The sequence below is a fragment of the Filicampus tigris genome, chromosome 22 (assembly GCF_054856515.1).
Source record: "Filicampus tigris isolate MCC_2025a chromosome 22, RoL_Ftig_1.0, whole genome shotgun sequence".
Classification (NCBI taxonomy): Eukaryota; Metazoa; Chordata; class Actinopteri; order Syngnathiformes; family Syngnathidae; genus Filicampus; species Filicampus tigris.
In genome coordinates, this window is record NC_141238.1 from 10,441,091 (window position 1) to 10,513,179 (window position 72,089).

At 44.0% G+C, this 72,089-nt stretch overlaps 1 protein-coding gene and 4 long non-coding RNA genes across 12 annotated transcripts in view; 2 read left to right on the forward strand and 3 right to left on the reverse strand.

Annotated features, from left to right (window-relative positions):
* Nucleotides 1-4,068: 4,068 nt before the first annotated feature.
* LOC147126982 (uncharacterized) lies at nucleotides 4,069-24,743 on the reverse strand. Of its 2 annotated transcripts, XR_015084701.1 has the most exons (4): nucleotides 24,651-24,743; nucleotides 9,103-14,499; nucleotides 8,908-8,953; nucleotides 4,069-6,719 (listed from the first exon to the last, which is right to left on the reverse strand). It is a non-coding gene; the product is annotated as an uncharacterized LOC147126982 (long non-coding RNA). The 2 variants fall into 2 exon arrangements; XR_015084700.1 differs by having other exon boundaries at nucleotides 8,908-14,499.
* Nucleotides 24,744-33,479: 8,736 nt separating this feature from the next.
* On the forward strand, nucleotides 33,480-36,391 carry LOC147126983 (uncharacterized). Its single transcript, XR_015084708.1, has 3 exons — nucleotides 33,480-33,972; nucleotides 34,130-34,897; nucleotides 35,051-36,391. It is a non-coding gene; the product is annotated as an uncharacterized LOC147126983 (long non-coding RNA).
* Nucleotides 36,392-42,974: 6,583 nt separating this feature from the next.
* LOC147126984 (uncharacterized) lies at nucleotides 42,975-56,362 on the forward strand. 7 transcript variants are annotated; one of them, XR_015084684.1, is made up of 10 exons: nucleotides 42,975-43,477; nucleotides 48,506-48,557; nucleotides 48,655-48,705; nucleotides 48,796-48,840; nucleotides 48,933-48,989; nucleotides 49,103-49,213; nucleotides 49,392-49,457; nucleotides 49,552-49,656; nucleotides 50,259-50,404; nucleotides 55,313-55,457. XR_015084684.1 is itself a non-coding variant. In XM_086022167.1 (9 exons), exons 8-9 carry the CDS (start codon nucleotides 49,650-49,652, stop codon nucleotides 56,278-56,280), a joined length of 975 nt encoding a protein of 324 aa, XP_085878293.1. In that variant the 5' UTR covers nucleotides 42,975-43,477; nucleotides 48,506-48,557; nucleotides 48,655-48,705; nucleotides 48,796-48,840; nucleotides 48,933-48,989; nucleotides 49,103-49,213; nucleotides 49,392-49,457; nucleotides 49,552-49,649; the 3' UTR covers nucleotides 56,281-56,362. The 7 variants fall into 7 exon arrangements, 6 of the variants coding, with proteins under 6 accessions (XP_085878293.1, XP_085878292.1, XP_085878290.1 ...); XM_086022167.1 differs by lacking the exon at nucleotides 50,259-50,404 and having other exon boundaries at nucleotides 55,313-56,362; XM_086022166.1 differs by lacking the exon at nucleotides 50,259-50,404 and having other exon boundaries at nucleotides 49,571-49,656; nucleotides 55,313-56,362.
* A 2,273-nt stretch (nucleotides 56,363-58,635) lies between these two features.
* LOC147126985 (uncharacterized) lies at nucleotides 58,636-70,269 on the reverse strand. Its single transcript, XR_015084699.1, has 6 exons — nucleotides 69,072-70,269; nucleotides 68,480-68,573; nucleotides 64,258-64,372; nucleotides 62,398-63,907; nucleotides 59,564-59,649; nucleotides 58,636-58,981 (listed from the first exon to the last, which is right to left on the reverse strand). It is a non-coding gene; the product is annotated as an uncharacterized LOC147126985 (long non-coding RNA).
* A 1,040-nt stretch (nucleotides 70,270-71,309) lies between these two features.
* LOC147126986 (uncharacterized) overlaps nucleotides 71,310-72,089 on the reverse strand; it is a 62,348-nt gene continuing 61,568 nt past the window's right edge. Inside the window, exon 3 of the long non-coding RNA XR_015084702.1 lies at nucleotides 71,310-71,719. This is a non-coding gene — a long non-coding RNA (uncharacterized LOC147126986). The remainder of the gene's footprint in view (nucleotides 71,720-72,089) is intronic.

The following is a 72,089-nucleotide window of genomic DNA, read 5'->3' on the forward strand; positions in this document are numbered from 1 at the left end:
GCGGCCAAAAATCATCTCAGCCTACTCGGTGAAAGGCTTCTTTTTAGGCCTCTTTCTACTCCCGCGTCTGCACGAGCGACAACTGCTGTTATAGGGATTGTGGTATTGCTCCCTGGCCCCCTCTTGTAATGGTATGGTGGGAGGCGCGGGTTACGTGATGTGACGATAAGGAAATACAAACACGCTTGAGCGCATGTTGCTGTCTTACATGTTACGATGACTTGCAGTTTCCCACACGGAGACGGATGCACCATGCAGCTCGTTGCTGCTGCTGCAAAGTAAACATTAGTAAACAAGCTACTCATCCACGTTCCCCCTTAGCCGCCACCTTCAAAATTGTTTTCGCAATAAAATTAAATGCATCGTCTAGTCATCTCGGTCCCTTTATGGTTGTAGCAGGCACGATATGCATTGTTGTCATTGTCTTTTTGAAGCGACGCCCCCCGACTTGTTTCAAAACAATTTGTGTCCGCGAGTGTATACAGATGCTAGCACATCAAGGTGGAGTTCATGCACTTTTTTTGGCGTTCCCTACTTCCGGAAATACGCCATAGCAAACCTGCATTGTATAGTGGTTTGCTGGAACGCTTTTCTTTTGAAGGCCGGGAAGGAGGGGAAGTGTGAAAAATAAATAAGTAACTTGACTGTGACTTCTGGCCGTCTGTTGAACCCAAATAATTATACAATACGACAAATCCAACCCCGGGGCTGCAATGCAAGTAAGCACGCAGTTGGGTAAGTACTACTGGCACATTTGAACCGTGTCCACAGCGGGTTTGAGTAGTAAATTAGCCAGCTAATGATTTTCAAAAAGCCTCTGCCGTTAGCGTCTCTCTCGCAGCGATCACGGACGCTTTTTTTTTTTTTTTTTTTTTGGGGGTCGGGGGGTGGAATGGGATGAGGGCCGACAATGTTTATGAATATGGCCGGAGGGTCGCGTCTGGTAGGGTACCCCGGTTAAGGGTGGAGGATCACGGCCGGACCGGCAAAAAATGGTCAAGTGCCCAGCTCTGGATAATAGTGATATGATGATAAGTATTGATAGTAATTGTAGTTAGAAACTGATCATTCTAAATGCAAACATGTGCTGCTGCGGCGAGCAAAGCGGCATTGCGGTCCTAGGAGGCCGAGCACTATATAGTCTCGTTAGGATATTAAAATTAATTTTCATTTAGAAGACGAAGATAAACAATGATTCTAGCTCAGTAATGTGTTAATATATGTATCGTTCAATGTGTGTGCGCGTGTGCGTATGGCGGAACCCGCTCACGTGTGTGTGTGCACGCATGTTTGTCTGTGCGTAAGGAGTGAATGGCCGTTTGAGTGAAATTTGCATTAACTAGCGTGTTAATTAGCATGTTGTGGTGGAAGAAAACCTGATGAGCTGAAAATTTGTGAGAGAATGTTCGTAGACGTTGATTAAATGTTGTGTGTGTGTGGAACTGAGGTGTGCGAGACAGTGCTGAATTTAAGGAAATGGAACTAAATTGTGATTAGAGCTGGCGAGAGGCTTTGTGTCATTCTTGTGTGTGGCGCTTGGAACAATACTAAGTTTTAAAGTTTTACTAACTGAGATAAGAGTTGTGAGTGCTTATTATTAGAAGGTTGTGGGTTGCGAGCTGAAGAAACGTTTGTCCTGCTTGCTGCGTCCCGCGACCCATGCGGGGGGCGAGTGCGCTTATGCCCGTCTCCGGGTGCACGCTGGCGGCCGAGCGGTGACTTACTTCCTTGCGCGACCTTGCGTCGTGCCCAGAGGGGGATACAATCGGCTGACTATGCTTGTTGTAAGGGTGGCCAAATTGCAACGAATCCATGTCGGCCGAGCCCTTTTTTGGGAGGACGCAGTGGCTGTGCGAGGGGGGTATAAGCTACGGTGGCAGGGGCGGTGCTATGGTGGTGTTGCGCGGGGCAAGCTTGCGTCTTCCTGTGGGAAGGGGGGAGCAGTCATGCTGTTGTTGGAGCAATGTGTGAGCGAATAAATGTGATTTTATAATCTGTAGTTATGTGAAGATACTGCAAGTCAGTATTGACAAGTATGGAGTAAATAAGTTAAGTAAAACCATGTGGGTAAGGAATTTAGGAGTGCTAGGATTCTAATGCTCTAATGTGCCACAGTAAATCTGTCAGAGAAGTGACAGATACAGAGACTGTTTCACAGACACAATATTTCCTTGGGGCTGTCACAGACACGAGCAGAGAGAGTGATCAATGGACTGTAGAAATTGTCATCGGCACAGTTAAATTTAAAATTGATACCGTGGCAGATTTAAACATCATGGAGGAAGAGACATTCAGCAGGTTAGTCCCTGAGCAGAAACTTGTGCAGTCCAATATTCCGCCCATGAACAGCCCTGGAGGTCAGTAAAACTGTGTTGGAAAATTCCAAGCAAATGCAAAGTACAAGAACAAGTACTATTCATTTCCAGTGTATGTGATCCACAGCCAGATATCTAACAACTTGCTAGGCAAAGAGACAGCATGTGCAATGGGACTAGTGAAACACATTGAGGAAGTGCACAATGCATTTGCCGAGCATGGAACTCTCAAGACAGAGCCAGTCAAAATAAAACTTAAAGATAACGCAGAACCATATGCAGTCCATACGGCTCGACGAATTCCCCTGCCTCTTTTGGAGAAAGTAAAAGAGGAATTGCAGCAAATGGAGAACAATGGGGTGATTGAAAAAGTAACCGAACCAACAGACTGGTGTGCACCTATGGTGCCTGTCCCGAGACAAACTGGCCAAGTGCGCATCTGTGTGGATTTGAGAAAGTTAAATGAGGCTGTGAAGAGAGAGAGGTATGTCCTCCCAACTGCTGAAGAAATCACTGCAAAACTGTGTGGCGCCACCATGTTTACGTCATTGGATGCGGCCTCAGGTTTTTGGCAGATACCTCTCCATCCACAAAGCAGCAAGTTAACCACATTCATTACACCTTTCGCTGAGATACGCATTCAAGCGTCTGCCTTTTGGCATCCCCAGCGCTCCGGAAATCTTCCAGAGGAAAATGACAGAGTGATCTCGACGGAGTGGCCATCTACATGGATGACATACTTGTGTATGGCGACACACCAGAACATCATGATGAGCGCCTAAGCAAAGTAATGGAGAGAATGAAGTCGACAGGTTTGAAGTTGAACAGAGACAAGTGCGTGTTCAGGTCAAAACAACTCCACTTCCTGGGTCAGATTGACAGATCAGGAGTAAAACCTGATCCTGCCAAAGTGAAAGCCAACAAAGAGCTGCCAGAGCCGCAGAACGTCCAGGATCTGAAACGTGTCCTAAGCATGTTCACATACTTGGGGAAGTATATCCCTCATTTGTCAACAGTGGGCCAGCCCTTATACGAATTGTTGAGATCCAAGACCACATGGACGTGGGACCACCCGGAGAAGGAGGCATTCGAGCGTATCAAAGACATTCTGTCTACATCTCCTGTACTCAAGTTCTACGATGTGAACCGACCTACTGCTGTATCAGCGGATGCAAGCAGCTATGGCATAGGAGGCGTGCTGCTACAACAACATGACGGGGAATGGAAACCGTTCGCTTACTGCTCTCGCCGATTGTCAGACGCCGAAACCAGATATGCCCAAATAGAAAAAGAATGTCTGGCAAGTGTTTGGGCGTGCGAGAGGTTTGAGAAGTACCTGGTCGGGCTGGAGAACTTCAAGTTGGTCACCGACCATAAACCCCTGGTTCCGCTGATGAACAAAAAGGATCTAGACAATGTTCCTTTTCGTTGCCAAAGACTCTTGATGAGACTTATGAGGTTTAAGCCTACAGCTGAATATGCACCAGGCAAGACTCTTACTGTAGCTGATGCACCATCCCGTAGCCCATTACAGTGCTCAACAGAGATAAGTGACACTCATTCAGAGGTAGAGTGTTACATTGCAGCCGTCATCACCAGCATGCCAGCCACACCACAAAAGCTTGAGGCTATAAAGCTAGCCACTGAAGCTGACAGTAACTTGAAGATGCTACTGCAATATATCAAGTCAGGTTGGCCAGATTATGGGGGAAATGTCCCTATTGCCATCAGAGACTACTATCAAGTTAAAAGTGAACTGTCAGAATACAAAGGGATTGTCACAAGAGGATGTCGCATACAAATTCCAGCGCCATTGAGAGGCGACATCCTGGATCGGATCCATGATGGGCATCAGGGCCTTACTAAATGCAGAGAGCGGGCCAATGCATCCGGGTGGTGGCCCAGAATCTCCACTGACATCAAACTGAAAGTGGAGTCCTGTCAAACCTGCCGTGAGATGATGCATACACAGCGTAAGGAGCCCCTCATCTCAACTCCTCTGCCTGACAGACCTTGGCAAAGACTTGCAATCGACCTTTGCGATTATTTCATTGAGATACTCCACATGCCAACAACTACTGCCTCACAGGTGGTGCTGAAGCTAAAATCACTTTTTGCTTGCTATGGCTGCCCGGACCAGGTTGTTTCGGACAACGAACCCCAATTCGCATGTGAGGAGTTCCAGGAGTTTTCTCGGGAATTTGACTTCCAACACATTACTTCGAGCCCGCATTGTCCACAAGCCTACGGGCTTGCTGAAAGGGGTTTACAAATTGCAAAGTGGTAAAAATTGGATAGTACAGTAGAACAGCTGTGTTTATAATTCGTGAGCGCAGCGCAGCACGCTCCGGCCGGCCAGTGGCACGGACGACTTAAGACATCGCCAAATAAAGTGTGAAAGTGTTTACTTTTGTCTTAGTTTCTATCAAAACAGCTTACCTTAACTACAATCCCGCGTTGCATTTTAGCCAAAGTACTTTATTGATGTTGTTGTGCAAAGTTAATGCATGATCCCCCGCCCCCCCCGGCGGCCATGCTTCTTCTTTGTTTTTTAAATGAAGTAGGAGGAGGAGAAGAAGAAAAAGCAGGCGAAGAAGAATGAGGGAAGAAGAAGAAGTGGCCGCTTTTACTTTCACTTTTCACGATGGCAACAAGCGTTTTAAAGTGCAGGATTGGATAAATTACACTATGGCATTCTGGTTAAGGTAAGTCAGTTTTATGATAAAAATTAAAACTTTAACGTAGTCTTTAGCGAGCGTTCCGTCGTGCTCGTCAGCTGCCGTGGTCGGTCGAAGCTAAATTCTGATCACAGCCTGCAAGCTTGGTATTTATATTCTTCATTTTACATTTTTACAGTTAAATTGATTGTTTAACAAGTATTTAGAAGTGTGGGAACCATGTTGGGGTTCGCAACAGCGTAACAGAGGTGCAAATCCCCCAAAATAAAACTGTACAATAAATATCATATAAAATAATAATCATAATCATAAGTCCGACTCTACTTTGCGGGTTTCACTTATCGCGGCGGGTTCTGTCCCCCCATTAACTGCGATGAATGAGGGATCACTGTACTTTACAAGCTCTAGGCTGGCTATGTGGAAATGCCTTGTGAGAATAGACACAGACAAATAGTAACAATTTGAATTTAGATGGTGAGGCAATAGAGACAATGGATAGATTTTTGAAATACAAGCATATGCCTTTGATGAGGAAGTGATTGAATATGCTGGATTTGTTGGATTTTTTTCAATTAAACCTTTTCTCTTTGCATGAGAAACAGAATTGTGGACAACATTTCCAACATGACAAAGCACGCATCGGGTCTACAACCAACTGGGAGAAAGTGTCGCAAAACAGGGCGCCCCCATAATAAGGCCAGCGTGGGTTTCTTCGACAGACTCTTTGAATAAAATAAGCCCACACCAGTTTACAGAACTGTGACATGCGATTAGCATTAATGATCAGACTGATTGAGATAAACTTATCAATTGTTTTTAGACGGCCCTATTTTAACCAAATATTATTCCAAGTATTCAAAGAAATTATTTAAAGCTACATTGTGATCAAGGGAACTGTTTTGTACTGAAACCAAACAAAGAATCAAACAGAAGTAACAGAAATAATAATGCTAATAACAGTAACTGATTTACACATTTACACCATTCCAATTTCCACAAATTCAAGTCATTCAACTCATTCTGCTCACATTCAGCTTTTCAACACCCCCAAAATTCTTATTTCCCACACATTCAACTCATTCACCGTTAAAAACACCCACAAAAAATAAACTATTCACCATTCCTTTCCATTAGCAGATTTAACTTTTAGCATTTACACCATTCCAATTTCCACAAATTCAAGTCATTCAACTAATTCAGTTCACATTCAGCTTTTCAACACACCCAAAATTCCTACTTCCCACAAATTCAAGTCATTCAACTAATTCAGCTCACATTCAGCTTTTCAACACACCCACAATTCCTACTTTTCACACATTCAACTCATTCACACTTAAAAAAAACACAAAAATTCACTGAGTCACCATTCATTTCCATTGGCAGATTTAACTTTTAGCATTTACACCATTCCAATATCCCCAAATTCAAGTCATTCAACTCATTCAGCTCACATTCAGCTTTTCAACACCACTAAAGTTCCTACTTTTCACACATTCAACTCATTCACACTTAAAAAACCCACAAAAATTCAACTATTCACTCTTCATTTCCGTCCGCTGATAGTGTAGTGGTACACACGCCTGAGTTGTGTGCGGGCAGCGTGGGATCGATTCCCGCTCAGTGACAGTGTCTATGTGTGCCCTGCGATTGGCTGGCGACCAGTTCGGGGTGTAGTCTGCCTTCGCCCATTGACGGCTGGGATAGGCTCCAGCAACTCCTCGCGACCCTGTATAGGATAAGCGGTTTGGAAGATGACATGACATGACTATTCATTTCCATTTGCACATTAAACTTTTCACATTTACACCTTCCCAATTTCCACAAATTCAAGTCATTAAACTCATTCAACTTACATTCAACTTTTCAACACCCCCAAAATTCCTACTTCCCACACATTCAACTCATTCACACTTTAAAAAGCCACACAATTTCACCATTCATTTCCAGTGGACCAGTATTATTGCCCGTTGGTCTCCCCAGTACGGCGGCCATCTTGGGCAGGGACATTAGCTAGACTGGGGATACACACCCAGATATCTCCCCAGTGCGGTAGGCATCTTCGACAGGACCATTAGCTAGACTGGGGATACTCGCCCAGAGGTCTCCCTGGTGCGGCAGCCATCTTGGGCAGGGACATTAGCTAGACTGGGGATAATCACCCCGAGGTCTCCCCGGTGCGGTGGCCATCTTGGTCACCAACATTAGGTACACTGGGGATAATCACCCCGAGGCCTCCCCGGTGCTGCAGCCATCTTGGACAGGGACATTTGCAAGACTGGGGATAATCAACCCGAGGTCTCCCCGATGCGGCCGCCATCTCGGTCAGGGACATTAGCTAGACTGGGGATACTTACCCTGAGGTCTCTCATGTGCGGCGACCAACTTGGTCAGGGACATTAGCTAGACTGGGGACACTCACCCCGAGGTTTCCCAAGTGCGGCGGCCATCTTGGTCAGGGACATTAGCTAGACAGGGGGTACTCAACCCGAGGTCTCCCCGGTGCGGCGGCCATCTTGGACAGGGACATTAGATAGACTGGAGATACTCACCCCGAGGTCTCCCCAGTGTGGTTTCCATCTTGCGAAGGGACATTAGCTAAACTGGGCATACTCGACCCGAGGTCTCCCCGGTGCGGCGGCAATTTTGCGATAAGACATTAGCTAGACTAGGGATAATCACCCCGAGGTCTCCCCGGTGCGGCGGCCAACTTGGACAGGGATAATAGCGAGAATGGGGATACACACCCAGAGATCTCCCCAGTGCGGCGGCCATCTTGGGGAGGGACAATAGCTAGACTGGGGAAACACACCCCGAGGTCCCACCAGTGCGGCGGGCATCTTGGGCAGGGACATTAGCTAGACTGGGGATTATTACTATCAGGTCTCCCCAGTGCGGCGGCTATCTTGGCCAGGGACATTAGCTAGACTGCGAATACTCACCCCGAGGTCTCCTAAGTGCGGTGGCCGTATTGGTCAGGGACATTAGCTATACTGGGGATAATCACCCCGAGGTCTCCCCGGTGCGGCGGCCATCTTGGTCAGGGACATTAGCTAGACTGGGGATACCCACCCGAAGCTCTCCCCGGTGCGGCGGCCATCTTGGGCAGGGACATGAGCTAGACTGGGGATATCAACCCCGAGGTCTCCCCAATGCAGCGGCCATCTTGGACAGGAGCATTAGCTAGACAAGGAATAGTAACCCAGAAGTCTCCCGAGTGTGGCGGCCATCTTGGTCAGGGACATTAGCTAGACTGGGGATACTCACCCCGAGGTCTCCCCAGTGCAGTGGCAATCTTTGACAGGAAAAATAGCAAGACTGGGGATAATCACCCCGATGTCTCCCCGGTGCGGCAGCCATCTTGGTCAGGGACATTAACGAGACTAGGGATAATCACTCCGAGGTCTCCCCGGTGCGGCGGTTATCTTGGTCAGGGACATTAGCTTGTCAGGGGATACTCACCCCGAGGTCTCCCCGGTGCGGCTGCCATCTTGGACAGGGACATTAGATAGACTGGAGATACTCACCCTGAGGTCTCCCTGGTGCGGAGGCAATCTTGGACAGGGACATTGGATAGACTGGGGATACTCACCCCGAGGTCTCCCCGGTGCGGGGGCCATCTTGGTCAGGGACATTAGCTATACTGGGGACACGCTCCTCGTGGTCTCCCCAGTGCGGCGGCCATCTTGGTCTGGGACATTAGCGAGACTAGGGATAATCACCCCGAGGTCTCCCGGGTGCGGCGATTATCTTGGTCAGGGACATTAGCTAGCCAGGGGATACTCACCCCGAGGTCTCCCAAGTGCGGCGACCATCTTGGTCAGGGACATTAGCTAGACTGGGGATGCTTACCCCGAGGTCTCCCAAGTGCGGAGACCATCTTGGTCAGGGACATTAGTTAGATAGGGGGTACTCACCCCGAGGTCTCCCCGGTGCGGCGGCCATCTTGGACAGCGACATTAGCTACAATGGGGATACACAAACAGAGATCTCCCCAGTGTGCCGGCCATCTTGGGGAGGGATTTTAGCTAGACAGGGGATAATCAGCCCGAATTGTCCCCGGTGCGGCGGCCATCTTGCGAAGGGACATTAGCTAAACGAAGGATACTCACCCCGGGGTCTCCTCGGTGCGGCGGCAATCTTGATCAGGGACATTAGCTAGACTGGGGATAATAACCCTGAGGTCTCCCCTGTGCGGCGGCCAACTTGGACAGCGACATTAGCTACAATGGGGATACACAAACAGAGATCTCCCCAGTGCGCCGGCCATCTTGGGGAGGGACATTAGCTAGACAGGGGATAATCAGCCCGAATTGTTCCCGGTGCGGTGGTTATCTTGGTCAGGGACATTAGCTAGACAGGGGATACTCACCCTGAGGTCTCCCCGATGCGGCGGCAATCTTGGACAGGGACATTGGATAGACTGGGGATACTCACCCCGAGGTCTCCCCGGTGCGGGGGCCACCTTGGACAGGGACATTAGCTAGACTGGGAATACTTACCCCGAGGTCTCCCCGGTGCGGCGGCCATCTTGGTAAGGGACATAAGCTAGACTGGGGATACTCACCCCGATGTGACCCCAGTGGGGCGGCCATCTTGGCAAGGGCCATTAGCTATCTCCCCGGAGCGGCAGCAATATTGGACAGGGACATTGGCTAGACTGGGGATAATCGCCCCGAGGTCTCCCCGGTGCGGCAGCCATCTTGGTCAGGGAAATTAACAAGACTGGGGATACTCACCCCGAGGTCTCGCCGGTGCGGCGGCCATCTTGGACAGGGACATTAGATAAACTGGGGATACTCACCACGAGGTCTCCCAAGTGTGGCGGCCATCTCGGGTAGGGACATTAGCTAGACTCGGGTTAATCACCCCGAGGTCTCCCAGTGGTGGCCGCTATCTTTATCAGGGACATGAGCTAGACTGGGGATACTCACCTTGAGGTCTCCCAAGTGCGGCGGCCATCTTGGTCAGCGACATTAACTAGGGATAATAACCCTGAGGTATCCCCAGTGCGGCAGTTATCTTGGTAAGGGCCATTAGCTAGACAGGGGATACTTACCCTGAGGTCTCCCCGGTGCGGCGTCCATCTTGGACAGGGACATTAGATAGACTAGGGATACACACCCCGAGGTCTCCCCGGTGCGGGGGCCATCTTGGACAGGGACATTAGCTAGACTGGGGATACTCACCCCGAGGTCTCCCAGTTGCGGGGGCCATTTTGGACAGGGACATTAGCTAGACTGGGAATACTTACCCCGAGGTCTCCCCGGTGCGGTGAACACCATCTTGGTCAGGAACATTAGCAAGACTGAGGATACTTACCCCGAGGTCTCCCTGGTGCGGCGGCCATCTTGGTCACAGACATTAGCTAGACTGGGGATAATCACCCTGAGGTCTCCCCGGTGCGGCAGCCATTTTGGACAGGGACATTAACTAGACAGGGGATACTCACCCCGAAGGTCTCCCGAGAGAGGCGGCCATATTGGTCAGGGACATTAGCTAGACTGGGGACAGTCACCTCAAGGTCTCCCCGGTGCCGTGGCCATCGTGGTCAGGGACATTAGCTAGACTGGGTATACTTGCCCCGAGGTCTATCTTGTACGGCGGCCATCTTGGTCAGGGACATTAGCTAGACAGTGGATACTCGCCCAGAGGTCTCCCTGGTGCGGCAGCCATCTTGGACAGGGACATTAGCTAGAATGGGGATACTCACACCGAGGTCTCTACGGTGCGGTGGCCATCTTGGTCAGGGACATTGAATAGACTGGGGATAATCACCCCGAGGTCTCCCCGGTGCGGCAGCCATCTTGGACAGGGACAGTAGCTAGACTAGGGATAAGCACCCCGAGGTCTCCCGGTGGCGGCCGCCATCTTGGTAAGGGACATTAGCTAGACTGGGGACACTCACCCCGAGGTCTCTCAAGTGCGGCGACAATCTTGGTCAGGGACATTAACAAGAATTGGTACACTCACCCCGAGGTCTCGCCGGTGCGGCGGCCATCTTTGTCAGGGACAATAACTAAACTAGGGATAATCACCCCGTGGTCTCCCGGTGGCGGCCGCCATCTTGGTCAGGGACATTAGCTAGACATGGGGTACTCAACCCGAGGTCTCCCCGGTGTGGCGGCAATCTTGGACAGGGAAATTAGATAGACCGGGGAGACTTACCCGGAGGTCTCCTGAGTGCAGAGGCCATCTTGGGAAGGGATTAGCTAAACTTGGGATAATCACCCCGAGGTCTCCCAGTGTTGGCCGCCATCTTTATCAGGGACATGAGCTAGACTGGGGATAATCACCCCGAGGTGTCCCCGGTGCGGCAGTTATCTTGGTAAGGGACATTAACTAGACAGGGGATACTTACCCTGAGGTGTCCCCGGTGCAACGTCCATCTTGGACAGGGACATTAGATACACTAGGGATACACACCCCGAGGTCTTCCCGGTGCGGGGGCCATCTTGGACAGGGACATTAGGTAGACTGGGGATATTCACCTCGAGGTCTCCCCGGTGCGGGGGCCATCTTGGACAGGGACATTAGCTAGACTGGGAATACTTACCCCGAGGTCTCCCTGGTGCGGTGGCCATCTTGGTCAGGGACATTAGCTAGACTGGGGGTAATCACCCCAAGGTCTCCCAGTGGTGGCCACCATCTTGGTCAGGGACATTAGCAAGACTGAAGATACTCACCCTGAGGTCTCCCCAGTTTGGCAGCAATTTCGGACAGGGAAATTAACTAGACAAGGGATATTCACCCCGAAGGTCTCCCGAGAGCGGCAGCCATATTGGTCAGGGACATAATCTAGACTGGGGATACTCACCCCGAGGTCTCCCCAGTGTGGTGGACATCTTGGACAGGGCCATTAGCTAGAATGGGGATACTTACCCTGAGGCCTCCCCAGTACGGCAGCCATCTTGGGCAGGGACATTGGCTGCGACTGGGGATAATCACCCCGAGGTCTCCCCAGTGCGGCAGCAATATTGGACAGGGACATTAGCAAGACTGGGGATAATCACCTCAAGGTCTCCCCAGTGCGGCAGCCATCTTGGACAGGGACATGAGCTAGACTGGGGATAATCAACCCGAAGATTCCCCGGTGCAGCAGCCATCTTGGTGAGGAACATGAGCTTGACTGGGGATAATCAACCTGAGGTCTCACCGGTGCAGCAGCCATCTTGGACAGGGACATTAGCTAGACTGGGGATAATCACCCTGAGGTCTCCCCGGTGCAGCAGCCATCTATGACAGGGACGTTAGCTAGACTTGGGATAATCACCCCGAGGTCTCCCCGGTGCGGCGGCCATCTTGGTCAGGGACATTAGCTAGACCGGGGATAATCACCCCGAGGTATTACCAGTGCGGCAGCCATCTTGGACAGGGACATTAGCTAGACTGTGGATACTCGCCCCAAAGTCTCCCCGTTGCGGCAGCCATCTTGGACAGGGACATTAGCTAGAATGGGGATACTCACCCCGAGGTCTCCACGGTGCGGCGGCCATCTTGGTCAGAGACATTGGCTAGACTGGGGATAATCACCCTGAGGTCTCCCGGTGGCGGCTGCCATCTTGGTCAGGGACATTAGCTAGACTGGGGACACTCACCCCGAGGTCTCACAAGCGCGGAGGCAATCTTGGTCAGGGACATTAACAAGAATGGGTATACTCACCCCGAGGTCTCGCCGGTGCGGCGGTCTTCTTTGTCAGGGACAATAGCTAGACGAGGGATAATCACCCCGAGGTCTCCCGGTGGCGGCCGCCATCTTGGTCAGGGATATTAGCTAGACTGGGGACACTCACCCCGAGGTTTCCCAAGTGCGGCGGCCATCTTGGTCAGGGACATTAGCTAGACAGGGGGTACTCAACCCGAGGTCTGCCCGATGCGGCGGCCATCTTGGACAGGGACATTAGATAGACTGGGGATACTTACCCGGAGGTCTCCTGAGTGCAGAGGCCATCTTGGGAAGGGACATTAGCTAAACTGGGGATACTCACCACGAGGTCTCCCAAGTTTGGCGGCCATCTCCGGGAGGGACATTACCTAGACTAGGGATAATCACCCCGAGGTCTCCCAGTGGTGGCCGCCATCTTTATCAGGGACATGAGCTAGACTGGGGATACTCACCCCGAGGTCTCCCAAGTGCGGCGGCCATCTTGGTCAGGGACATTAGCTAGGGATAATCACCCCGAGGTCTCCCCGGTGCAGCAGCCATCTATGACAGGGACGTTAGCTAGACTGGGGATAATCACCCCGAGGTCTCCCCGGTGCGGCGGCCATCTTGTTCAGGGACATTAGCTAGACTGGGGATAATCAACCCGAGGTCTCCTCAGTGCAGCAGCCATCTTGGACAGGGACATTAGCTAGACTTGGGATAATCACCCCGAGGTCTCCCCGGTGCAGCAGGCATCTATGACATGGACGTTAGCTAGACTGGGGATAATCACCCCGAGGTATTACCGGTGCGGCAGCCATCTTGGACAGGGACATTAGCTAGACAGGTGATACTCATCCCATGGTCTCCAGTATGCGGCGGCCACCTTGGTCAGAGACATTAGCTAGACTGGGGATACTCACCCCGAGGTCTCCCCGGTGCGGCGGCCATCTTGGACAGGAACATTAGCTAGACTGAGGATACCCACCCCGAGGTCTCCCTGGTGCGGCGGCCATCTTGGACAGGAACATTAGCTAGACTGAGGATACACACCCCGAGGTCTCCCCGGTACGGCGGTGATCTTGGTCAGGGACATTAGCTAGAGGGTATACTCACCCCAAGGTCTCCCCAGTAAGGCGGCCATCTTGGTTAGGGCCATTTGCTAGACAGGGGATAATCACCCTGAGGTCTCCCATATGCGGCGGCCATCTTGGTCAGGGACATTAGCTAGACAGGGTATATTTGCCCCGAGGTCTCCCCGGTGCAGCAGCCATATTGGACAGGAACATTAGCAAGACTGAGGATACCCACCCCGAGGTCTCCCCGGTGCGTCGGCCATCTTGGTCAGGGACATTAGCTAGACTGGGAGTACCCACCCAAAGGTTTCCTTGGTGCGGCAAACATCTTGGTCAGGGACATTAGCTAGACAGGGGATACTCGCCCCGAGGTCTCCCGGGTACGGCGGCCATCTTGGTCAGGGACATCAGCTAAACTGGGGATACTCGCCCCGAGATCTTCCCGGTGCGGCGGCCATCTTGGTCAGGGACATTAGCTTGACTGGGGATACTCACCCCGAGGTCCCCCCAGTGCGGCGGCCATCTTGGTCAGGCACATTAGCTAGACTGAGCATACTCACAAAGCGGTCTCTCCAGTGCGGTGGCCATCTTGGAGAGGGACGTAAGGTAAACTGGGGATAGTCACCCGGGGTCTCTCCAATGCGGCGGCCATCTTGGAGGAGGACCCAAAATCCACAGGAAGTGACCCAAATGACCCAGAAACGGAGCGGAAATGACCCAAATGAGCTGGACATGGACCGGAAGGGACCCAAATGACCCGGAAATGGATCGGAAGTGCCCCAAATGACCTGAAAATGGAACAGAAGTGGTCTAAATGACCCGGAAATGAACCGGAAATGACCCGGAAATTAACCGGAAGTGACCCAAATGACCAGGAAATGGACCGAAAGTGACCCAAATGACACGGAAATGGACCGGAAGTGACCCAAATGACCCGGAAATGGAAAGGAAGTTACCCGAATGACCCGGAAATTAACCAGAAGCCTTTTTTTTCCCTTCTTTTTTTTTTTATATCTTCCTCATTCAAGGCTATCCTCTATAATTTGAGGGTTTTCAACTTCATTCAGTTTCATTTCAAAGAATTCCACAGTTTTTCATAGTGGTCGTTCAACTTCATTCAACTTCATTCAGTATCATTCAACTTTATTCAGTATCATTCCTTTTTCAACTTCATTTCAACGCATTCCGCAGTTGCTTTTCAGCTTCCTTCACCTTCACACGCAATTTCTCCAGAAATTGCATTCTCTAGTGTTACTACGCTATTGCTTCTTTTTTGCCAATCCAAAACTTTGGCACGCCGCTACTTCCACATTCAAACCATTCCAATTTTAAATTCACAACATTCAGATCATTCAACTCACATTCCACATGACCCACAATTCCTACTTCCAAAAAAATTCTAATTACTCAATCTTTAAACAATTCCCAATGGCTCATTCACATCCTTCAGTTCATTTAACTCACATTCCAATATCATAGGCTGCATGGCTCAGTGGTAGAGTGGTGTTTTCCCTACCAGGAGGTGGTGGGTTCAATCCCCATTCCCTTCTTGTTTCAATCTTTTTTCATTCCACTTTATTCAGCATCGATCGATTTTATTCCACTTTTTTCAACTTCATTCAGTGTCATTCAACTTTATTTAACTTAATTAAATAACAACTCACCACAACTGAATACTCATCCCCAGGTGACCCTAATTAAGCATCATTCCCAAAGACACGTTCACACCCTTCAGCTCATTAAACTTACATTCCAACATTGGCGGCGTCATGGATCAGTGATCGAGTGGTCGTTTCCCAACCAGGATTGTTGGTTCAATCCCAGCCATTCAATCCTTGTTTAATTTTTTTTTCCTTCTTCCCAAAAATCCGAATTATTCAACCTTCAAAAAACCATTAAAAAATTTACCACTCGTTCCGAATGGCACATTTAACACTTCATGTTTAAATCATTCAGATTTCAAATTCTCAACATTCAGCTCATTCAACTCACATTGGTTAAGCTGCAATTCCTACTTCCCAAAAATAGATATTATTCAACCTTAAAAACACCATTAAATTCACCACCTGCAATTCCTACTTCATTCCACTTTATTCAGTGTCATTCAACTTTATTCCAATGGATTCCACAGTTTCTTTTCAGCTTCCTTCGCCTTTACACGCAATTTCTCCAGGAATTGCATTCTCTAGTATTATGATATTACTTATTTTTTGGAACTCCAAAACTTTGGCGTGCCGCAACTTCCACAGACTTCATCCGATTCACCCCGTTCAAACTTAAATCCACAGGAAGTGACCCATATTCAACAGGAAGTGACCCCAAATGACCGGGAAATGAACAGGAAGTGACCCAAATGACCCAGAAATGGACCCAAAACTTGCATTTTTTTTGCCCCTAACATTTTTGGTTCCCCCAAAATTCAGCCCGAAAAGGCAACGTGGGTCCCCCTTCCCATGGGCTCACCACCAGTGGGAGGGGCCAAAGGGGTCGGGTGCTGTGCGAGCTGGGCGGCGGTTATAGGCAGGCACCTTGGTCCGATCCCCAGCAGCAGAAATCAGCTCTTGGGACATGGAATGTCACCTCTCTGGCAGGGAAGGAGCCCGAGCTGGTGTGTGAGGCTGAGAAGTTCCGACTAGATATAGTCGGGCTCACCTCCACACATAGCTTGGGCTCTGGTACCAGTCCTCTCGAGAGGGGTTGGACACTCTTCCACTCTGGAGTTGCCCAAGGTGAGAGGCGCCGCGCAGGTGTGGGCATACCTATTGCCAACGACTCCATTGTTCTGCTGGGGGACTTCAATGCTCACGTGGGCAATGACAGTGAGACCTGGAAGGGCGTGATTGGGAGGAACGGCCCACCCGATCTGAACCCGAGCGGTGTTCGGGTTACTGGACTTCTGTGCTCGTCACGGATTATAACGATCACGGTCCATAACGAACACCATGTTCAAACATAAGGGTGTGGCACTTGGCACCAGGATACCCTAGGCCGCAGTTCGATGATCGACTTTGTAGTTGTATCATCGGATTTGCGGCCGCATGTTTTGGACACTCGGGTGAAGAGAGGGGCAGAGCTGTCAACTGATCACCATCTGGTGGTGAGTTGGCTCCGATGGTGGGGGAAGATGCCGGTCGGACCTGGCAGACCTAAACGTATTGTGAGGGTTTGCTGGGAAGGTCTGGCAGAATCCCCTATCAGAAGGAGTTTCAACTCCCACCTCCGGCAGAACTTTGCCCACGTCCCGGAGGGAGGCGGGAGACATCGAGTCCGAGTGGACCATGTTTCGTGCCTCCCTTGTTGAGGCGGCCGATCGGCGCTGTGGCCTGTCGTGGCGGCAATCCCCGGACCCGCTGGTGGACACCAGCGGTAAGGGATGCTGTCCAGCTGAAGAAGGAGTCCTATCAGGCCTTTTTGGCCTGCGGGACTCCGGAGGCAGCTGACAGGTACCGGCTGGCCAAGCGTAGTGCAGCTCTGACTGAGGCAAAAACTCGGGTGTGGGAGGAGTTCGGGGAGGCCATGGAAAATTACTTCCGGACAGCTTCGAGGAAATTCTGGTCCACCATCCGGCGTCTCAGGAGGGGAAAGCAGTGCACCATTAACACTGTTTATAGTGGAGACGGGGTGCTGCTGACCTCAACTCGGGACGTTGTGGGTCGGTGGAGAGAATACTTCGAAGAACTCCTCAATTCCACCGACACGCCTTCCACTGAGGAAGCAGAGCCTGGAGACTCTGAGGTGGGCTCTCCCATCTCTGGGGTTGAAGTAACCGAGGTAGTCAAAAAGCTCCTTGGTGGCAAAGCCCCGGGGGGTGGCTGAAATCCGCCCGGAGTTCATAAAGGCTCTTGATGTTGAGGGGCTGTCATGGCTGACACGCCTCTACAACATTGCGTGGACATCGGGGACAGTGCCTCTGGATTGGCAGACCGGGGTGGTGGTCCACCTTTCTAAGAAGGGGGACCGGAGGGTGTGCTCCAACTACAGAGGGATCATACTCCTCAGCCTCCCCGGTAAGGTCTATTCAGGGGTGCTGGAGAGGAGGGTCCGTCGGAAGGTCGAATCTCGGATTCAGGAGGAGCAATGTGGTTTTCGTCCCGGATGTGGAACAATGGACAAGCAGGGTCCTCGAGGGTGCATGGGAGTTCGCCCAACCAGTCTACATGTGTTTTGTGGACTTGGAGAAGGCGTTCGATCGTGTCGCTCGGGGAGTTCTGTGTGGGGTGCTTCGGGAGTACGGGGGTACCGAGCCCCCTGATAAGGGCTGTTCGGTCCCTGTACCACTGATGTCAGAGTTTGGTCTGCATTGCTGGCAGTAAGTCGGATTTGTTTCCGGTGAGGGTTGGAGTCCGCCAAGGTTGCCCTTTGTCACCGATTCTGTTCATAACTTTTATAGACAGAATTTCTAGGCATGGCCGAAGTGTCGAGGGGGTTCAGTTTGCGGGCCAGTATTGCATCTCTGCTTTTTGCAGATGATGTGGTGTTGTTGGCTTCAAGCCGCGATCTCCAACTCTCGCTGGAGCGGTTCGCAGTCGAGTGTGAAGCGGTCGGAGTGAAAATCAGCACCTCCAAATCTGAGACCATGGTCCTCAGTCAGAAAAGGGTGGTGTGCCCTCTCAAGGTCGGGGATGGGATTCTGCCCCAAGTGGATGAGTTTGGGGTCTTGGGGTCTTGTTCGCGAGTGAGGGTAGGATGAAACAGGAGATCGACAGGCGGATCGGTGCAGCGTATGCTGTGATGCGGACCCTGTATAGGTATGTCGTGGTGAGCCAGTTGAGGTCGCTCGGGCACCTGATAAGGATGCCTCCTGGACGCCTCCCTGGTGAGGTGGTCCGGGCATGTCCCACCGGCAGGAGACCCCGAGGATGACCCAGAACACGCTGGAGAGACTATGTCTCCCGGCTTGCCTGGGAACGCCTTGGGATCCCTCCGGAAGAGCTGGAAGTTGCTGCTGGGGAGAGGGAAGTCTAGGCTTCCCTGCTGAAGCTGCTGCCTCCGCGACCCGACCTCGGATAAGCGGAAGATAATGGATGGATGGATGGATGGATAGTTAAATTTTGTAATTGATCGCGTCAAAATAATTGACGCATTTAACACAGGAGTAGAATGAACGCCGATGCATGATCCCACTCAGAGTGCACAGTGAGCAGTAGAGCGGACGTGTGTCACCTTGTGGGAGTAGAGAGAAGCATTTGGAAAGAGGATGGCAGTTTTAAATCTCAGAACGGTGAATAAATTGGTTTGCCTCAGCGACTGAGGACGAGTAAACAAGAGGGCGGTCTTGTTTTGTGTTCATAAAGTCAGTTTAATGGAAGAACACACGGAGTGCTGATAGCACCTCCAGCATAGCACAGTATAACATCAGACAATCACATTCTTGTGCACTTCAGGGACCACTCGGAAAACATAAACTCTGAGAATATTACAAATATGGACATTAGACACATACTTTATTTGCTTATATGGTTGCAAATTTTTCTGTCACTGTTCTGAGGCCCTTTTGGGTTTTTGTTTTTGTGGTGAATAATAGGTGCTGTCGATGATGTGATGACGTGTGTTCGCGATCAGCTGTGATAGCTTTACTGCCTACTTGCTGATGGTGCTGAAGATCCCGGACTGCGACCCTCCCATGGATCCCGGTCGACATCTCTAAAATTGCATAAGTATTTGGACAGATATGATGGGGTCACACCCCCATGGTTATTTATAGAACTGCTTTGTTTGACACACTGTAAGATGAAGTTAAAACTGAACTTATGAAAGACCCTGCACTCATGGCAGGGGGCGAGAGTTACATTAATTGTCAGGCGTCTCATGATATGCAGTTTATTTTCCATTGCTAAGACATCTCTTGAAAAGCTACTTTTCTCTAAACCCCATTTTCAAGCTGCATTCACAAAACCCCAGACTCTTCTTACAAAGCTAATTTTTTACCCCAAAACTGTTCAATCTGTGCCCAAAACAAAGTTAATCAAAATGTAAAGCACCAGTGCTCTCTGAACTGGCTTTCCTATGTGCCTTCACATCGTTAGCTACAAGTAGTGTTAGGTAATATTGAAAAAAATCCATCACGATATTGGCCATTTATTGAGATATCGAGATAATGAGATGACAGACAATCCGTGCCTTTTGATTTTTAACTGTACTTTTACCTTCGCTGCTGTATACTATAATCATGTGGATATTGGATGACAGTACAAACTCAGACACCATAGATGGCGGAGGCAACGTAAAGAGGCTGCCGAGATGGGCTATGGCTAGGTGACGTTAAACGCTAACCACTCAAACTCTGCTGCCAAGCCTCTCTACCTTCGATGCCAGACCCATAACACAGTTAATCTTCATCACAACAACCTGGCTAAACGCTCAGATTCTCCACGCTTCAGTGCAACGCTACATGAGGCAAATTTCACTGTCAGATTATAATGTCCAAAGATGCGCAGAGTAAGGAACAAGAACTGCTGATAACGCTGTTCTGAGGGTTATGGTTAGAGTGGGGCTGGTAATGCCGATAGCCTACTTTCAGCGACAAAAAAATGTAAAACTTTGTGAAAAGGGGCTGATGAGTAAGACCAAGCGCAATTTGCGGCAGTGGCAGCTGTCGAGGCAGCCTTTACGTCACTTCCGCTAATACCACGACCGCTGCCTCAATCGAGGCGAGAGGCCAAGATGGCGGCGAAGGGAGCAGACGTGTTGTGAGCACCTCTGAGCAGTGTTCCCTAAAAGATGGTATAAAGGGAAAATAATCATCCCTAAAACTCATGGTAATTTGTATCGAATACTACTTTTGTGATTCTGAACCTTCTGGAATAAGAAGATGTAACCCGTTTTTGTTGAAAACTAACGAACACCGTCACAACAATGAACAAAGACAGTCGAAGAGTGCTTTCAATGCATGATTACTGCGGCACAGAAAACATGGAAACAAATGCCAAAGGGATTATTACTATAACAGTAATTATTGATCATTTAAAGTTCATCCTAGTTAATGTATATGGCTATAACAATACAAGGGACACCAGTTCATTGTTGGAGGGGATTTCTTCGCACTTAGAAGATATTCGTTTTTCACATCCAACAGATAACATTATAATTGGGGATGATCTGAATTTGACACTTGATGATTTTTTGGATAGGTTTCCAAATACATTGCCTACCAATCATCCCAATACAATTTTCACAAATTTCTGTAAGGAACTAGGTCTAATTGATATTTAGCGACACACGCATCCCGGAATACTTCAATACTCATGGTTCATCCCCAATTATAACCTCAAATCAAGGATTGACCACTGTCTTGTTGCCAATCAGTTATTATGCTATGATATCAGTTCTGATATTTCTGCTGCACCACTATCTGATCATTGAGTTATTCACCTTTGCATTAAACCCAAAATGCAAAGTATGCATACAAATAAGTACTGGAAATTTAACTCTAATCTTTTAAAAAATGAGACCTATTGTGAACATATTATATCGATAATATCAGAGATTGTTAATCGAGAGGACATTCCAACACCAGTTAAAAAGTGGGAGTTTCTTAAGTATAAAATTCGTCGGTTCAGTATATCATTTAGCAAAAAAATTAAAAAGGCTTTGGATGAGAAAGAACTTACCATAATTAAACAGCTGAACATGTATTGCAATAAACCGGACCCAACAGAAGAGGACAGGAAAAAGATACTTGAACTGCAACCCGAACTTGATGAAATTTTTCCACAAAGAGCACAGGGAGCATTCATTAGATCAAGAGCTAAATGGATTGAGGTAGGCAAAAAAAATTCATCTTATTTTTGTGGCCTCGAAAGAAAAAGACAGGAAAGGAATAATGTCAAATCCCTCTTTATTGATAATGTTGAAGTCACAGACGAAAAGCAAATTTCCTCAGAATTTTACAAATTTTATAACAAACTATACACTTCCAAATTTTCAAAGGAATATCGTGACATATTTCTCAACAAGATAGCCGCACACGTTCCCACTATAAATCCTGATTATAAAAAAACTTGTGACGAACAAATCACAATGGCAGAGCTCGATACAGTGGCTGGTCGCCTGTCAGTCAACCGCGCTCCAGGCTCGGATGGGCTGACAGGGGCCTTTTATAAACACTTTTGGCAGGAAATACGAATACTTTTGCATCAAGTTTTTTCTGACTTATTTACTACTTGCGTTCTTCCTCCCACAATGGCACATGGGGTCATTATCTTAATTCCAAAGCCTGGTAAAGATCCAAGATACATTGAAAACAGAAGACGTATTACCTTAAGAAACTCAGACCATAAACTACTATTATGCTTTCACCACTCGTCTCTGTTCCGGAATATCTAATATAGTGGACCAAACTCAGTCTGGATTCTTAAAAGGCAGATCAATTCATAATAATATACGGCTGCTAATGGATATTATTGAATACAATAATCTTATTGAGGATGAGGGACTCCTTCTATTTTTGGACTTTTACAAAGCCTTTGTTTCGGTGGAGCATTCATTCATTCTAGCTGTGCTTGAATTATTCGGTTTTGGCATTTAGTTTAGAAGAATGCTTGCAAGTCTTTATCAGAATATAAACAGTTGTGTCTCTTTACGTCAAGGTACAGCTCCTAGTTTCAAAATAAATGTAGGAATCCCGCAGGGCTGTCCAATATCACCATATTTGTTTATTCTAGTCACACAGATGCTAGCCGTATACAAAAAAACGTGTGTTGACATTAAGAAACTAAATATATTAGGAACTGAAGTAGGGATCAGCCAACTGGCTGATGACACAACTCTTTTTCTTAAAGATCGTTATCAGGTATCCATAATTATAGAAAATTAAAAAATTCTCTTTAGCGTCAGGGCTAACTCTAAATCTTCAGAAATGTGAACTTTTAGCTATACATGATACAGAATTAGAAAATATTCATAACATTCCAGTAAAATCTGTAATATAATACCCAGGTGTTTATCTAACAAAGAAGCAGAGTCAGACTCAGAATATTGAACATAAAATTAAACAATGTAAGTCCCAATTTGATTTATGGCTGCAGTGAGATTTATCGATCATATGCCGAATCTATTTAACCAAAGTAGAAAGTTTGTCAAGATGCATTTACCCGGCCTACTCCCAAGCAATTCCAAATAAACTGATCCAATCTATCAACCAAATTAATTTCAACTTTATTTGGCGAAATAAACCACATTACACGAAAAAAAGTCACCTGGTTAAAGAAATAGGTGAAGGGGGCCTAAAGGCAATAGATTTTGATTGCCTCAATGGGACCTTGAAAATAAATTGGCTTAAATCATGGACTATTAATAGAGACTCATTCTGGTATTGCATCCCCAACTATATATTTAAAAAACTAGGAGGCTTACAGTTTCTTCTTGTTTGTGATTTTGTGATAGAAAAATTACCAATTCAATTGTCTGCGTTCCACAAACAAATCCTTTTGTATTGGAAAATGTTGTACATCCACAACTATTCACATGTGACTGCTCTTTGGAATAATGCTACATATTACACAGGAACAAATCTTTTTTTTTTCGGATTGGTTTGAGAGGAACATATATGAACGTATAGATGTAACTTTCACAAATTGATAAATGCACTTCCACAACAATTTGTCTCTATGACTAGAGAAATAATGAAATATCAACAAATAAACCCCCAGCTGCCCCCAGCCCTATTGCAAGGGCTCTCGATCAGGAATAGAAAATGTAATAATAATTTCATAAGACAGTGTCTTACAAAAATTATATTTCCTGAAAAACAAAACAAAAACGGTATTCATAGGGAATTTGATGAGGCTACATAAACAAGTTAAGAACTATATATTTGAATCTTCCAATACCCCCCAAAATTAAGGAAATACATTTTAAATTATGAATAATATTTACCCATCGAAAGAATTACTAACATCACGTTTTAATATTGAAAACAATATGTGCTCTTTCCGTAACAATGACATTGAAACCACTGACCATATGTTTTTCGCTTGTCCAAAAACACAAGAATTCTGGAAGGATGTACACCTTTGGATCACTCCTATCGTTCCCAACGTCATTATCAAGAAATCATATTACATTTGGTCTTACTCTTCCAAACAAGAATGAGGAAATCTCTACAGATAGAATTTTATGTATAGCAAAGTTCTATATCCACAAGAAAAAATATCAAAAATCAAACCGTTTTTCAAAATTTTATTAACGAATTTGATATTTATATTAAGTCATTAAAGTTAATTAAAAGACCAAAGATACAAATAATACATCAAAAATTGAAGGAATTTCCCCTTGTGTATGAGTTGAATGTTTTTATTACTTTATACCCTTTTTATTTTTGGTTTATTTAAGACTTACGTACATATATACTTATATACATATACACATACTTATACATATGCACTTGTATTTTTTATTTTATATTTTTTATTTCTTCTGTCTTTTGTATTGTTTTGTTTATATATGTTTATATATATGTATATATACACATATGTACATATATGTATGTATATATATGAGTGTATATATGTACATATGTGTATATATATATATATATATATATATATATATATATATATATATATATATATATATATATATATATATATATATATATAAAATTCATCGCAGTTAATGGGGGACAGAACCCGCCACGATAAGTGAAACCTGCAAAGTAGAGTCGGATTTATGATTATGATTATTTTGGGGGATTACGTTTTATTTTGGGGGATTTGCGCCTCTGTTACGCTGTTGCGAACCCCAACATGGTTCCCACACTTCTAAATACTAGTTAAACAATCAATTTAACTATAAAAATGCTAAACGAAGAATATAAATATCAAGCTTGCAGGCTGTGATCAGAATTTAGCTTCGACCGACCGCGGCAGCTGACGAGCACAACGGAACGTTCGCTAAAAACTATAATAAAGTTTTAATTTTTATCATAAAATTGACTTACCTTAACTAGAGTGCCATAGTGTAATTTATCCAATCCTGCACTACAACGCGTGTCGCCGTCGTGAAAAGTGAAAGTAAGAGCGTCCGCTTCTTCTTCGCCTGCTTTTTCTTCTTCTCCTCCTACTTCATTTCAAAAACGAAGAAGAAGCATGGCCGCCGGGGATCATGCATTAACTTTATCTTTGCACAACAACATTAATAAAGTCCTTTGGATAAAATGCAACGCGAGATTGTAGTTAAGTTAAGCTGTTTTAAGACAACCTAAAACAAAAATAACAAACACTTTCACACTTTATTTGGCGATGTCTTAAGTCGTCGGTGCCACTGGTCGGCCGGGAGCACGCTGCGCTGCGCTCACGAATTATAAACACAGCAGTTGTATTGTACTATCTGATTTTTACAAAATTTTATTAGCGCAAACACGTCATTACAAATATTGAGGAGAAAGTATCTGGCTTGAATCTGACTAAATCAACGGCACATTTGAATAGTGGACGAGACTAAGCGAGTCAGCTCTCATACAGTACAGTGTGTGGAAAAATTAAATCCACTTGTGCTTTCGTTGGTCGATCTCGCGCTGGGAACCAGTCACCGCCTTTTATGAGTGCCTGCGGATATGTACAAAGTCTCCGAGTCAACTCATATCTTTGAAACAATGCGTCTTTCTGCAATATAGCTCCCGATATGGCTGTGTTGTTTCATTTTTAATTTATGAATGCTTCTGAAAAATCCGCAATGCACTAAGGGCGCAAAAGTTGAAGCGCGAAGTAGCAAGGGATCACTGTATATGGGCCATTCTATTGAATTGGTTCGAATTCAGAATTGAAAAATATGTGAAATTTGTATTTTATTTCAGAAAAACTTTTATTGTATTCATGTTGCACCATATCTAAGGGGCACAAATATAGTAAAAGTACACACTTTCAAATATTATTTTCTAGCTTTACCCTAATATCTTGCCTGTCCCTAAAATGTGTCACAACCAAAACACACAATTGCAGAAGAATAAAAATGATTCTACTAGCCGATTCATATTTTTTTCAATTCCCCCCTCTACAGAGTATTTTTAATGAATTAATATATATGGTTTTGACATCAAAACCGATCAAAATGATTTTTTTAACAGAATTTAATCTGACTTTTTCTGAAATAAATCAAAATTTATATGCTATTTTTCATTGTAAAATGTAGAAAGTTGATCAAATTGACTTTAAAAGTCATCATTTATTAAAACAAACATACCCTTAAACAATCATTATCAAAAATTGTTGGTTGATAATTCAATACTTTTTCTTTTTGTTAAAACATCATTTTTTTCCGGTAATTTCAGTAGTGACCATATTGTTGCTGCTGTTGCAGTAATACCTTGTGTGAGGGTAACATTGTAATCACTTAACTAGTTTTGCTATATTTTAACTTTTAACATTTATTATAACTAATGAAACATATTTTTTTCCATTTTCTACTGCTTTGTGCTGTCCTCAGGGTCGGGTGGAGTTGATCGCACCTGACTTGCTGGACCGGTCACCTGTCCATCACAGGGCTCTTCATCATTGAAAAACTGTGGTTTCACCTTCCAGATGAAAATTTAATTGGAATCACAAACATTTTTGTAACATACATTTCCCTGTATGTATGTTCCCTCTCTCTCTGTTTTTTGAGAGACATCCGGTGGTCTTGTCTTTTCCTCCATGCTCTTCTGACTCGGTCATTGTAACCCTTCGCCTGTACTCTGTCTCTGCTAGGCTTTTTGGCGTTTTGGTGTTTTTCCCTTCAAATTAAGATAAAATATGAAATAGAATATTGTTAAAATTAGAAAGATATATGCATGACATATATATCTATGTATTATATTATGTAAAACTTACTTTATTCAAAAATAAACATCATAATGTCACTACCGAAACCATTATGTCACTACCGAAACGTTTTGGTAGTGACCGTTTCGGTAGTGACGTTTTATGATAGTTGTTGACAATACTCAACAATTCTTGGCACAACGTGGCTACCACAGACATTTTTGAGTATGTGTACAGAGATAGAAAACAGTACATTTAGCATTAAAATCAAAAGTGCTCATTTTATTGCCGAAATGAGGTGTTCGGTAGTGACGGTCCTTAAAACCACATGCTGATTTTCAGACTTTGGAGGGCACATAACTAGTATTAGTGCTGCCAACTAATTATTTGCCATGTGCCAAGTAATGAACATGAAGCTAATGTCTCCTCCTGGTGAAATGTCTGGGGTTGTGGCTAAAACCAACCATCTATTTGCCTACAGACAAATACTCTTTGCGTTTCGGTAGTGACATGAAAAGTTGGGACAGGTTTTTTTTTTTACATGAAAACTTCTAATTTGAAAAAAATCTACAAAATCAATGTAATTCTTTCACCATACATTTAAAAGCAATCAAAATGTTCTATTAAAGTAAAGTATTTTTTAAATTGGCAAAAATCTTCTCTATTTAAAAAAAAAAAAATTTATGAATTGAAATTTAGGAGTTAGAGATTGGGACAGCCACCTCCCAATAGGAAGTGACATATCGTCGCTGTCCTGTGGAAAAAATGTATGTCCATTTTTGTCATTTTTTTAAATTTTACATTTATGCGATGTCTGCATTCAGCTTCAACGTCTGACGATGTATGAACCTACATGACCAATGAAAACGTTTTTTATGATGTCATGTATTTAAAATGTATCTCAATTGGATGTCAGACTTGTCAGTCAAAATTCACGTATGTCCATTGGACGTCCCTCTCAACGGTGGAACGAAGCCGACATCTATCGATGCAAAGGTAAAGTTTGTCGATACACTAACTGTTTGTAAAGTGTCATATATATAATTTGTTGCTGTCCACCTCTAGTAATGTTACCTTTGTGTCAAACAACATGCCATGTCCGCAACGTAAACACAGCAGGCATTTACCGCGCAGGTCAGACATTAGTGCAGTCAATACCCACGACTGTGGTGTTTACGTGTTCATTCGTTTTCTGACTAAGATAAAACTTAATTCATTCACGTCGTTTGTGCAATATAAGCCTCTCTCTTATCGTTTTCCGGATAGACATGTCTCTCTCCCTTTCACGGTTGAGGCAGGGAAGAAAGAAAGTGGCAATACAAGTGACAAAGGTTTTTCGACGAGCTAGAGCAGGGGTGTCAAAGTCAAATGGACGGAGGGCCAAATACAAAATTTTGCGACAAGCCGAGGGCCGGACTGATAAAATGGTCATTGAAATGTTTTAAAATGTCCAGATTGGATCGGGTCCTTCACGCCTGCTGATGATGTCACGCTTTATATATCTGTAATATATTTCTTTGCGTCTATGTTTGTCACCCCCCTGGCTGTTGTGTTTATATCTTTGGAGTTACTAAATAAAAAATAAAGTATATTTTTGCTACTTTTGCGAGGCAGCTCGTACGTCACTTCCATTAACGTTTCTCCTGCCAAACTGGAAACAATTTTCTGGTTGACTCGGCCTTCAAGATTATATGAACTGTACATAATTTAAAGTAAAACGGAGAGGATCATATGATTGGTATGATGTCTCCATCTGACTATTTTAGAGTGGCAAGGTATGAATTTGGGTGCTCCTGTCAGAAAACACAGGCCCATATTCCACTTGACACATCTATTTATTGTGGTCTACAACAACACAAAGAATAACCTAGCAACATCATCCAATGCATAGCCATTTGTTAACAATATGCCTAAACATTACAATTCACTGTATTAAGAAATTAATCAGCCAAACAATACATACAATACACATTCACACGTTCCATCACTAGAATAGTTAGCATATGAGCCAAAATACTCACTCACAAGAACATATCTAGGCTATTATGTACAGCAGTTACCTGACACGAACTTAAATGATCAAACTCACCTTTTAACATTTACACACAACAACACACGTGGTGAAACACGGGCAATCTGCAACTACTGAGTTTGCTGGCATGAACAAACTACGAGCTGTGTCGAAGGAGGAAAGAGAAAAAAAAAGTCACTCACTATCAACACTTAGCGCTCGAATATCGTTCAATGCCTGCTCACAGTGTGGGACATCTCCAGCACTATGTCGAAACTCAATGAATTGATCAAATGCCAACAAATACTAATAATAAAACAACGTGAGGTTTCTAATATGTAGTATTTCTAATAAAGTGTGTTACTCCAATTAACTTTTCACCACAATCCGATTCTGAAAGCCACAAAGAGTGACGTGAAATCTTCAGTCAGCATGTAGAACAGCCATGGGGCGGCAAACATTGATGCAAAGAAAAATATTACAGAAATGGTGTAACGAATTGGGTTATCTGTGTTGTAGTTGAATTTGTGTCTTGCAAGTTGTTTTGTTTCCGAGGTTAATGAATGCACCGTGGGCATGCGAGCGAGAGTAGTGGGGGACGAACAGGAGAGCCGTTGCTCTTTTTTGACTGAACGGTTGTCGTACTGTATTGGTGTCGGCTGCGGCCCTTACCCTTTGGACTAATAAAAACATGATAGTTAAACTACGTCTGACAGCGTGTTCTTTGAAGTCGCTACAATATATTTTAAAGCGTGACGTCTTCGGCAGGCGTGAATGACCCGATCAGATCTGCTACCCACACCGGCTTGCTGCGGGCCAGATCTAATAATAAAGCAATATCCTCCCAGGGGTCGTAGAAAACCTTTTCGCGGGCCTGATGTGGCCCGCGGGCCTTGACTTTCACATCTGTGAACTAGAGGAATATGGTTCTCAGACACTGCAGAGGATACAACTTTTTTGCAACACATTTATGTCAATATTGGATTCAGTGCAGTAAAACTGTTCTCTTTACTTTAGAATCGATCAATAACGACAAAGATGACTCTCCTGACTATGTACCTATGGAATCGGAAAATTAAGGTATGTTTTATGCAGAAATTTGCTCGGATAAAAATGTATTTTGAAGGGGTTTACTAATCTAGATGAAGTATTTGTGAAAGGGATTTTTACACCCTTATGCTATGTTGTGCAAGACATTTTAAAAATAACTAGTAGTTTCATTGCATTATGAACATTTTTAAATCGGTACCCTAACTACATTCCTCTTAATATTTTCAAGAATCACTTGGAAGTCAAGCTGGTGGCACACACCACTCTGAAAGTGATGGTTGGTAGTGTAATTAATATTAACTTAAACTTAATTTTTGTTATACAAAATCACAATCCAATAGGACTTCGCAACATGAATTTAGCAAATAGGAGCAGAAGGGTCCTGGATCTTAATTAGCTTATTTTGTGTATGTTGGGTGGGGAGGTATTCACATACAATTTGTTTTATGTACTTAACATGTGCTCAGGTCAAGGAAGGGAGGTGGGAAGGAAAGATGAAAATGGTAGAACAGTGAGGAGAAAGGGAAAGTACAGTACAGTACAAGTGAAAGAGGGAGGAAGGAGCCCCTTCAGCTTATATGTAGAATAAGGCATGATGTTAAAGTGGTAATGAATAGCAAAGACACACTCTGGACACATGAAAGTGTGTAATGTCTCACATGTGCACAAATACTCACAACTTATACGTATTTTATTTGTTTTTCTTTTAATTAGAAAGAGAAGCAGTTTCGGTGGACTCCTAAGCTGGTGAGGCTCATCTGGGAAGAAAGAGGAGGGCAAACCCAGAGACCTGGAATGTAACCATCTAGAAAAGGAGGCGAATGAGGGGCCTTTCCTGGGTTGGGAAAAAAATAGAGAGACTGTGTGGAAGGAGGCAAGACAAATGGGGATGCCATGTCAGTCTACGGCCTGCAAAAAATCCTCCGAACTCAAGTGTAGTCAACTAGGTGAATCAAAGAGAGAGGAGATTTTCAAATATTTCTGGGAGAAAATTGGTCATTAGTAGAATTGAGGACTCTGAACAGACGGCGGTCAGGTGCAGCTGAGTCCAGGAGGGCAGTTTCCATATTTCCTCATCTTGTTGTTGATGGAAGTAGGATTCGAGTATGCCAGCGCATGTTCCTGTCCACATTGGGAATAAAACAGTGGATGTAAGATAAGATAAGATAAGAATGCCTTTATTGATCCCACAGTGGGGAAATTTTCATTGTTACAGTAGCAAAGATATAGGTCACACAGGGGCGGCGGCATAATGTGGCCATTAATGTATAACATTGACGGCAAACATTTAGGATCAAACCTATGTAGATATACGCAGTAACATGTGTATATACACATGTGTATACACACCAACCTACATCTACATAAAAAATATGAGGAACACTCATTTCGGCCTGTACATAGTACAGAGGAAAAAATACTCTAAGTGACAGTGCTGCAGTGCTGTAGTGAAATGTAAGGAACAGCATTGGATAAAAATAAAACTAGACTAACAGTAGTGGGGAATGTTGATTATTGCACGGTATTACAGTAGTGGGGAATATTGGGTATTGCACGATATGAGCTCAGGTGCAGGACTGCACAATTGCACTAATGTCCGCCAGTTTGTAGAGACTACACAATGTTCTTGTTAAAGAGTCTGACAGCAGCAGGCAAGAAGGAACGGCGGAATCTCTCCTTTGCACAGCGAGGGTGTAACAGTCTGTCACTGAAGGTGCTGTGGAGTGCTGTTAGGGTGCCCTGGAGGGGGTGGTCCGGGTTGCCCAGCATTGATGACAGCTTGGCCAACATCCTCCTGTTCCCCACCGAGTCCACAGAGTCCAGGGAGCAGCCCAGGACAGAGCCGGCCCTCTTGACCAGTTTGTCCAGCCGCTTCTTGTCCCGGGCCGAGACGCCGCCTGCCCAGGTGACCACTCCCTGGAAGATGACCGATGCAACCACCGAGTCATAAAAGTTCCTGAGGAGTGTCCCCTGAACCCCAAAAGACCTCAGTCTCCTGAGTAGGAAGAGTCTGCTCTGACTCTTCCTATGGAGGGCGTCTGTGTTGTCGCACCAGTCCAGTTTATTGTTCAGATGAACACCCAGGTACTTGTAAGTTGAGACTCTCTCAACATCTGTTCCCCGGATATTCACTGGTGCAGGTGAAGAGTGCTGGCGCCTACCGAAATCCACCACCATTTCTTTGGATTTCCCCGCAGTGATCAGGAGGCGGTTCTGCTGGCACCAGTCCACGAAACCCTGAGTAAGTTCTCTGTACTCCCGATCATCTCCGCCTGTGATGAGGCTGACAATCGCAGAGTCGTCAGAGAACTTCTGCAGGTGACAGGTAGGGGTGTTGTAGTTGAAGTCCGAGGTGTAGAGGGTGAACAGGAAGGGAGCCAAGACAGTTCCCTGTGGGGCCCCCGTGCTGCAGAGGAGCACGTCAGACACACAGTCCTGTGTCCTCACATACTGTGGCCGGTTTGTGAGGTAGTCCTGGATCCATGTGGTGAGGTGGTGCGCCACCCCCGCCCGCTCCAGCTTGTCTCCCAGTAGAGTGGGCTGGATGGTGTTGAAAGCACTGGAGAAATCAAAGAACATGATCCTCACAGTGCTCCCCGCCTTCTCCAGGTGGGAGAGTGAAGTGTGGAGGAGGTAGATGATGGCATCATCCACACTGATGCCAGGCTGATATGCGAACTGGAGTGGGTCCATTGAGGAGCTCACCAGGGGGCGCAGGTGGACAAGGACCAGTCTCTCCAGGGTCTTCATCAGGTGAGACGTCAGCGCCACTTGTCTGAAGCTGTTGAGCTCCTTCAGGTGGGGGGTCTTTGGCACCGGGACCAGGCAGGATGTTTTCCATAGCTGGGGGACCCTGCCCAGCTTCAGGCTCAGGTTGAACATGTGCTGGACAATTCCACACAGCTGGTCTGCGCAGGATTTGAGGAGCTGGGGGCTGATGCCATCTGGACCCGCTGCCTTCCTCGCCTTCATCTTCTTCAGCTATTTGAGGTGGGTGGGGAGAAGAGGGAAAATACCTAAGCAGACTGCGAGAGTGACAGTGACATCCAAAGGGCAGGACTTTCTGAAGGCCTTCCTCCAGGATCTACCTAAAGTTCCTCACACAATTGCAGGTCTTCAAAGCTATATCTGGAGCCTGTGTTTAAGTCCATCAGTCACCTCCATGCACAGTATAAGCAGTCTTGTGCAGACAGTGATCTCCAGCCTCTGTCAGGGCAAGACTTTTCCTCAGTTTTTCAGCAACCGAATCTTTCTCTTTTTCACCCCAAAAAAGACCAGTGTGATACCTGTTGTGCATTCAAGGCTGGAACATTGATGCTGCCACATGGGAGGAGCATTGCCTTAAAAAAGATATATGTTCTGTTCTCAAAGACAGGTATATGGTTCCCAGTCACCTGAGTGGCACAGTTTGTAATCCATTGTTCCATCCATATTGTACCGTACAGAAAGAAGAAAAAATAGGTAGGTCCATTAGACCAGGAAAAAGCACTGGTGATCCTACAGTGCATGACCTCCGAGCAATCAGGTATTTTATTTAATTCATTAATTCTTAGATGATTGCCTTCATGCCATGTATTTTGAGCTATTACATACAAACTAATAACTATGTAATTTCTTTCTTGAAATACACATCACATAACTGTCCATTGACCTTTTCTTCTCTTTTTTCTTCTTTCTGTAAGGTACAATATGGATGGAACAATGGATTACAAACTGTGCCACTCAGGTGACTGTGAACCATATACCTGTCTTTGAGAACGAAGGGGAATAACACGCATGTGACCAGACTGCACACATTCAAGAAACAAATTACACTGCTCAAATTCAACCATCTTCAAGAACTGAAGAAAGTTGAGGCAGGTGAAAAGACTTTGTTGTTGTGCATGGATCTGCAGGGGCTCCTGCTGTGTCCCAAGCTGCAAGGCTCTGCTCTGTATTACAAAACTAAGCTCAGTGTGCACAACTTTACCATCTATGACTTGATATCACATGATGCAACAAATTACCTGTGGCATGAGGGCGAAGCTGGTCTTTCGGCCAATGAGTTTGCAACATGCATTCTTAATTATCTTGAAACTACACCTATCATACGATGAATACATCATCTGCAGTGATGGATGTGGCTATCAGAACCGAAACCTCATCTTGAGCAACGTGCTCCTCAAGTTTGTGACTGAAAAGCAGAAGACAGTGACACAGAAGTATCTTGAAAGAGACCACACACAAATGGAGTGTGATTCAGTGCATAGTGTGATAGAGAGGAAACTGAGACACAGAAACATACATGTTCCATCTGATTACGCTGAAGTTATCAGAGGTGCTCGCTCTAATCCAAAACCTTACCAGGTGAAGTACTTGGACAACACTTTTTTCATGGACTTCAGCCAAGTAAAACTCTGTAGGTCCATTAGACCAGGAAAAAGCACTGGTGATCCTACAGTGCATGACCTCCGAGCAATCAGGTATTTTATTTAATTCATTAATTCTTAGATGATTGCCTTCATGCCATGTATTTTGAGCTATTACATACAAACTAATAACTATGTAATTTCTTTCTTGAAATACACATCACATAACTGTCCATTGACCTTTTCTTCTCTTTTTTCTTCTTTCTGTAAGGTACAATATGGATGGAACAATGGATTACAAACTGTGCCACTCAGGTGACTGTGAACCATATGCCTGTCTTTGAGAACGAAGGGGAATAACACGCATGTGACCAGACTGCACACATTCAAGAAACAAATTACACTGCTCAAATTCAACCATCTTCAAGAACTGAAGAAAGTTGAGGCAGGTGAAAAGACTTTGTTGTTGTGCATGGATCTGCAGGGGCTCCTGCTGTGTCCCAAGCTGCAAGCCTCTGCTCTGTATTACAAAACTAAGCTCAGTGTGCACAACTTTACCATCTATGACTTGATATCACATGATGCAACAAATTACCTGTGGCATGAGGGCGAAGCTGGTCTTTCGGCCAATGAGTTTGCAACATGCATTCTTAATTATCTTGAAACTACACCTATCATACGATGAATACATCATCTGCAGTGATGGATGTGGCTATCAGAACCGAAACCTCATCTTGAGCAATGTGCTCCTCAAGTTTGTGACTGAAAAGCAGAAGACAGTGACACAGAAGTATCTTGAAAGAGACCACACACAAATGGAGTGTGATTCAGTGCATAGTGTGATAGAGAGGAAACTGAGACACAGAAACATACATGTTCCATCTGATTACGCTGAAGTTATCAGAGGTGCTCGCTCGAATCCAAAACCTTACCAGGTGAAGTACTTGGACAACACTTTTTTCATGGACTTCAGCCAAGTAAAACTCTGTAGGTCCATTAGACCAGGAAAAAGCACTGGTGATCCTACAGTGCAGTTCAGGTATTTTATTTAATTAATTCTTAGATGATTGCCTTCATGCCATGTATTTTGAGCTATTACATACAAACTAATAACTATGTAATTTCTTTCTTGAAATACACATCACACAACTGTCCATTGACCTTTTCTTCTCTTTTTTCTTCTTTCTGTAAGGTACAATATGGATGGAACAATGGATTACAAACTGTGCCACTCAGGTGACTGTGAACCATATACCTGTCTTTGAGAACGAAGGGGAATAACACGCATGTGACCAGACTGCACACATTCAAGAAACAAATTACACAGCTCAAATTCAACCATTTTCAAGAACTGAAGAAAGTTGTTCCCCCAGATTACCACTCCTTCTATGATGGTCTTCATTATGTGTATTAAATACTTACCTGTTCTAATGGTACTTATCTTTTGTTTTAAATTTTACCTGTTGTAACAATGAGGGACAAAGAAGGAAGGAGCGACAGTCGTGATGTCCTAATGTGTGTATCAATTATTATTTATTGAAAGAAAAAAGTAATCATTACTTTGCTCCTTAATTTAACAAGGTATTCATTATTGAATGTATTCCCAATTGATGTCAGTAATGTCAATATATTAGTGTTTAGTATTTATTTTTTGATTAAATTAATAGTATTTGTGTTAATTAAATCAATTTGACTCAGTTTTGCCATGACCATCTACTGATGTAAATCTGATTAAGAGTTGGTAATTGTGAAATGTTTGCCTTATTAAATTTAGATATCAGAGGTCTTGCTCTTGAATAGAGTCAACACATATATTGATTAAAAAAAAAAAAGCCCACTTCCTGTGAACCTCGGTTGTGGGCACAAAGCGTTTCATTATTTTTTTTCCCCGGTGTCCTGTAGCAGCTAGTTTTAAGTGCCATTTAGGGCCGTGGGACTTAATACCTCACAGATGCACGCAAGACGAGCCGAGAAACACTGCTGAACATCAGGAAGCATGAACTCATCGTAGGTCCTGTCCGCAACAACCGTGCAGAATCACGACCCTAACCCTTAGTTCTGTGCATTGATTAAAAGAAGCGTTTCATAACAAGCAATAATATTTGGATAGTCCAACATTATAGTAGATTGATTTCCCTTGACAAAGCTTTGGTGAATATAATGTGCTAAAATGGGATTTAAAACCGCCTGCTATTAAAAGTCTGCCTGGACATAAATGAAACCCAAGGCTCGTGAATAACGACGTCACTGGAGCGCATGCTTTTATTAACACGCATCTGCACTTTCGCTAGCAACGCTGCATGTAAGTACATTTAAAATACTGTAATATCTGTTCCTTGTTTTGTGCATGTGCTGGCTGGGCCTATGGGTAGTGAGTGACGTCATAGCGAGGGGACAAGGAGTTTAGGAGGGAAGTTGAGAGAGAGAGCGGGTGGGATGATTGAGCGCATGGGCGCGAGTTGTGGCCACCAGCAGCTCTTGTGTGAATGTGTTCTGTTTTCCGTGACGATCTGTGATTAAAAACGACGATCAGACTGCATCAGCGACTGTGTGCATCTTTGACCACTTCGAGGGGCATTACATTTGGTGTCAGAAGTTTCGGGTTCACTCGTCGCACGCTCGGCTTTGAGGATGTTCGGCGATCCCCTTATTCGACGAAAGGTGAAAGAAGAAGCCGTGCCGTGCGTGATTGATATGCCTGAGTCAAGTTGCACCGAGTGCGGCCGCCATAACGCTGCTGTTCCACGCCAAGATGAGCGTGAGCCCGCCAAAACGGGGTTACGCTATTACGGAGCGACAGCTGCCGCCGCGGACGGGAATGTGTACGTGCATGGCGGTGCTCTGGGCCTCGCGTGGCCCGCTATGAAGGCACTTAAATTCTCCGGAAAGTGTAGTTGGGAGGCTTATAGAGCACAGTTCGAGTTGGTGGCTGATGCCGCGGATTGGCCGAAGAAGACGAAAGCGGTGCAGTTGGTGCTTTCGCTGACGGAGGATGCCACATCCTGTCTGCTGCTGCTGAGCCCCGAAGAGAGACTCGATTACAGCGCGCTGGTGGGTGCTTTGCAGAGGCGCTTTGGGGAGTTTAATTTGAGAGACTCCCTGCGCTGTGAGTTCAAGCACCGTGATCGACATCCGGGGGAGCCGCTCCGTTATCTCGTGCATGAGATCGAGAGCCTGGGTCGGCGCGCGTATGCTGGAATGCCAAATGAGATACAAAATGAACTGATACGTGATCAGTTCATCCAAGCCCTCAGACCAGATGAGCTGCGGCTGCATGTCCAGCTTGCTCACCCAGCAGCCCTGGGAGACGCGCTTGCTCTCGCCACGGAGAGGGAGATTGCAGCCAAGGGGGCGCTGCAGACACCAAACTGTCCCGTTTCGGCAACGTCGTTCCCGGAAGGGGAGGAGCGCAGACCGGCATGGGTGGAGGAGCTGGTGTGTGCCATTAATACTCGCTCAGCACAGCATGAGGATGGAAATGGCCGGCGTGCACGCCCTGTTGTCTGCTGGGGGTGTGGACAGCCAGGTCACCTTCTGCGGCGCTGCCCAAAGATGCTAAATCAGCAGGGAAACGAAAAAGGGGCCGTGTAGCCCGGATGACGCGGACCCCTCCAGTCGTTAACCGGGAGGTGCAACCTGCATGTGCTGGCGCTATGAGCAGGGACCCCCATGTCCAGGATGAGACCGTTGTAACGGTGGGATGGACAGACGTGGGGGACCCCAGTCATGTTCGCGTGCAGATTGGGGACACTTCTTGTACAGCCCTGGTGGACACTGGGTCCTCAGCCACGATTGTGAGGCCTGACGTCGTTCCAGTGGGAACCGTCTTAGAATCGAACTTTACAAAACTGAGGACAGTGACCGATGAAACGGCCCCCATGAGAGGCAGAGGGACATTTGTGTTTGTTTTGGGGGGTTTGTCGACGACTCACTCAGCTTGGGTGGCGGACGTGAGTGACCCATGTATTCTGGGTCGGGACTTTTTGAAAGCTGCAAAAGGTGTGGTGGATTTGGGAGCTGGGGTGCTCAACCTGCCAAATGGTCAGCGTGTGGGGCTAGTTCGGGCGTCTCAACGGGGTACTTCGGGGGTAATCATCAACACTGCTGACCCTGCAGCAGGCAAGCTGCAGGTGGGGATGATGCTACCCAGCCCGACCAAGGTAGCTGCAGCACCAGCTCCTAGGCAGTCGACGGTAGATTGGGTTGAGTTCGCTCACCCCACCTGGACTTGTTCCCAGTTGGGGCTACCGGAGTCGACCTCACAGCGACCGACAGTAGATCGGGTAGAGTTCGCTCGCCCCGTGACGGACGACCCTTGGGGGGGGGGGGGAAGTGACGGCCAGCCCAGCCATGCCAGGGAATGTAACCCCGGGTCGCCTAGCAGAGAACCGGGCAGAGGCGATACGGTTCATCAGGGAAAAGAACTGTGATGGCTTGGATGTCGAGCAGCGGGAGCAGCTGTGGCAGGTGCTGTGGGACTTTGAGAGCATTTTTGCCCTCAGTGAGAATGAGGTGGGCCTCACTCACTTGGTTGAGCACCACATCGACACCGGGGACGTGCGACCAGTTAAGGTGCGGCCCCGACGCCTGCCTTTGGCCCAGCAGGAGGCTGCGGATCAGGAGGTCCGTGCCATGCTCGAGGCGGGAATTATAGAGCCTTCCGACAGCCCGTGGGCGTCTGGCGTGGTCATGGTTCCCAGAAAGAAAAGTACCTGACCGCGGTTCTGTGTGGACTACAGGCCGCTCAATAAAGTGACAAGGAAGGACTGCTACCCGCTCCCGCGGATAGATGAGACGTTGGATCTGGTCTCTGGGTCTGCGTGGTTCTCATCGCTCGACCTGCGCAGTGGCTACTGGCAGGTCCCCCTCACCGCCGAGTCCAGACCTAAGATAGCGTTCTGCACCCCCAGAGGACACTGGCAGTTTAAAGTAAGGAGTTTTGGACTCTGCAATGCACCAGGAACGTTCGAGCGCTTGATGGACACAGTACTCTCCAACATTCCGCGGCAAGAATGCTTGGTGTATTTGGACGATGTCCTCGTCCACAGTGAGTCCTTCCAGACTGCGTTGGAGTCTCTAAGGCTGGTGCTGGGTAGAATTGCTGCGGCTGGACTGAAACTGCACCCAGAAAAGTGCCACTTTATGCGGCGAGAGGTGGAGTTCCTGGGTCACCGAGTGAATGGAGACGGCATCAGCACACTGGAGGAGAAGGTCAGCGCCATCAAAGACTGGCCAGCCCCAAAAGATCAGAAGCAGCTTAAGAGTATTTTGGGGCTTTCCTCATATTACAGACGGTTCGTGAGAGGATTTTCTTGCATCGGGGCGCCCTTGTTCCGGCTTCTTCAGGACAACCAACCCTTTTTGTGGACGCCGGACTGTCAGGAGGCATTTTCCAGCCTGAAAAATGCCCTCATCAATGCTCCTGTTCTCACTCCACCTGATCCAGCCTTGTCTTTTGTGCTGGATACGGACGCTAGCAATGTCGGCATGGGGGCGGTGTTGTCACAAGTGGGGCCGGAAGGTGAATGAGTGGTGGCCTACTTCAGCCGCATTTTCAATAAGAGTGAACGACGATACTGTGTCACCAGACGTGAACTGCTGGCAGTTGTTTTGGCTGCGCGTCATTTCAAGTACTATCTATGTGGCGTTCCGTTCACCATCAGGACGGATCATGCTGCGCTGCAGTGGTTGATGTCGTTCAGGGAACCAGAAGGCCAAGTGGCACGGTGGCTGGAGGAGCTGCAGGCGTTCCACTTTACTGTGGTACATCGGGCTGGAGCTCAGCACGTCAATGCTGATGCCCTTTCCCGGCATCCATGTGCTGTTGGCGGCTGCGGCTACTGCGACCGGCGGGATGCCAGGGAGTTGGAGCTGTGTGGGGAGGCGACTGCCGCTGGACCATCGTGCTGCATCCTGGAGGCTGTGGACATCGCAGAGTGGGCTGTCAAGCAGGAAGAGGATCGTGATCTCAACCCTGTGCGACAGTGGGTCCAGAGTGGCAGGAGGCCACCCTGGGAAGGAGTGATGGGACTCTCTGTTGGCGCCAAAGGCCTTTGGAGCAAGTTTGCTGTCTTACGCATGAAGGATGGCGTGCTGCAGCGTGCGTGGAAGGATCCAGTGACCGGAGAGGAGAGGTGGCAGGTGGTGGTGCCCAGAGCTCTTAGAGAGTCGGTACTGAGAGCATGCCACGGGGGCACGGGTACCGGACACTTTGGCAGCACAAAGACACTCAGACGGCTTCGACAAGGGTTTTACTGGGGCCAGCATCGACGGGACGTTGAGGACTTTTGCCGGTGGTGTGACGAGTGTGCGGCCTACAAGGGCCCTCAAGACCAATCGCATGCACCGCTTCAGCAACAGAGAGTTGGGGCGCCCATGGAGCGGGTTGCTGTGGACTTTATGGGTCCTTTGCCCGTGACGGACAGAGGGAACCGTTACGTGCTATGTGCGATGGACTATTTCACAAAGTGGCCTGAGGCATACGCACTGCCAGATCAGGAGGCAGAGACGGTGCCGGATGCACTGTTGGAGGGCATGTTCTGCCGGTTTGGGACTGCAGATATACTCCACAGTGATCAAGGCAGAAATTTTGAGTCCAAGGTTTTCGCTGCCCTTTGTGAACGCTTGAACATGCAGAAGACGCGAACCACCCCTTTGCATCCGCAGAGTGATGGTTTAGTTGAACGTTTTAACCGCACCATGCAGCAGCAGCTTGCCATCCTCACCTCCGAGCGCCAACATGATTGGGACCAGCATATTCCAATGGTGTTGATGGCGTATCGTTCGGCTGTCCAAAATTCCACAAGCTGTACTCCTGCTCTGGTGATGCTTGGCCGGGAGATCCGGACACCAGCGGAGATGGCGTTTGGCAGACCACCAGGCAGCCTCGAGGATCGGCCGGGGTTGGAATATGCCCGGAGACTGCAGGATCGTTTGGAGGCAGCGCATGTCTTTGCCCGGGACCAGCTAGAGAAAGCTGGTGCACGTCAGAAGCGGAACTACGACGTACGCAGCAAGAAAGAAGGGACGCTGCCCTAAGTTAGACAGTCATTGGGACGGGCCGTGTAGGGTCCTTGAGCGGGTGGGGGAGGTAGTGTATCGGGTGACAGTTCCCCCCAGGGGCCGGAGGGTTGCCCTACATCGGGACAGGTTGGCTCCGTACCGGGGCAGTGGTGTTCCGATATTTGAGGCCGGGTCTGTTTCACCTGCCATTTCAGGACGAGTGGTGGATTCAGGTTCCCCAGATCACACTCATGTTGTCCCTGTTCCTCCGGTTGGAGACAGAAATGGCACGGGTCCAGGCCGACTCAAGAGACAGAGGCGTAGGCCGCAGCGCCTAGAGGATTTTTTTTTTGTTGACCCCCTCGGGGGCGAGGGTTTCATAAAGGGTAGGGCAGTGTAATATCTGTTCCTTGTTTTGTGCATGTGCTGGCTGGGCCTATGGGTAGTGAGTGACGTCATAGCGAGGGGACAAGGAGTTTAGGAGGGAAGTTGAGAGAGAGAGCGGGTGGGATGATTGAGCGCATGGGCGTGAGTTGTGGCCACCAGCAGCTCTTGTGTGAATGTGTTCTGTTTTCCGTGACGATCTGTGATTAAAAACGACGATCAGACTACATCAGCGACTGTGTGCATCTTTGACCACTTCGAGGGGCATTACAATACTTTAAATAGGTCAGTGAGGAATGTGTAAACGGAGTTCCTTTTTAGACCCTATATGCATCTATTTTCACAAGTTTAGGATTTCCTTATCATGTACTTTGTGATTAATAAAGTTCTTTCATCCTCCTGAAAAGAAACGGATTTTGGACATCCAGTTTTTGTCACAGGACAGCGACGATGTAAAAGATGGCTTTTTATACATTCAGTTTAATAGTATCTCAATTAGTGCCTTGTGGTAAAATAGATTATAACAAGATATTACTAAATATGCAAGGTCTGAACACTTCATTGTTTAAAAAAAAAAGATTTTCATTGTGGGACAGCAATTTCAACCAATTCATATATATATATATATATATATATATATATATATATATATATATATATATATATATATATATATATATATTCATATATATATATTCATATATATATATATATATTCATATATATATATATTCATATATATATATATTCATATATATATATATATATATTCATATATATATATTCATATATATATATATATATATATATATATATATATATTCATATACATATATATATATATTCATATATATATATATATATATATATATATATATATATATATATATATATATATATATATATATATATATATATATATATGTGCTACGTCAAACCGCCGAGCAAGAAAACGAAAATAAAATGCAGTCGTGAAAACTTGATTCGGATAAGAAAAAGAGGAGAAAGTGCTTGAAAGGAAATGTAAGTTTACCCTTCCTCCTTTGTGCTCGATGTGCAGAGAGCGATGAAGAAACACGACTCGCCTGAATGTTTGAAATTTGAATAAACTCCTCCAAATCCACATGACCAGCCCAACCACGGAAAGTGGGAACACCTCATCTAACCATCGCGATAAACAATGGTCTCCACAGAGGAGTGTTTTCCTTTTGGCTGACCCGCTTCGAATCCCGACGGAAGCATAAATAAATGTCACTTAGCTGCCTAAATTGTTCAAAGGTTGATTATTAAGCATTCTAAATTCTGTTTAATAAGAAATAATGAGAATTTAATAAATCGTTTAATGACCAGTGTGGTTTCTTTTACATCTGTGATATTTTGTAATATTGTTACCATCTTAGTCCCTGATAGTGTAGTGGTACACACGCCTGAGTTGTGTGCGGGCAGCGTGGGATCGATTCCCGCTCAGTGACAGTGTCTATGTGTGCCCTGCGACTGGCTGGCGACCAGTTCGGGGTGTGGTCTGCCTTCGCCCGTTGACGGCTGGGATAGGCTCCAGCAACTCCCCGCGACCCTATATAGGATAAGCGGTTTGGAAGATGACATGACATGACATGTTACCATCTTGTCATGAAAGTCAATACAAATCAAAACGAGTCGTTTTAAACACATTTGTCAATCGATTGTTAGGATGCTCTTTCAAATATGCTTTTTTTTTTTTTTTTTTACAAGGTATGCATTAGCATGCTATTGTGTTGACAGTGCCTCGATTGAGGCATCGATGAGGCAGCGCTCACGCTATAAGCGGAAGTGACGCAAGGGCTGCCTTGACCACTACGGCTAGCTACTGCAAATTGCGCTTGGTCTTACTGGGCACAATATGTGGTCAGACCGCAGCTTCCAGTCAGGACGTCCGTCACTGCTTTAAAGGACGACGACATCATTGATTAATTAAGTCTGTGTCAAGATGAACTCAATTCGGCGCTCGTTGATGCTTCTCGGCCAAGTCGGCCTAGCTTAATTTAGCTCGCTAGCCGCTAACAAAGAGAAGCACACGACACATCGTCAAGCAGAGATAGTGTACGAATTAGTTGGGATTGTCGTGTGAGAATGTGTGCAATGCCGACAACAAAATACGAGGAGGAACGTTGTGGAATAAAAGAAGAGAACGAGCAACATCTTCAATTGCTGGGCGAAGTCTGCAAGCAGCCTGGTGTTGTGCTACACGGGGCAGGTTTGTAGTACACTTCTTTCTCTCATTTGATTTGTAAAGAACGACTTTTGTCGTTAAAAGTATGCACGTGTGTTTGTATTTCAACGTAGTCCTCTTTACTAGTGTGTGGTAATGATGGTAAGGTGAAGTTGTTTGGGTAAATGCGTTCAAGGTTTTTGCCACTTTATTTTTATTCATTGCCTTTTACATGCAGGTCTGCTGAACAGTTGTTCATACCAAATGAACTCAGCACAGCAGAGCTAGGCAATTGACTCTTTTTGCCGGTCCGGCCCCCCTCCGTGACCTGGGTACCCTTCCGGCCTCGTCCCTCCGTCCTTATTCATAGAAATTATCGTCCTCCGACCCCGTCCTTTTAAAGCGGTTCCCACCTTACGTCCGCCTTCACCCAGCAAAAAAAAAAAGAAAAGCATCCGTGCATGACGCCGCAGGAGAGATGATAACGGTAGATGTTTATTTAAAGCTCATTAGCTGGCTAAGAAGTGAGTGAGTGGAGAGTTCTAATGTAACTGCTTTCCAGGAAGTCATCAAATTACGACTTACTTGCGATCTACAAAGTTTCGACGCCCGTGCCTCCTCCGCCATTCTGTCCCCGGCACCATCATGACTACGTTTATATGCACTCTATATTCGGGTAAAGGTCAAAATTCTGATTTCTAAAACATTCTGAATAACTCGTTTACGTGATTGAGCAGAAACAGGGTTGCCACGGGTCCTGAAAAAGTCTTAAAATGTCTTAAATTTAAAATCCGGACAATCAAGGTCTTAATTGTCTTAAATTTAATGGGATTTCAGTTGGTATTAAATTTCTAGACAATGCGTTTAATGCCGGGTAAACACTGGAGTCCACCGTAAAACTTCTAATGGTGTGTAATTGTTTTATTAATGGCCACGCACTAAATATGAGCGTTGGGGTTTCATTTATGTAATATGTTGTACGCAACCTCAGCGACTGCCATTTACTGGTGAGTCGCGTTTGTAGAGGTGAGCGGGAAGCGAATGCAGAGATGGGTTAGTGTAAATTTAATGAAAAATGGATGGAAGATTGTTTTAAATTTAATTGGATTGCAGTTGGTATTAAATTTCTAGACAATGCTTTTAATGCCGGGGAAACACTGGAGTCCACCATAAAACTACTAATGTTGTGTAATTGTTTTGTTAATGGCCGCGCACTAAATATGAGTGTTGGGGATTAATTTAGTAAGACGTTGTACGCAACCTCAGCGACTGCCATTTACTGGTGAGTCGCGTTTGTAGAGGTGAGCGGGAAGCGAATGCAGAGATGGGTAAGTGTAAATTTAATGAAAAATGGATGGGAGATGGTTTACTTAAGAGATCGTTGGCCCCTGGTGAAAATATCAACAGTGCCCGGTGCAAAGTCTGCAAAAAGACTTTTTGGTTTGGAACAATGGGTGTCAAAGCTGTCAAGTCGCACATGAGAGGAGAAAAACACTAGCGGTCTGTGGCAGCAGCTAGCCGGGTCCGGCTTATCCCAGCGCTTTTTCCAGCTCATGGGTCACTCCAGAGTAGGATTGCCAACCGTCCCTTGAAAAACGGAATCGTCCTGTATTTTGGAACATAAGTATGCATCCCATATTGAGTTGTAAAGGGATGCACTTTGTCCCGTAATATCGTCAGAGTAAAAAATAATCTGTAAAATATCCATGAAATTAATGGAACAACCGTCTTTAACACACCGCCTCCGCAAAGGCTGACCAAATAATACATTGTGTCATTGATGCGAATGCAATGGCCCTCGTAGACTTTTACTTTGAAGTTGATCTCCGTGGTGGTGTAACAGCTAACTTGACTTCCGTTTTCTTTTTTCTTTTTTTTATTTTACACTTCATATAGTGCATTCTAGTGAATTTTCAGAGTAAAAATTGTTACCACGTTACTCAATTGGGTATAAAAATCATTTTTTAACCCCAAAATGTTTTACATTTTGTACTAATGTGCATGTTCTTTGTATATAAGTCAATATTTTCGCCATATTTTTGCTAGAGACTTAACTGCTTCAAACAGAGACTGGGGGCTTAGTGGTATGGCTTGAAATGCATATCATGGTATTATTTGAATCTTTTGGTCCTAACAGTAATGGTGAGTGTAAAAATCACTACGAGAATATTTGTGATTGGGATATTTATGCCGTTGGCGAGTTCCGGCCGGTGTTCGAACGTTTGCAAAATTGCTAATGTATCCCTCGCCTTATTTTTTGTCTAGATACGTGTTGATTGTAATCCAACATTTCTGTTGTAGATTTCATAACTGCTGGATCTCCACCCTTACGCGGTTCTAGTCAGGCTTCAGTAAAAAGTATACTGTACACCTAAGCACTTATTTTGCTATTCTCGACTCTGCATTTCACTTTAGCGATTAGCAAACTTAGCGACCCCTCGGTCACCTCTGCGGTTAAAACGCTACTTGTTAGTGGGGTTGTTTATTTGTCACATCGGAGGAGATGATGCGCAGCATGCAGCTCGTTGCTGCTTATACATATAGTATAAATAAAGACTGTGCAGCTTCAGGGCAAGCTAGCTTAGCGCTTAGCATTCAAGCAGCCACGAACGAAATGACTTATGGGAGTACGGGCGACAACGTGTAGTAGGACAACTTAAAAAAAAAAAAAAAAAAAAAAAAAAGTAACCAGTTCAGCGCTGGATGCCTACAGGAGCATGCAACTAATGGTGGCGGCAAATTAACGTTACATGCGGTATCTACGATCACGTTTTTTGGGCGGCGCGCCCAAGTATTAACATGGCATGGGAAACACTGAACAATAAATCCACATGGTGGCATTAAGATTAACATTTTTTCTGCAGTAGGCAGTATTTTTTTCGGTGCATAAATAAAAATACAAGAGGACCCCAGAACAGTAACAGAAACAGTATTATTTCAAATGTGTGCAGACAGTCCGTGTGTGTGTGCGAGTATAGTGTACACATTTAAATGTGGCCCTCTTCTCTACCCAGATAGCAAAAGATGTTAAATCAATGTTGAAATAGGGTTAAGAAGGTTGATTTGGGTTTTTGGGGGGGTGTTAGTTGAAGACTGATGGTAAATAAATCAGCGTTGGTTCAACAACATCTTGTCAGCATTGAAGTTTGTGATGAAAAGATGCAGTTGAATCAACATTGTGTTTTGGTTGACAAAATGTGTGTGTTCTCTCTCTCTCTCGCTCTCGTTCTTTCTCTCTCTCTCTCGCTCATATATTATACATTTTATTTTTTTAACCACTTTTTTCTGACAGATTTTTTTTTTGCCATGAGCACATTGGTGTTGGTCCTGTTTCATGAAAACGTTTTCATTTCTTAGCCATTTAGCGACCCCTCGGTCACCTCTAAATATGAGTGTTGGGGATTAATTTATGTAATACGTTGTACGCAACCTCAGCGTCTGCCATTTACTGGTGAGTCGCATTTGTAGAGGTGAGCGGGAAGCAAATGCAGAGATGGGTAAGTGTAAATTTAAAGCAGGGCTCTAACTCAAAAATGGTCCACCCTCCCAAAAAGGCAATTTTTTAGTTAAAGATGTAAAGCTCACCAAGATAAACATGTGAATATTTGTATCATTTCAATGTGAAGTCCTCTATTTTCAGATTGCCATTTGAAAGGCTCTTATACTGTATGTAACCAGATCCGTATTTAACGTTGAGCATAAATGAGCCTTGAGAGGTGTGTTTGACTTCCCGCATAAAACTAGATTGTGTGACGTATTAACTGGTGTGACATGAAGTAGCACCAGCAACCTACGAGGGACAGTAAGCGTCTCATCTGCCGCAAATGCAACAGAAGACCCAGCAGCGCATGCGCAATTGCGCACTGATTTGCACTTGACTTCATCGCCCCCTTTTCCGTACAGAAAACCAGCTCAGAGTATCTCTCTGCCTGCTTTTTCAGTAAGTTTGAGAAAATTATCTTTCTTGGGTGCTGTGCTTATGTTTAATTTAACTTTACCTACATTGAGCTAAATTTGTGTAAAGATTCTGTTCGTTTGTTTTAAATATGGGTCTGTTCCCAAACCTATAACGGTTATATAGTATGACCATAGTATTATTAAATACTGACATGTCAAGCTCCCGTCCTCAATGGCCACTTTTCTGCAGGTTTTCCATCTTTGCCTGCTTCACCTGTTTCAAATGATCAGCTCATTGGCAAGCTCTGAAGAAGCTTGATAACTTGAATCATGCGCGTTACAGCTGGGATAGAAACGGGCAGGACCGGCCCTTGAGGTCCGAGTTTGGAGAGACTTGATTTAATATCACGATGTGTTTAAAATGTTTTTTTTCATTTTATCATTTAACCGTCAGGTTCTGTTCGCGGTATGAAACGTATTGACCAATTGCATGCATTGTAACTGAACGACGTGGTGATAGTCAGCCAATCAGAACGCTCTTACCAATAGAGTCCCGGACGATGACGTTACGCATGCAATATAATGCGGCAAACGTTCACACAGCCATAAAAAATAAAATAAAAAATAAATAAATAAAAATAAAATGGAAAAAGTTCACACAGCCATTTTGGCATGATAGAAAACGCGTCCGCTACTTGTGGTAAACATTTTTACAATCATGGTAGACAGCTGTTGTACACCAGGGTGCCACAACAAGAGGCAAAACAAGGGGCGAACATTTACAGGCTATCAAAAGAGAAACCAAGGTGTAGTCAATGGATCATAGCATGCATGCATAAATAAATAAGACCATTCTAATCACTTCGCCATGAACTGTCACACAGTGCAAGACTTGCATGAAGGTGCTAGCTTTGATAACATGATCACATAAAGTGGAAACAAATCTCCATTGTACAAACTTGTAATCTTCCAAGCCTTTGTATTTAACCATTGTGATAGACTGTAGCGATTTCAAGGATATTGTACCCCTAAATAGTAAATACCTGACACTTTATCAATCAATTTTAACACTATACAAGTTGTGTGGTTTGATATAATTGTTTTTTATTGTGAAAATAATTTGAAGAGATATATTGCAGCACACTCATTTTGACTTTTTTTCTACCTTTCTTTCAGGATCTCATACCAGTATCAAGCCTAGCAGAATTGAAAACTGATCAAAATAACGGCAAGTGAACCAAATTCCGATGTTTGTTCTGAGGAAGTAGATGGCATCATGCATATTGCAGAAGACACATTGTCTAAATTATGTGCATGAATTTCAGGTATAACACCACACTGGAAAACTCCCAAGACTCCACAACATGGAAGGAATGGTATATTAAATATGAGTGTGTCATGCTTTTCGATGGAGCACTCTGTATCATGTTTGAGTCACAACTTGTTTTCCAATTACCCCTTTGTAGTTCTGGTTTCTGGTGCCTACCGGCACTCTCCATCCAAGAAAGTCGGTGAGTCAGTCAGGCAGCAGTCACAAAACATAATATTCTGGCATGTTTAAATATCTTTGTTGTATTACTGAATGTGTGTTTTGTCACATTAGGTTTGCCATTTGAAAGTGAACATTTGGATGCCACATTGCATACCATTTTATCCCTGAGTAAGAGCAATATGTTTAACTACCTGAATGGAAATCATACATTTACTCACTTTCGAGGTTAGCATCATGCTAATACCTTAACTCCCTTGTGCATTTCCTGGTGTGTTTGTCAGCTGGGATATCAGGATGTAGCAATAGCACTGGTGCCCATTACCACCATCTGCAGACTCCACAGTGGCATAATCCGCAGCGAGAGACCAAACAACGAGCAATCGCATTCCCTGGTATTATACCATACTGTACTCTTTCACTACATATAGTTGGTGACGGGGACACAGGAGTAGTATTGTTTGGCATAGTATGGTTTACAATTCAGATTTTGTGTTCAGGATCCTGAGATACACGGCAACAATATAAAAATTTGTTGCTACTTCCTAACTTTTGAGGATTTTGTTTCCATAGGGATATCGGAATACGGTGCGATGCAGTATTACAACCCACATGGTGCCCCACAACATAAACCAAATGGTATGTCATGTATTTCTCTAATTTGCTTCGACAATGAAATGTCTTTCTAGACAAATTTAAATCGCACTAATTGCCATTTTTATAAATGGTACAGCCTTTGTTTTTCTCTATAGACGGAAACTACCAAAAGTTTGATCCGAAAGAGACAACATCGTTGCAGCGGCAAGAAGGCATTCAAAGATTCAAGACTGTATGTTTGGTGAGTTATCTCACAAGTAAACATATGACAACACAATTGTTTTTAAGCACAATGCTCTGAAGTAGTTTCTTTTGTGGCGTAAAATCATTCCTCCTCGTGCCTCCCTGCAGTCCATTTATCTTAAAAATCTCCATGGCCATCGATGCAAAAGCATGAGGAGACGGCCAGTGTTTGTGGGATTTACAATATATTAAAATTAAGTGTTCACATTCACCAACATTTTTTATTACCTCAATATATAAATATACTTCTGAAGTTAATGAGCTAGTTTCATTTTCTGCGCTGTGACGTGTGACAGGCAAGCGCGTTCATTTTTGTGGACGTGTGGGATTCGTCGAATCACTGGATGGAGTAGGAGGCGTTTAGAGGGGGATGAGTTGAAATGTATATTTCAAATCTTGCAATCCAGCATCGTCAACTCTAGCTTTAAATCTTACCAAAAAGATCACACTAGAATCAGGTGATGGTAAAATTGCAAGCTATAAGATATAAGTATTTTTAGAGGTGCTTGGATGGAGCCAGGCTTGTCGTTTGCACTTCCCAGTCAAGTGTTTTAACTTGCTGACTGCTGGTTATTTATTTATTTTAATCTTGTCTTTCAGTTGCTGCTCGACAGTTTGACTGCTCGCTGACCCAGAAAGATTTTTGTACAGCTGAGAAGCATTGGCTTCATTTCGCTCATGAGCATAAAGGGGGCATCCCACCGCATGCTACTACCTCGGACCCAAGTCAAGCTTAGTTTACTGTGGTATTGTTCTTTATTAGATGGATTGTTATGTTATGTTCAAAAAATATATTTTTTTACAGCAATATGGACTGTTGTTCTTACAGTCAATCACTTTAAATGTAGTCGATTTAAATCTTATGGTACGTGGTTGACAGGCAAACATTTCAGATTACTAAAATATGAAAAAAACTAAATGATCTTATTTGAAACACTGACTATAATTAATGTATGGCCAAATTAGATGATGGTGTTTACTGAAAGTATTTTGATCTCTTCTAATATATATTTTTTTAATATTAAACATGTTTTCTGTCATAGGTTTTTCATGCATTTGGGTAAGTAATGAAAAAGCTAACATTTTGTAGTGGACTAACAAGATTTTTGTTAGTCTTTTTTCTAAGCTTTATTGTAACATTTAATTCCAATTTAGATGATGGCTGAATTAATGTTGTTTCCTTAACATTGATTCAACAAAAAATCGACAAGAAGTGCATGTAGGTTCTGGTTTAGATGATGGTTGAATCAACATTGATGTTGTGTGATATATGGTTGAAAAGCAAACGTTGACCCAACATTTTATCAACCTTGCGCTTTCTGTATAATTTCTACTTTAGGTTTCAACGTAGATTCAACACTTAAGCCGAACTGTATTTCAACATTGATTCACCCATATTTTGCTATCTGGGTACTCATCCTCTAGCCAGTCGCTGAGGCAAACCAACTTATTCACATTTTTTGAGAGTAAAGCTGTCCTCTTCTTGTTCACAATGTGACCCTGCAACTGAGAAGAGTCTTTCAAATGGAACCAAGGATGCAGGAGTGGCTAGATATTTACGAACCAGCTTCTCACGGGCCCCTGCCTGAGATGAGCACCACCGCAAGGGACGGTCCGTCATATCAATGGTGGGCTCTGCTCTGTATGGCGATGTCAGACTGTACCTCCTCCTCAGATTAACAATCTGCGCCGAGATGGAGAAGAAGGTTCATTTTCTTCTTGGGTGGCCCATCTTCAGAAGTCTGAGATCTTCTGGAAAATTTGTCTCGCATGGCTCTAAGTGTGGTCCATGCCTCTTCTCTCTCTGTCTTGGGCAGGCTCTTTAAGTTTTTCAAAATGCTGTTGCGATCTTGAGCCATCCATGGTTGAGGTGTTCTTGGTGAGAGGCTTGGTCGTCTTGAATTTATCCTTGAACTTTACCACATGCGTGGGGTCCTCTTCAGAGACTCGCATTTTATTGTGCAAGTGACGGAGGGCAGGCGATACCATGGAGCAGGAGACGTAGGCCTCTCCACAGAGGAGCTGAGTTACGTACCTGCAGTGACACCCGCACATACACCCAGAAGAGAGAGAAAAGGAAAGATAAGTTTCTTGAATATTAATATTTAATCATCGTTGTTTCATTTAATTTCAGCCTACTCTCTACTATGAATGGTATCCTTAAAGTGGATTTAAATTGCACCATATCAGAGTTCTAAGAGGGACCTTGAAATGTGAAAGTTTGAGTACCACTGCATTATATGATGACATGCTTCCCGGCAGGGCTCTCGAAGTGTCTCAAGTCTCTGGTTTTTGTCGCAGTCTGCTGGCATCAGCATAACAAGCTTGATTGCGTGTCATGCGCGCAACCCTTTCCAACGTGGAATTCCAGCAAAGTCCACATCCAAGCAACAGCTTCAGGAGGCTATTCGCATATCCTGCAGATAAAGTCAAGCAGGGAATCTGCAAAAACTGCCAAGTTCAATGGATGCAAGACTTGCCAAGCTGCTATCAAAGAAGAGGTCCGATGTTCAAATGTAACTTGACCTGATCAGATGTTTTGGATCGAAACAGCTTTTGAGTTCCGCAAATATAACCTCCTAATGCTACAAATTCAACAAATGACTATTGATTGTTCTTTAAAACCTATAAAATCTCTTGAAGCACGGCCGTGCATCATCATTTATAGCAGTGTATTTGAAAAAAAAAAAAAAGACTGTTATCATTGGGAGGATTTAAAAATATGTCATGTCATCTTCCAAACCGCTTATCCTATATAGGGTCGCGGGGAGTTGCTGGAGCCTATCCCAGCCGTCAATGAGCGAAGGCAGACTACACCCCGAACTGGTCGCCAGCCAGTCGCAGGGCACACATAGACACTGTCACTGAGCGGGAATCGATCCCACGCTGCCCGCACACAACTCAGGCGTGTGTACCACTACACTATCAGCGGACATGATTTAAAAATATGACTTGGTAAATTATGCCAAGTACCATTTGACCAAGACCAGGGCTCTCCAACTGTGGTCCTCGAGGGCCCCATCCAGCATGTTCTAGGTCAGGGGTTGGCAACCTTTAACAGTTAAAGACAGTTTCTAAAACCCTGCGAGCCCCAAAAACGTTTTGACATTAACCTACATGTACATAATACTACCTACAAAATACATTCAGTTGATAATTTGACACTTGAATTGATTCAAAGAGTACGAAAACCAAGCCATGACAGCCGAGTACTTCAAAGTCCGCGCTCATGTGAAGCCTTTGAAACATCACACGGGCAAACACACCTGCCCAACACAAAACACTTCATTTTGGCTACAACGCCTTCACAAAACACCTTCTTTCTGCTTTAAAGCCATGAGTGATGCAGTAACTAAAACAATGATCCAACTATCCGCATCTAAGGTAACTCTAACCCATATTAAACTGAAATGGAGACTTATCTCACGACACACGTGGGGGGGGGGGGGGGTCTTTTGCAACGAAGCATATCATCGATCCGTATTACACAAGCCAACGTAATACAGCCAACTTTACTGCTTACACTCGTTATTGCTTTAAAAAAAAAAAAAGCTGCAACAACAGACGGCCGTGTCGCACACACTTCCGGCCGTGAAATCGTGCTTTATTTGAGTATTTGCTATTTTCACCGCTTTAAATCAGCTTGAACTACATAAAAATTACAGACTAAGTAGGAACGGATCATTAGAATCGATTTGTGATTAAAAAACATAAATAAAAATAAAGAATTTGACCATATTTGGATGTCCGAGATTTTCGGCCGACAATAATTATATAATTTTATTTTAATATTTCGAGGTCACAATAATCTTACAATTTACACTACAATTAAATAAACACACACAAATAAAATACTTTTGTTCAGATATTGTGTAGTTTTGATGTCGCTGGCAGTAGGACTGTCACGCCGGCTGTTTCCTGCGCTGTCAAACGTCTCTGAGAAAGGTGACTGCTGATCACCGAAATTTCACAATGTCTGAAGAAAGAAGTTAAAAGCGTTATCTAAATAAGACATAATACGCATTTTTGAGACAAATAACATACTGGAACAAATTGGGTTATCTGTGTTTTGGTGATGTTTGTGTTTAAGTTGTGCTGTTTCCGAGGTTCATGCATCACGCGGCTCGCTGGATGGGAGGGGTGAGAGAGGAATAAGCGGATGGCAAAAATGACGAAGAGAACCGTGTGAACTTATGACGGAACTGTTGGTGCAGTGTAGTTGGTGTCGACTACGGTCCACATTAGCCGTGTTGGAATAATAAAAAGGGAGATAACTAAGATACGTCTGACCTCATGTCTTTGGAAGACGTTGCAATACACTTAAATCGGACACTTAGAATTTCTTTTCCCAAGCCACACAGAGCCGCAACATACGGATGAAAGAGCCGCATGAGGCTCCGGGGCTGTGGGTTGCTGAGCCCTGTTCTAGATGTTTCACACCTCTAACACGCTTGAGTCAAATGATCAGCTCAGCAGAATCCTGATCATTTGAATCAGGTGTGTTGCAGGAGGGAGGGAAACATCTAAAACATGTGGAATATTGGCCCTTGAGGATCACAGTTGGTGACCCCTGGCATAGAATATTTGTAAAAATATGAGGAAAAAAAGTCATTTGCATAATTTGGAACGCAGTGTGTTTTACAAGACAGTAACAGACATTTTAACTTCATATCACGTCGCAGGGCGTCCATTGATCAAATCGCTCCAATGTATGGGTTTGAGTTGCCAGCCGTTTATTCTTTTTTTGTTGTTTCTGATGGTCCAGTCCAAGTTGGGATCGGACGGGCGCAAGTCAAGGTAGCACTGTGGAAACAATAATACAGGAATCCCGCAATTTACGAACAAGATCCGTTCCTACACATGCGATGCAACCTGAATTCCCACGCATGTCAGATTTCACCGCTTAAGTCGAAATTTACATCAAAATGCTTGCTATAAAAAGACAAAAATACATTAAAACAAAAACATAAGATGCTGTACTTAGCATTATTGCTGAGAGGTGGATGGAGAAGAAGGAGAGGAGGGCGAAAAAGGCAAAAGACACTGCCGGTGCGCACAGACACAATCGAGACACTCTGCGCATGCTCAATCGCAAGGAAAGCTGGTCTTTGTAGTACCGGAAGTGCTTGTATGCGGAAGTGCGTTGTTTGGTGCGCAACCCACCGCAAATACACAAGCAGAGGTAAACAAGCTTAGAGATGCAGCACAAAAGGAGACTTTTGTAGCAAGGAGGAAAACAGCCGTTCATTCATGTGGTGAGAAGACATGAATATCAAGTGTTTTATTGACAGTTGAGAGTAACAAGCGGAAATTACGTCCATTTGAGTCATGACGCCGTGTGTCGCCGTACACAGTGGGTTATTGAAATGACAGGGCAACTCTGTCCGCTCAATCACGTAAACGAGTTATTCAGAATGTTTCAGAAATTGGAATTTTGACCTTAATCCGAATATTGACTGCATGTAAACGTAGTCACTATGGTGCTGGGGACAAAAGAGAAGAGGAAGAGGCACGGGCGTCATAAAGTTGTAGGTCGCATATGTCGTAATTCGCGGACTTCTGTACAATATTGTGTACAGACACAACAGCAAAGTCACCGCCTGAGATTTGACTTGACCTAACCAAATGTGTGTTTGTCTTTTTGTGTCCTACAGACCTCAGTGAAAAATATCTTCGTCCTGAAAAAAAGGAGCTAGACATCACTCACATCAAAAAGGAAGAGGAGGAGGCAGAGATCACATCACAACTGCCCTTTGTCCCTTTAAAGAGTGAACACGACAGAGGGGCGGAGCCTCCAGGCAGCAGCTCAAGTCAAAGCACGACAACAAAAAGTGATTCCTGGGGACCATCACAAGCACATAGTGATGACACATCACACTCTCCTGACACTGATGATGATGAACAAGCTAAAGGTGATAGGGCATGTCACACTCGTGACAAATCCTGTGAATGTTCTCAGTGTGGGAAAACATTAAGTTCAAAGTGGTATTTAAAAGTACACACAAGAACACACAGTGGAGAAAAACCTTTTTCCTGCTCAGTTTGTGGCAAAAGCTTCTTTGACAAGTCAAATTTAACACAACACACAAGAACACATAGTGGAGAAAAACCTTTTTCCTGCTTAGATTGTGGTAGAGGTTTCTCTCAAAAATCTGTTTTAATAAAGCACACAAGAACACACAGTGGAGAAAAACCTTTTTCCTGCTCAGTTTGTGGCAAAAGCTTCTCTCAAACGTCAAATTTAACAGAGCACACAAGAACACACAGTGGAGAAAAACCTTTTTCTTGCTCAGTTTGTGGCAAAAGCTTCTCTGTAAAGTCAAGTTTAAAACTACACACAAGAACGCACAGTGGAGAAAAACCTTTTCCCTGCTCAGTTTGTGGCAAAAGCTTCGTTCATAAATCAGATTTAATAAAGCATACAAGAACGCACAGTGGAGAAAAACCTTTTTCCTGCTCAGTTTGTGGCAAAAGCTTCACTCATAAATCAGATTTAATAAGGCACACGAGGACACACAGTGGGATGAAACCATTCAGTTGCAGTGTTTGTGCTAAAAGATTCTCCGCTAAAAAGTGGTGTGAAAAACACAAGTGTGCTGGTGAGAATAGCAGCGATCCTTGAAGCTTAAACAAAATAAAATAAACTGAAGGAACTGACTTTGTGGTAAACTGTAAAAGTATAAATGATTTTGGAAAAATTTCAATGCAATCAGATGTCAATTGTCTTTGCCTATTACAACATTTATGAACATTATGATTTGGGTTGTGTTTTTAATTGTACATAACAGAAAAGGAGTGAGAAGAAACTGCTTATGAAACCGCAACCCTTTTCCACAATCATCATTAAAATCACTTGTTCCACTTGCTCAATTGGAATGTGAAAAGAACAAAAAAGTAGAAGGTGAATTAGAAGAACAAGAAAGAGGGGGGAAAAAGCAAGTCATCCCAGTATCTCTCAATGGTTTTTGAACGTCAAGGTCTGGTCTGGCTGGCCTGGAGACGAGTTGGCCACCAGACGAAGACTGGAGTCTGCGCTGGTTGGCTCCTGGAAAATCGCTGTGTCGCCAGTCTCATTTAAGATCCCCCCCAGACTTTTCAGGGTCTCGCACGGGTCTGGGAGACGTCATGAAAAACTGTTATTTCCATTAATGCAAAATTCAATTTGTTTTTGCTCATTTCTGACATACACATTAGTATCTTGTGCATTTATCATTTTTATTGGCTTTTTAGTTTATTATAGTTCAATGTCATTTTAAAATGTAATCATGTTAGTTTAACCAAATATTTTGTCAAATTCTTTTTTGTCAAATTCTTTTTTTTAAGGTAAATGTACTGTATAAAAGACCACACTAGTCCTTGTATGCTTTTGTTTTGCCAGGACAAAAGCAAGTTTTATTACTTTGTTTACATTGTCTTTTTGTATAAATATAAAAACTTAATGAAGAGTGGGGATTTTTTCAGCTTTATGTGCTTTGGACGGTTGATGTGTGAAGTTTTGAAATGTGTATGGGCTTTTGTGTCCTTTGAATGACACCGTAGCTCCACAAGAGGGAGACCTATAAAGGTAAGACTAATTAGGAAGAGGGCGGCACGGTGGTCGACTGGTTAGCACGTCCGCCTCACAGTTCAGAGGTCGTGGGTTCGATCCCGGCTCCGGCCTCCCTGTGTGGAGTTTGCATGTTTCCCCGTGCCTGCGTGGGTTTTCTCCGGGCACTCTGGTTTCCTCCCACATTCCAAAAACATGCATGGAGTTGATTGGATACTCTAAATTGGCCCTAGGTGTGATTGTGAGTGCGGATGTTTGTCTCTGTGTGCCCTGCGATTGGCTGGCAACCAGTTCAGGGTGTCCCCCGCCTACTGCCCAAAGACAGCTGGGATAGGAAGATTCTTTGTTTGAGCCTGAGCCACAAAGCTTGATCTCCAGGCTCTAGCTTGAACTATGCTTCATTTGCACTCAAAAGGGGCCTTTGATGCCTGTGCTAAACAGCAGAAGATCATTTAACATTAAGCATCCAGGGTGAGCGCAGTGAGGTGTGTTTGTTTCCTTTGATTGATTTGAAATACTGTTTTTGTATCAGTGGTTATGGAATACTTTGATTGAATGAGTGTTTGTTTGATGTTTTAATATTGATGCACAAATTATGAGGATTGTACTGTGAAGACTGTATGGTGGCTTGCTTATTTTATGTTTTGTGTATTTTGGTACACAGTTTCCACAGTGCTATGATGATACTGCTGCAACTAAAATAAAAGACACCTTATGCATCAGTTTTCTGAGACTCTTTGGGGATCCAAGGGTTGCTACACTATACATAGTGTACATGTAAAATTGCTTTCATATTGATGGATGATATTTATAATATCATTATCTGCAGTGTTGGGAAAGTCCACCGCCTCGCCACACCTGCATACAGCAGTGTAGGCATGTAATGTGTGCTTTGATGCGCACCCTGGCTGTGAAGGCGCGGAAGGTCTCATCACGTTCCCGGCGTAACTGAAGAAGCTCGGTGCGCAGTACGCACCCCAGATAGCAAAATATGGGTGAATCAATGTTGAAATACAGTTCAGCTTAAGTGTTGAACCTAAGTTGAAAGCTAAAGTAGAAATTATACAGAAAGTGCAAGGTTGATCAAATGTTGGGTCAACGTTTGCTTTTCAACCACATATCACACAACATCAATGTTGATTCAACCATCATCTAAACCAGAACCTACATGCACTTTTTGCTGATTCAATGTTAAAGAAACAACATTAATTCAGCCACCATATTGATTGGAATTAAATGTTACAATAAAGTTTAAAAAAAGACAAATAAAAATCTTGGGTTAGTCCACGACAAAATGTTAGCTTTTTCATTACTTACCCAAATGTATGAAAAACCTATGACAGAAAACATGTTTAATATTAAACACATTTATTAGAAGAGAACAAAATAATTTCAGTAAACCCAAGCCTCTCTATTTGGCCATACATTAAATTATAGTCAGTGTTTCCAATAAAATTATTCAGTTTTAGTCATATTTTAGTAATCTGAAATGTGTTTGTCAACCACGTAACATAAGATTTAAATCGACTAAAACTAAAGTGATTGACTGTAAGAACAACAGTCCATATTGCTGTATAAAAATATTTTTTGAACATAACACTTAACATAATCCATCCAATAAAGAACAATACCACAGTAAACTAAGCTTGACTTGGTTCCGAGGCAGTAGCATGCGTTGGGATGCCCCCTTTATGCTCATGAGCGAAATGAAGCCAATGCTTCCCATCTGTACAAAAATCTTTCATAGTCAGCGCGCAGTCAAACTGTTGAGCAGCAACTGAAAGACAAGATTAAAATTAATAAATAACCAGCACTCAGCAAGTTAAAACACTTGACTGGAAAGTGCAAACGACAAGCCTGGCTCCATCCAAGCACCTCTAAAAATACTTACCGGTATATCTTATAGCTTGCAATTTTACCATCACCTGATTCTACTCTCATCTTTTTGGTAAGATTTGCAAGATTTGAAAAATGCATTTCAACTCATCCCCCTCTAAACGCCTCCTACTCCATCCAGTGATTCGACTAATCCAACACGCCCACAAACATGAACGCGCTTGCCTGTCACACGTCACAGCGCAGAAAATGAAACTAGCTCATTAACTTCAGAAGTATATTTATATATTGAGGTAATAAAAAATGTTGGTGAATGTGAACACTTAATTTTAATATATTGTAAATCCCACAAACACTGGCCGTCTCCTCATGCTTTTGCATCGATGGCCATGGAGATTTTTAAGATAAATGGACTGCAGGGAGGCACGAGGAGGAATGATTTTACGCCACAAAAGAAACTACTTCAGAGCATTGTGCTTAAAAACAATTGTGTTGTCATATGTTTACTTGTGAGATAACTCACCAAACATACAGTCTTGAATCTTTGAATGCCTTCTTGCCGCTGCAACGATGTTGTCTCTTTCGGATCAAACCTTTGGTAGTTTCCGTCTAGAGAGAAAACCAAAGACTGTAACATTTATTAAAATGGCAACTAGTGCGATTTAAATTTGTCCAGAAAGACATTTAATTGTCGAAGCAAATTAGAGGAATACGAACAAATGAAGAGCCGATGCTGGTTATTGATACTGGTATCGTTCTTTGAATGCAGCGCGCATATTTGAGAGCCGCACATCGGAGGGAAACAGAAGAGCCTTATCCAAATGCACATCCATGTTAATATCTAGCCCATGTCGCAATCTCACCAGCATGAAGAGCTATGGAAATAGGGTGTGTGTATATGTTACAACATAGGGCTGTGTAATTAATCGAAATTCAATTACATTTTCGATTATTACACTACACGATTACAAATTGGCATAATCGTAAAAAAACGATTATTAATACTAATTTTGAGTTGTTTTTAGGCATGCGCTCACGAGTTACTCCGCCGCGCCGCCCTCTCCAAAACTGGCTAGCTAGTGAGCTAGCCAGCCATCCAGTCCGTACCCGGCAAGTCGCACTGCACACGCTCCTATTCAACGTTTTAACAGAGTAACAGACCTAAAAATGGCACACGAACCGCCACAGGAACGACTTGTAAACAAGCAAGGCAAGTCGAAATCGCTTATTTGCTTACATTTTGCGTTCACCGTGGAAGACGGTGAGCAAAGACGTATAAAGTGCAAGTTGTCTTTGCACCCACCGGCAACGCGATAAATCTATTCAACCATCGTTTGGTTTACAATGATGTTATGATACACCAAAGCACGAAAATACACTCAGATTTGGCGTCGTGCGCAACGTTGAAACACTGTACGCAGGAGATATAATATCGGCGATATGTAACTATTTCAACATAGAAACTCCAGCTAGAGCGAATGTTGCAAGAGGCGGAACCAAAGTGGCCAGGTTCAATACGTTAAACCTGATGCAACATTTGGAGAATGAAACATGTGAACGAGCACCAAGAGTTTGTGGCGGCGGCGGCAGCGAGCATTGACAAGGGGAATTGACCGCAACAACAAACCCTGCTCAATTCACATTGAATGTAGCGTGTTGTATCTTGCCTATTCACGACACTGGTGTGTGGTGACAGTTCAGTATTAGCCGTCGCTATTGGCCCAGAGCGGACGCTCTTAACCAATGGCGGGGCTGCTTTTCGTGTTGAGAGAAAAAAAAAAAAAAAGAATACAGGAGAAATAATGTTGGCAGCAATATGGAACTACTGTACTTCAAAATAGAAACTCCAGCAAGTACAACAGCTAAGTGCAAAATTAGCAGTGCGAAAGTTGCAAGAGGTGGAACTAAAGTGGCCAGTTTCAATAGGTCAAACCTGATAAAACATTTGAGGACGAAACATGTGAACAAGCACCAAGAGCTTGCGGCGGCAGCGGCAGCGAGCATGAACAAGGGGAATGGACCACAACAACAAACCCTGCTCAATTTTGGATTTTGGACTTGAACTTGTTGGATTTTTCTACTGCTTGTTTTTGGTTTTGAAAGTGGATTTGGGAGCGGAAGTTGTTGCGATGGGTCACTAATACTCAAAACAAACTTTTATAATAATGTCCTATAGCTTTTGTAATTAATCAGACACAATCCCTCTCAAAGATACCTCGTGTATATTATTTCTTATTTTTTCCTGTTTCACAAAGTTTTTCAAGTCTGACCAAGCCATGATAGCAATGGATGTAAACCAAGTGAGTATGCAGTTCTTTAGGATTAAAAGAAAAAAAGCTCATATATATATATATATATATATATATATATATTTATATATATATATATATATATATTTATATAAATATATATATATATATATATATATTTATATAAATATATATATTTATATAAATATATATATATATATATATATATATATTATATATACATATATTATATAATATATAATATATATATATGTAAACCAAGTGAGTATGCAGTTCTTTAGGATTAAAAGAAAAAAGCTCATATATATATATATATATATATATATATATTTATATATATATATATATATTTATATAAATATATATATATATATATATATATTTATATAAATATATATATTTATATAAATATATATATATATATATATATATATATATATATTATATATACATATATTATATAATATATAATATATATATAATATATATATAAATATGACACAGCCATATCAGGAGCTATATTGCAGAAAGACGCATTGTTTCAAATATTAGTTGGCTCGGAGGCTTTGTACATACCCGCAGGCACTCATAAAAGGCGGTGACTGGTTCCTAGCGCGAGATCGACCAATGAGAGCACAAGTCGATTTACTTTTTCCACACACTGTAATGTACGTGAGCTGACTGGGTGCGCATCTTCGCACGGATACTTTCTCATCCGTATTTGTAATGATGTGTTTACTCTAATAAAGTTTTGTTAAAATCGGATTGTACAGTACAACAGCTGTGTTTATAGTCGTGAGCGCAGCGCAGCGCGCTCCCGACCGGCCAGCGGCACGGACGAGTTAAGTTAAGACATCGCCAAGCGACCTCGAAAGTGAGTAAATGTATGATTTCCATTCAGGTAGTTAAACATATTGCTCTGACCCAGGGATAAAGTAGTATGCAATGTGGCATCCAAATTTTCACTTTCAAATGGCAAAGATAATGTGACTAAACACACACAGTAATACAACAAAGATGTTTAAACATGCAGCCATATTATGTTATACATATATAATGTATATGTATTATATTTTGTGACTGCTACCTGACTGACTCATCGGCTTTCTTGGAGAGTGCTAGAACCACCAGAATTACGAAGGGGCAATTGGAAAACAAGTTGTGACTCAAACATGATCCAGAGTGCTCCATCTAAAAGCGTGACACACTCATATTTAATATACCATTCATTCCATCATTGTGGAGTCTTGGGAAATTCAGATTATGTGAAATTCATGCATATAATTTAGACAATGTGTTTTCTGCAGTATGCATGATGCCATCTACCTCCTCAGAACAAACATCTGAATTTGGTTCACTTATCGTTATTTTGATCAGTTTTCAATTCTGCTAGGCGTGATACTGGTATGAGATCCTGAAAGAAAGGTAGAAAAAAAGTCAAAATGAGTGTGCTGCAATATATCTCTTCAAATTATTTTCGCAATAAAAAACAATTATATCAAACCACACAGCTTGTATAGTGTTAAAATTGATTGATAAAGTGTCAGGTATTTACTATTTAGGAGTACAATATGCTTGAAATCGGTACAGTCTATCACAATGGTTAAATACAAAATACAAAGGCTTGGAAGATTACAAGTTTGTACAATCCAGATTTGTTTCCACTTTATGCGATCATGTTATCATGTTATCAAAGCTAGCACCTTCACGCAAGTCTTGCACTGTGTGGCAGTTCATGGCGAAGTGATTAGAATGGTCTTATTTATTTATGCATGCATGCTATGATCCATTGACTACGCCTTGGTTTCTCTTTTGGTAGCCTGTACAATGTTCGCCCCTTGTTTTGCCTCTTGTTGTGGCACCCTGCTGCACAACAGCTGTCTACCATGATTGTAAAAATGTTTACTACAAGTAGCGGACGCGTTTTCTATCATGCCAAAATGGCTGTGTGAACTTTTTAAATTTTATTTCTATTTATTTTTTTTTAATTTTATTTTTTATGGCTGTGTGAACGTTTGCCGCATTATATTGCATGCGTAACGTCATCGTCCGGGACTCTATTGGTAAGAGCGTTCTGATTGGCTGACTATCACCACGTCGTTCAGTTACAATGCATGCAATTGGTCAATACGTTTCATACCGCGAACAGAACCTGACGGTTAAATGATAAAATGAAAAAAACATTTTAAACACATCGTGATATTAAATCAAGTCTCTCCAAATTCGGTCCTCAAGGGCCGGTGTCCTGCCCGTTTCTATCCCAGCTGTAACACACATGATTCAAAGTGGCCATTGAGGACGGGAGATCGACATGTCTGTATTAAATAATACATTGGTCATACTATAACCGTTATAGGTTTGGGACCAGACCCATATTTAAAACAAACGAACAGAATTTTACACATAAATAGCTCAATGTAGGTAAAGTTAAATCAAACACAAGCACAGCACCCAAGAAAGATAATTTCCTCAAACTTACTGAAAAAGCAGGTAGAGAGATACTCGGAGCTGGTTTTCTGTCCGGAAAGGGCGTGATGAAGTCAAGTGCAAATCAGTGCGCAATTGCGCATGCGCTGCCGGGTCTTCTTCTTCTCCTTCTGTTGCATTTCCAACACAGGAAATGCTTACTGTCCCCCGCAGGTTGCTGGTGCTACTTCATGTCACACCAGTCAATACGTCACACAATCTAGTGTTATGCGGGAAGTCCAACACACCTCTCAAGTCTCATTTATGCTCAACGTTAAATAGTAGGGATAGAAATTTGGACTAATTTGCCCGCCGACTAGTCTAAAATGTTATTTGCGAGTCTATAAGCCTAACAGCAAGCGTGTGAGTGTGTGTGCGTGTGTGTTTGTCTTGGATTGTGGCAGGGCTGTCCCCGACTTGTTTTTTCCAAATGCCCAGAGCATGAAACAGCATCATTCCAGTGCGTGTGCGAGAGCATTACCCGTGACCCCTCCAAAGGTTCCATATGTCATGTTGCAGGCGGTCCTCTGCAGGTTGGCCAATAGTCACTAGTGGCTGCATGGAGAACATTTCTTAATCCCATCAGAGTTCAGAGTCTATAAGCAAGAAAACTTGAAATTTAATACATATTGAATTCAAAGTTTAAAATGCAAATGTTTTGTGTATTTACAGTAGGGGCTATTTCAGCCCAAACATTAAGGACAGTTTGTTAATTTGAATTCTATTTATGTAACAACAACTGACTGAATAAAAGTGAACAATTGAAAGAGAAAAACATTTCTGATACATTTGCCAATGCAATGCATGGCATTTATTATGAGTAATGTAATGAGTAATGGTACCGACTCCCAGTCCAACAGGGTCTCATTCGCCATATGTTAAGTGCATTATCATGCACACAGGCGACGGCTTTATTTTCTAGTGCCCACGTACCCATCACACTCCGCAGGACAGCAGCCAAGCTGCGGGGATGTCCTTCATCCACATACGTTATACATGTCATAGTCATGTAAGATTCGGTGGCTATGGACGTCCATCCGTCTGTAGTTAAGGCATTGGCCACAAAAAAATAGTAATATTCCGCTTTCGTCAAACTTTTGACAGGTGTGACGTCACACCGGAAGTCCCACCTTAACCACACCCCTTTGCAGTCCATAAGTCCTGCCCCCTAACCACGCCCCCATGCATTCCATAAGTCCCGCCCTTAACTGCGCACTTTGATGACGTCATGTTGTAGTCCTGAAGTACGGCCCCACCCCTAAACACGCCCAATACCTCATCTAACCACACCCCTTTGTCGTCCGGAAACGTAATTTTACCCCTAACCTCGCCCCGATACCTCACATCCGGTTGGCCATTTTACGTTGCCATGCATCGTTTCCGGTCGGCCATTTTACATTGCCATGCTTCGTTTCCTGTCCGACATTTTAGCGTGACCTCACTTCCTAGTCCCCGCCCCTTTAACACATCATTTATGATTACCGCCCCCTTCTGGTATGACCTAATTCAAGACATGCCCGGGCATGTTTTGAACGGTGATGTCACCCTGGGCATGTACGGGCATGTTTTAAGGCTGCCGCCATCTTTTCCGGTCTTTACGGCATGACCAAATATGGGCATTATGCTTCCGTCTCGTTCAAGGCATGTACAGACATGTTTTTAGGCTGCCGCCATCTTTTCCGGCATGCCCAAATATGGGCATGGATGAGATCATATGTCGACCTCGTTCAAAGCATGTACAGACATGTTTTTAGAACCTCCCCTCAAAAGCAGCGCACTACCATACACTTGGGTGTAAACAGAAAGTAAAACAGATCTTCATGAAGGCATCATGATTGAGGGGACATGTAATTCTTTTCATAAAGGCTGTGGATCAAACGCTCATCAAAAATCAAGGATTTATTTGGAAAGAAGACAACACCCGCCCACTGAATCATTGACTCAAACCTGGTCTTTGTCCACCCCTGCCGCTGGAATATGGGGTTACACATTTACCTATGAAACAGCAGAACTACACCTGTACAAGAAAGAACAAGAAGAGGAGAATGTGTTTCCGTCCAGGACAGCTATATTTAATTCCAATGACTGGGTTGTATTGAACGGCGTCATACCACAGATTCTATCAGGAAACCTTGATTCATCTGAACCCTGGGGTAATCTTTCCATTGTATGGAAGACTAGGACATCCTCTGTTACGGATTGTTTTTTCAACGTGGTCGTAACATTAGTTAACGAGAAGGAGGAGGGTGAATGCGTTGAACCTTCGGACTTGTCAATTACCATATCTTCATACAATAGCAAATGTAGAGTATTGAGAAAGATTTGAATGGGATACCAGCATAGGTAGCATTGCTAATAGCATCACTAGCCTATTTAGAACCAGTCGATAATGGGTTGACAACCTAAAAAGGGGCGTGAACATTGTGATAACCACACCTCCTTCGGTTGATCTGGGACCACCCCTTGACAATACAGTATGAGAGAAGTCAGAGTCAGGAGTAAAGCAGACAAGCCAGCCGAACAGCAGAGGAAGCAAACCTCCATCAAAATCCAGCATACGCCTGTCAACACAGAGAATGAGGACAAACAGATCTGGACGTCGTGTCGTGGGACCAATTAAGTCGAGACGTGTGGCAGCATTTAGGATGACCAAAGACACAGTGGACAGACCATCTACAGAAACAGAAACGCATGAAGTGGGAATGACTACAGGTAATCAAGCATCTACATAGAATATATATTTATTTGTTTAAATGTATTTAAAAATAACAAAAAAAATGGCTGACAAGTATATTTCACATGCAGAAAGTGAGATAATGGAGTTTATCATCTCAAAAGATCTGCCTTCGGATCCGACCAAGGTGACTCCGGACAGCCCTGTAGACCTAACCTCTTCTTCTTCATATACTGAAAAGACCCCTTACACCAGTTGGTACGATGTCGGAACCCACGTGGCTTCACTAAGCCCGCCGTCCTCACCTGAAGTTGTCTTTGGCAAAGAAGCTACATATTCAGGATGGACCCGCCCAGGCACCCCCTTCTCTGATTCATCATCATCATCAGAAGCATCACAATCTGATGAGGTACAACTTCGTGCATGGTCTGACACTGAGCTCCCAAACAACTCATCAAAGACTGTGACCCTTACTCCCTCACCTTCTCAACCTGCCTCTGTATTTGCCGATGACGAAAGGCACATGACCTGGTTCAAACCACCTAAAGGTTGGATTAATACAAATGTAGTGCTTTGTATCAAAATTACCATACTTTACCTTCTCAAACGCTTGCTGAGAACCTATCACAAGAGCGGATGCTTTGCTTGCTCATTAAGTCACATGAACGGAAACACTCATAAGTGTCTAGAGCTAGATGAACCTTATTATATGGTTAGACACTACCAACGTATCATACCGCTCCAATGCAATGATCATTTCCTGCCTGCTATTCACTACATGTTGAACCTCTGCGACCTTACATCTGATCAAGAAACCGTCCAACTCATAGCGGAAACCTTACTAGGTGATCTAGAGTCTGCTTATAAAATAACGGAGAGAATAGCAGGGCTAGGGAAGAGACGCTGTGTACAATTGGTTGATGGTAAAAAAACTACTTTTGCTGGAGTCTTTCCTCAAAGAACATGCTTAAAAAAGGGGTAATGTGTTTCAAATGCTTACAATTCCGTAGGAATCTATTCCCATAGGAAACTATCGATGGTTAGATATGCTAGATCGAACCATTAGATACAATCCCAACGCGGATAAAGACCCCTCGATTGAAAAAATAATGTTATTGTGCGTGAAATGTACTTCAAGGTATTCCAAACACCTTGGGATGCTTGTCAGGCATGTCATAACAACGAGTGAATCGTGTTTATCCGATACTTTTCAAAAGATTTGGGAAAATGAAATGAATGTAGGACACGTGCTCACCATACTCACTCTGTTCAACGATGTCATTTGATCCTGAATGTTTGCCGTTAATGTTATACATTAATGGCTACATTATGCCGCCGTCCCTGTGTTACCTATATCTTTGCTGCTGTAACACTGAAAATTTCCCCACTGTGGGATCAATAAAGGCTTTCTTATCTTATCTTATCATAAGATATCAACTACACAATCAGCAACTTGCCGATATAATGTATGAATGAGACATTCGAAAAGATGTTGCAGTCAAAACTACAGCCTTCTATTTTATATCAGATCAATAGTTTGTATTAAGGGTATGAAGGATGTTATGATAACCTAATATTATTATTATCATTGTTTTATCAATCTTATATGTGTGTTCATTATGCATGCCTCATTGTTATTATAATTATATATGATTATATTTCATGATGTGAACCAATAAAAACATGTTATTGATGTATCTATGGCATTCGTGTGTTTTTGGGGGAAAGATAAATAACGTGTCTCACACCAAACAAACATCATTAAGCAAAATGAGTGAGAAGAGATGTAGGTTGGAGGTGTAGAACGCCTTAACTTAGCTGTGCAGGAGAAACTGGGTCAAAAAGTAGACCATGATAAAGTCAAGGCTTTTTTATCAGAGCAAGATGCTTGCACCTTGCATAAACCTGCTCAAATTCATTTCCCAAGATACAGAGTTTTTATATCAAGAGCTTTGAATCAATTTCAAGCAGATCTATGTGGCATGCAAGCTCTAGAGGAATACAATGATGGGTTTAAATATCTACTCACGGTCATAGATGTGTTTACGCCTGTGTTTTGAAGAATAAGACGGCCTCAGAGGTAGTCAGGGCCTTCGAATCTGTTCTATTCCTTAGCGGTACCCCTGAAAAGATACAAACGGATAAGGGGAAGGAGTTCTTCAACGTACAATTCCAAAAACTGATGAAAAAACATCACATTAAACATTTTACCACCGCTAGTGAGTTGAAGGCCTCGTGGTTGAAAGATTCAACCGAACTTCAAAAACCAGAATGTGGAGATTTTTCACAGCAAAAAACACGCGTCGATATATAGATGTATTACAGGATCTAGTAGACAGTTACAATGAAAGTTACCATACAAGTATAAAAATGAAACCCAATCAAGTTAAGCCAGAGAATACCTTGGAGGTATTTTAAAACCTGTACTGTAACCTTCCCCAAAGGGTCAGTGAAAAATTAAAAAATGAAATTTAAAGAGGGGGATCTGGTTGGAATATCTAAATTGAGAGGTATATTTGATTAGAAATATGAGCAGAGTTTTACCGATTAATTATTTACGATAGCGGAATGCGTGCCACGTTTCCCACCTGTTTATAAACTGAAAGACTATGATGACGAACCTGTACAGGGTACTTTTTATGCACCCGAACTCCAGAAAGTCAATATATCAAAGGATCAAGTCTTTCACGTGGAGAAGATTGTTGAAAGACGCACCATCAGAGGACAGAAGCAATTCCTCGTATGTTGGAGGGGTGGCCTGTGAAATATGACATTTGGGTACCGGCCTCACAAGTGGTAGAGCTATACAAAAGTGAACTGTGAGTGACTTTTGTCATAAGACATCATGGATCCGAATCTTGAAGGAGGATTCTACATCACCCTGCCCTCCAATTCAAGTTCAGAAGACTTTATCGATAACACCATTGCACAATACAGAGTGAATTTAGCCCATCAAATTGATCTGGAAGGGCGTTGGGAAGTAGGTCTGAGTGAAATATCATACCCTCACATCTGGTTCAATGTACCCGAAGACCATTCATCTTTCGACTATGTGGACACGTGGCAACATGGACCACCCAAACCAGGAACAAATATACCCAGAGACCTGTATGAAGACAAATTCATAATCCATACTATAACCCTACCTAAGGGTCATTATGATAACATCGTAAAAATTGGCAATGATGTGGACGCACTTCTCAAGAAACTCCACTCGGATATCAAAGTCACATATGCCGCTTTAAAGGGGAGATTTTTTTGGTCGGGGAACGCCCGTTTTAGGATAAGGTTCCAACCCCCTTTAGCTTACATTTTTGGTGCGATTCCCAACGAATGGATTAGCTGCCATTGGACAGCTACCGCTCACTCGGCCGATATAAAAGCGGGCATGTATCACCTGTATGTTTATACTGATGTAGTACACCATCAGGCTGTCGGTGACGCTTTTGCTCCACTCTTGAGAATTATACCTATTGAAGGGGTACATGGAAACATTGTGCTTAAAGCCTTCAACCCTCTGTATTACATGCCAGTTAGTCGAAGACATATTGAAGGCATAAGGATTGAAATCAAGACGGACCAGAATCAACCCGTGAGGTTTACACACGGAAAAGTTATTATTACCCTACATTTCAAACCCAGATAGAAGAAAAAAAGATGATGGTGCTGGAGACACACTCCGATCTCTATCGGTTTTTCAATTATTATGAAAGTGGTGGTAACCTACCAGGTTTTCACGGACTCCCGGTTCAATATGGACGTGGATTGGGATCCGTTTTTGCCAAGTTATTTAATTTTGTTACACCATTAATCAGAAAAGGCTTTAACGTCGCCAGGCCTCACCTGCAGACGGCTGCCAAAAGCATTGCTACGGATGTGGCAGGACGTCTGTTCGAAAGAATACATCGTAAACCTGACCCTCAAGAAGGTTCAGGGTTAATGGTTCTGGCACGAAGACCTGCTAATCGACCCATAGGACAGCGTCTGAAACGCCGTAAAAAAAGAAAAAAAGAGTCTTTCCATCAATGATGGCTCTTTTACATCACAAGTCTGCAGAGTGTACCCTGACAGAGTTGGATCTGTTCACCCCACCCATGACCCAACTATCGATCGAACAAAGTCAATACGTGGAAATTATGCCTCTTTCCGCACTTACCAATGATGGCCCGGTTGAGTTCTTTGTCGCTGGAGATGGGTCCAAATATCTGCATCTTTCAGATACATTGCTTCAGCTGCAACTCAGAGTGTTCAACAGGGATGGTAGCAATTTACCGGCCGATGAACATGTGGGTATCATTAATTACCCTCTTAATACAAAATTCTCGCAAATAGCTGTGACGTTAGGCGATAGGTTGATTTCACAATCGAGTGCCACTCATCCTTACAGAGCAAGGGTAGAAACATTGTCAAACTTCTCAGAGGACTCTCTCAAAAGTCAATTCACGGCCGGTTTGTTTTACAAAGATACGCAAGGACAGATGGAATCCACCACCTTAACGGGGGATGTGGTGAACGAGGGTCTGGTGCGCAGATCTCGCTTCATTATGGGTTCCAGACCTTTCACCTTGATAGGACCTTCACACGCGGACATATTCTTTTGTGAGAGACATCTTCTCAATAATGTGGATCTGAGAATCAAACTCATCAGAACCAATGATAACTTCTGTTTTATGAGTCCTCCTGATGCGAGCTACCGTTTGAAAATCGTGGCCGCTTCTCTTTGTGAAAAGAGTAACCGTCTCACCGGCCGTCTCTCTCGGCCACGCAGCGGCTCTCAACAAAGAAAATGCTTTACATCCTTTGTCAAGAATTAACGTGAAAACTTATTCTATCCCCCGACACTCTTTTCCTCGGGCAAACACCCCGTTATGTGGTCTTAGGTCTCGTAAATCACCACGCTTTTGTGGGTAGAAAAGATCTCAACCTTTTTAATTTCTCTCATCAACATTTGGAGTATTTAGCTCTATGTCAAGAAGGAAGACAGATTCCAGCCAAAGCCTTTCAACCTCAATTTGATGCCGGTAACTCAGTTCAAGAGTTTCATAACCTATTTACATCGACGGGTAGACATTTGAAAGACTTACCTCTATGTATCGACCACGAGGACTTTTTAGGGGGTTACGCTCTCCATGTGTTTGATTTAAATCCCAATGATGATTCGGGGGCTCTATCACCCGTCTCCAGCGGAAGTTTGAGGTTGGAGATGAGATTCATAGTCCCGCTGCCTCATACAACCACCCTCATCGTGTACGCCTGCTACGATTCCATTCTGGAAATTAATTCAAAGAGACAAGTCCTGGTGGATTCTTACTGATGAATGGCAGAGAACTGGAGAACCTCATAAAACGTCTGCAGGGTAAATTATTCGGGGGCGTTTACGCCTCCGATGAGATGAACTCTTTATAACCTACACCACGAGTATTCTACATCGTCAACACACATCCTCGCAACCTCCCTGGCGAGCACTGGTTGGCCCTCACCCTGGAAAAGGATGGAACGAGTACTTTTTTTGACGCCTTTGGTTTTCCACCTGAATTTGAATATTACCCGCAGACCATAAACTCTTTCTTGGAAAACCATTCCCACCATATTTTATATCATAATCATCGACTACAACTGTCAATTACCTGTGGTCAACA

What these genes read in the sequence shown, in the direction of transcription:
- LOC147126984 (XM_086022164.1), top strand. Translation starts at nt 51,997, where the DNA reads ATGCGCGCAACCCTTTCCAACGTGGAATTCCAGCAAAGTCCACATCCA. An exon ending in AAGCTGCTATCAAAGAAGAG is followed by an intron (nt 52,160 to 55,312) that starts GTCCGATGTTCA and finishes TGTGTCCTACAG; the next exon opens with ACCTCAGTGAAAAATATCTT.